We start from the raw sequence: 67,431 nt of genomic DNA on the forward strand, positions 1-67,431 counted from the left end.
GACTTCAGCTCCCATAAGCCCCTGGCAGCAGGGCCAATGGTCAGAAATGCTGGGAGTTGAAAGCCAGACCTTTGGGGCTTCTAGCCCTGCTAACTTAGAGATTTAATCTGCATGTCACAATGAAGTAGAAGAATGGTGAGACGTTACATCATCCATACTGCTGCAGACTATAGTGGGAAATAACTTTCTGAATGCTTCCCCAGGTAAAATTCCCACCAAATAATAAACCATTTAGACCCTTTAGAAAGGTGTTCACCCAGGCTTTGGCCTGGGATGCTGCTGCTTCCTCAGCCCTCACTGCAGTCTGAAGTGAGGGGGCCATGTGATCCCCGTCACAAACTCCCACCTCATTACATCTGCTGTACATGGAGGTCCGGTTCCATCTTACCCAAGGTCTGGGGTATTTCTAGGTGAGCAGGTTGGCTTTCCTGCCTGCATTCGGAAGTGCACGTGTGTGTTAAGTGCAGCTGATGCTGATCTTTGCTTGCTCGTTCTTCCTCTTCCAGCGGCCAGTGACCTTTGAGGATGTGGCTGTGTATTTCACAAAGGAGCAGTGGGATCTGCTGGGTCCAGAGCAGAAGACCTTGTATAAGATGGTCATGAAGGAGAATTATGAGAGTGTGGCTTCCTTGGGTAAAGAACGCTTTCCCGGATCATAGCAAATGGGAATATCAGAGGCTTTGTTAGCCTTTGGGCAACTTCCTTTCTTTTTCTCTTGTAGTGCCAGATGTCTCTTTCTGCTCATTAGGTATTTTGCACAGGTGCTATATAGTTCCTTTAGAGAACTTTTCTATCTTATGGCCTGCTCAGATAGATGGATCTATCTGAAAAACCATCAAATAATTGACAGTTTTGGGGAAAGGGGTAAAAAGGCGTCATGTTAGGGAATGTTGGGCTAAACCAGGGATGGACCAAGATGCAGCACACACAGTCCCCCAGTACACCCCCCCCCAAGTATTCAGGGGATCCCCTCAAAAATGTAAAATATTTCTGGTAACCAAAATAGCATCTGTACCAGCTCTTCTCTGTTTTCACCACCTGTGGTTCGGTGCAGGCTGCAGGGGTCAAAAACAGGCCCTTGGACCATCCTTAGGTTAGAATGCTGCAGCCTAAATTGCACAAATGTTTATTTCCTTCTCTTCCCAAGCTTTTCAGAGAACTGAAGTATGAATACAATCCCAGACATTGCCCATTTCCTTCTGACCCCTTTTCTGTTCTGCATCCTCTGAAAGCAGGTTCTTCAGCCACCAAACCAGCATTGATCTTCTGGCTTGAGCAAGGAGCAGAGCCTTGGGTTCAAGATCTAGCAGAAAAAACTATCAAAGGTGAGGGATTGGGGACATTACCTTGGAAGGAAACTTTCCCTGAGAATCCTGAACAACTGCCCAAAATTAGACCAAGAGAATTCCACATTTACAGTCACCCAGGCATCAGAACTTTGATCCACACAAGAAATGCACTTTTCACTCCCTGAAGCTGAAGCTCAGTTTTCTCTTTCAAGTCTGTGCTTTAGTCCTTGCCTCTCATTGGAACTGTGCAGAGATGTTTAAGCTTCACTGGATTCATGGAGCTCATGAATGCACCCTCAGCTTGCTTGTTCCAGTTCAGCATCCCTTGGGCCATGTAGCATTGTGAGCCTGTTTGTTTGATGCCTAACTTTTCTGCCCCCAGAACTGCTGCACCAGGGCTGCAGAACCTCCGAATCTGGTCCTCCTGGGGGCTTAGCTGAGCTCTTTGTGCTTCCACAGATATCTCCTCCCCCTTTCCTCTTTCCTGTGACCCCCAACCACTCGGTAGTTCCTTGCTTGTGTGCAGTTTTCTCCCTTCTAAGAGGTTGAAATACCTTCCCTAAGCCTTAAGTCATTGACAGGAAGAGTTTTAAGCTAAAATATGCTGGGGTTTTAGCTGCTTTTACCAGTTTGCTGCCGCTTATGCCACTGGCTGCCAAGAGCTTTTCTGAAATGGGATCTGTGCCTTGAGGTGAAAGAGGTTCATCGTCACATCTCCATGTTAATGTCTGCACACACTGAGGCTGGGAGAAGCTCTCTGTGTTGCCTGTTTCCTCCCTCCTCTTCACTCCCACCAGTGCACAAAGAATGTCATATCTGGCCTGGGGCTTCCTGCATCCATTTGAAAGCAAGGGATGCCCCGAGGCAGCAAGATCAGATTTGCTAAGAGTCTGGCAGGAGGCCTAGCAGTGTGGCCACTCTCAGCAGAGTGGCCTCAGCAGAGCCTCTCAAACTGTGGTCTGTAGACCACGGATGGTCTGTGAGCTCCATGAGAAGCTTGCAGCATGGGGGAGAAGATCCCTACTTGGCCCCGTGTCCGAGTTATTTTTTGTCTGACAATGGAGCTCAAGGCCTGAGACTAAAGCAGGCATTTGGCATCTCAATTCCCATCAGCCCCACCCCAGAAGTGCAATGGTCAGGAATGCTGGGGGTTGTCATCCAGAACATCACAAGCTGATCAGGTTAGGGAAAGCTGCTGAACAGACTAAACACTCGCCTGCTGTACTGCGCAAGGGTGGGAGCACTCATCTGCCTTCCAGCCCGCCTTTTTGTTTATATATAAAAATAACGATTATAAGGAGGACGATTTCCTTTCCCTCCAGTGACACTCTGTCTCCGTTGCCTGTGTATCTGTGTTTGTGTGAAGGCGTGTGCACTTGGGGGAGTGTGGTGGCACAGTGGGTTAGTAATTTGAGAGCCGTGCGCTCCTGGGCTCCCCTGTATGCAGACGTAGGTCAGCCCTTCTGAAGGATTCTGCCCATAGTACAGGGACAGAGCACTTAAGCAAAGCGCTTTTTCTCTCTGAATGCCTGAAATGCTACTGCGGTGAAGAGAGAGCAAAGGCTGGCCTGTTGGATCGCTCTGGCATCTCTCTTGCCTCAGAGCCCAATGGGATGCTGCCATTTGGAGCACACAGACAGTGAGGGCCAGATCAGCATTTCAGTCTGCGCTGGGTATATTAGACCTCCTGGGTTACCTCTTTTGTTGCTGTTGTTTCCTTCTGCCCAGCAGGTGACAGGAAGACCATGAAGAAAAAGGCCAGTTGCCTCTTGTGTGACAAAACTGTCTCTTCCAAATATGCTCTTATGGGACACATGAGGGCCCACACCGGGGAGGAACCGTATGAGTGCTTGGAGTGCAGGCGGAGGTTTGCGCTGAGGAAGAATCTTGCCCTGCACCAGAAAACCCACCTGAGTAAGCCTGCAGGAGAGCTGGGGTGGTGCAGCGTGTGATTAGGACCCAGGCGATCGGGGTTCTAGTCCCTGCCCAGCTGCAGATCTTCCTGGGTGACTCTGGGCCTGTCGCAGGCGATCAGCCCAACCTACTTCACAGGGCTGTTGTTGTGGGATAAGATGGTGAGGAGGAGAATATGTACGTTCCTTGGAAGGAAAAAAGGCACAATATCAGTATGACAAACAAACAAACAAATAAATAGAGCTGTGACTTGCAAAAAAAGAGTTGTCAGGGAGATGGAATGTGGGCCTGGATGCCATGTGTGGATTACCTCGTTGCAGTCCTTACAAGAACCGTGAAAAATCAACATTCCTGCCCCCATGTATTTCAGGTGGGGAGGGGACTGAGGCTGGGAGGGGGCGGTTTTCCTAAAGCCCCAGTGAGTTCATGGCAGGGGCTGACATTTGAACTGGGGAGCTCCCAACTGGGAGCTCAGCCTCTGAGCTGCCACGCTGCCCCAGCTCGCTCTTCTACAGGGAGGGACTGTGATGGCACACCAGCACACACGATAGGGATTTCTGTGGGGCTTTCAGTTTATTTCATTTTGATACCCCACTTTTCCATGGAAGCCAAACTCAATGCGCCTTACAGGAAGACCGCAGATATCAATTGCGTGCCTCTTATTATCGGAACGTTGCCTTCTTACTCCTCCTTTTCTCCTCTTGTGAGAAAGCCAGGGCAGCTTACGCAACCTTTCTATCGTTTTATGCCTAATATGGCAACAGCGAGGCCGCCAGGATCACCCGGGAGGTGACATCACCTGTGGTCATTCTAAACAGGTCTATGCTGCTTTGTTGCAGAGCACCTTGTGCCAAGCTGCCAATTAGCCCAAGAGCCTGTTTCCTGCAGAGAAGTGGCATTCGATCAGGACTGGCCGGGAGAGCAGGAGCCCCCAGGTAGGTGCTTCTGTGCCCTGTGACGGTCGTGCTTCTGCAGCTGCAGTGGGCGCCTTGCAGGGCAAGCTGCTGTCCTAGCATGGAGGGACTTTTTATTCCAATGAAAAGCTATTTACCCCCGAGAAAAGTCAATAATGGGGTAGAGATACTTCGCCAATGGCTGACAGAGTCCACAAGCTTGCTAGGCCTCTTTGTGTCATCTCACTTGGTGCCTCATCCTGCCCCATCGCTCTGTTGGCTCAGCTTTAGCCAGGTTTTCTCGGTTTTCCTCCTCCCCTGCTTTCTCCTTGTCCTCCTGTCTCCCTTGCACTCTGCGTCTTGCTGCAGGGCGTCCCCCTTTGGGATACCCCTGCTGGGATCACCATGCAGCTGCTCTCTCTGTCTCTGTCTCATGTGCACGCAGAGCGGAAGAGGGAGCCATTCCCAGATGGGAGGCCCAGAGAGCAAAAGGAGGTTTGCAGCACCTGGACAGGGGAGAACTCTGCCCAGGGGGCTCACCTGGCATCTCTGTCGTGATATAACTTCAGTGCCAAAGGCTTTTTAAAAATCACAAGGGCTTTTAAGTATTGCCTCTGGATATTGCTTTCACGCTGCTTGGTGTTCATTTATAATTCTGGTGACTTGAAGTCAGGGAAGTGTGAGATAGTTCCCTGGAAAGCCCTGGAAGGCTCAGCCGGGGCCCAAAGCAGGCAGAGGTTCATCACCTGTGCTTTAAAAGCATGCCTGGATCTATAAATCCCCATGGTCCCTTCCCCTTAGTTTTTTGTTTGTTTGTTTGTTTTAATGCACAGTTTCTTTGCTGTCAGAAGCCAGAACAGCATTAAAAGGCCTGGCAATGCAGGATTTACTGTCTGGCTAAAACTAAGTAGAGATGGACTGATCTGACCTCCCTCGGGAACAAATTCCGTCACTGGAGGGCTAGTGCAGATAAGTCTTTCTTCCAAATCCCCACACCTACCCTCTCCTGGAATTTGTTATGCTTTGCAACACATTTTGAACTTGCCTTTTGTTAAGTTGAGGTTTGTTGGGAGCTGCCTCGGGCACAGTACGCTGTGAACAAGCGGCATTTAAGTAAGCTCCACACATCTCCACAAGGATAATCAAGGTTGAAATGGTGGAAAACCCAGAGGGACCCGATCTGGTGGATGATTATGCTCTTCTGCTGCATCCCTCAGCAGACGCATGGCCTCCAAATCTATACCAAGATGGCTGTGGAAGAGAACTGGGGGCAGCCGGCACTGTAAAAAGGGCTTTGGGCCCCCGAGCCATCCAGAAGTCGTGGTTTTCTCAATTTCCATGGCTGGAGGCTGACAAAGGGCAAACCACTCTGTCCTGCATCATCTGCAGGGAGAAGTCCCCCGCTCACGGTCCAGTGTCCAAGCTCGTGACGGGATACACCGGGCCGTTCAAAGTGGAGACGCTCAAGTACCATGACAAGAGCAATGCCCACAACCTTTGCGTCCGTGCATTGACTGTTAAGGAGGACCCTGGCAGCACCCCTGTGGCTGAGCACATGATGAGGATCTCCAGCTGCGTGCTGAAACACATGGAGCACCTCTTCAGTGCAGCGTATGACATTGCCTACCATTTCAAACTGCTGAACAATTACGAGAAAGCACTGGACCTCTTGCAGGTCATGGGAGCCCCCATCATCCCCAGGTACAGGAACAGAGTGGCTTGCACCCTTTTCATCAAGTGCATTGCGGACACGTTGAGGAAGGAGATCATCCGCGACATTTGCCGGTCGCCCTGCATTAGCCTTCTGCTTGACGGCTTCACCGATTCCTCGGATCAGCCGTGCGTCACAATTTACATCAGGTATATAAAAGCGTCAGAGGTCAAGGAATCCTACATCTGCCTGGCATCGTTGTCCCGCAAAATGGCTGACGCGTGTTTCGCCACGACTGTTTCACCTTGGAGGAGCTGCAGATCCCGCTTCGAAAGCCAGGGTGGGAGGTGGGCCTGGGGACTGATGGTGCGGCCAGCATAATGGGATGCAAACGTGGGCTAGCGGCAAAGTTCCAGGAGACGATCCCGCAGCTGTCGCTGGCACACTGCATCACCCACAAGTTGCAGTATGCCGTCATCGATGCCTGCTGCCGGGAGGTTGATTTCGTGAAGCACTGCGACAAGCACCTATGGGCAGTGTTCAAATTTTACCAGTCCTCTCCTGAAAGATTGAGAGAGCTGCAGACAGTGGCTTGTGATCTGGGCCAGAAGGTGGTTCAGCTGATGGAATCGAAGAGCGTGAGATGGGTTGTGAGCAAGAGACAGACTCTGAGTGCCCTTCTTGAAAACTTGCCTGCAGTTGTTCACCTTCTTGAGAGCCTGGCAAAATCCAGTGGCCACGAGGGGCAGAAAGCCAAAGGGATATTGATCTTCGTGAGGAGTTTCCACTTTGTAAAATTCTCCCACTTCTTGATCGATTTCCTTCATATTTATAAGCCCCTTTCAGAAATGTTTCAGAAGGAAAATGTTTTGCTTGGGCAGGTGAATGCCTCTCTAGAAAGCATGTACTTTGGGTTGCAAAACCTCCTTCAACAGCCAGGACCAAAGGAAGAAGAGTTTGATGTAAATTTAAAGGATGGATGTTTCCGTAGCATCTCCTCGGATGTTACAGAGTTGGGAGAGTTCCGATTCCAAGTTGACAGAGCAAAAATTATTCTGACAGGAGCAGAATACTTGCATCAAAGATTTGATACAGAGAAATCCCCATTGTTAATAAAAAGCATGGAAGTGTTTGATACCTTATCTTGGCCCTCTGGTAGGCTTGATGCCAGCTTTGGAAATGCAGAGATCCTTTCTTTGGCAAAACATTTTGAAGGTGCCCTCCCATCAAGCTACCATGAGGAAAGTCTGCTGGATGAATGGCTGGAACTTAAAAATGTCACCAAGAACCTCTCATTTCCAGCCTTCTGCAAGAAGGCTATTGCCGAGGGCCAGAAGTTTCCCCTATTAAGTAAACTTGCCTCTATCTCCGCATGTGTGCACATTTCCACAACAAGTTGTAAGCGAGGGTTTGTCGTAATGAATCTGATCAGAACGTACGAGAGGTTGAAACTTTCCAATGAAGTGGCAAACTCTCTTGTGATGGTGGCAGTTAATGGTGTGGCAGTACCAGAGTTTGACCCATTGCCTGCAATTGAGCACTGGTATTTAACATCTTCAGGTTGTCGCTGTTGACCTTTGGGCTTCTCTGTTCTGTGCATCATTAAGCAGGGGCAGGGGACTGCTTTGATACAAAACAAGCTGTTTTGGTATCTTCAGTATCTAAACAGCTATGTGTTGGATAGAAGTGATGCATGCACTTCTTGGTGGACACACCAAGGACTCCTATGCCTGGGAACACGAGTGTGCCCTGTGACACTTTTTTGGATGCTGCAAAAGTGCCATACCCTTCCCACCCACGCCCATTAGAAGAAAATGCTGGTTGCTGAGATGGCTTCAAAGTGAAGGCGTCCAGCTGCTGCCTTAGTCATGTTCTCACTGATGCCTCTGGGCCACAGGCCTGGCTCAAGGACATTCTTTGAGGAAAATGGGGGAGGCTGCAGGTGGACAATCTTCCCTGCAGCACTGCGAGGCACCAAGAACAAAGGACTTGCATCCCCTCTGTTGAGCAGCTGGAGGCAGGGAGAGCCAGAGGGCAGCCGTCTGCTGGCTGATTCGTCAGGAGTGTGGGGGCTTGGAGGGCTGTGTACTCACATGCTCTGAATGGGCAGAGGCTCCAAGTGGGAGAGAAAGGGAGGAGAGAAAGCCTATGTGGGGTTTGCTAAGGGAACCTGAGGAAGAGCGTGGCTTTCATAGGTTCACAAGGGAGGCAGAGGAGAGCAGACTGTATGTGTGTAGGCACGTATGATGGATGCACAGGAGGTGTGCGGGAGAGGGCGTGTGTACAGACTGTGATAAGATGTGGTTTCTGCCCAGTGCTCTGAATGATTAAATTCACTGAAGCACAGGTTAGTGGTGGGGGTCACTATGACTCTCTTTAAGGTAGCCAAATGCCTTGTCATCTAATTAGTAACACCCATGAATGGATGAATGAGATTCCTACCTACTATCTAGTGAAACCACAGCCAAGGGAAAGGGCTTGGCAGCATCAGCGGGATATTTTTTTCTTGGGCATGGAATAGGCCTCCATGGGAGGTGGATGAAGCTCCATTGGTGAGGGTGTTTAAGGACAGGCTGGGCATGACATAAGGTTAGGCATGTCATGAGTGGAGCCAGCTGGAGCCAGGGGTCAGACTAGATGGCCTGGGAGACCCCTTCTGACTCGTGCTGTTTCTATGTTTCTAAGCTGGTAGGAAAAAGTGACAGTGGAGAAACAGTTGGCTGTTGGTGAAATTGGCAGAGAAGAGCCAGAGGAGTTCTGTATTGCGGTCCGGTGCCAATCTCTGTTTTGTATCCAGTCTTTTGGGCAGATGGCTTTTGTTGTGACTAGCCACACTTCCCCTGGCAGCAATTTTGCAGCATTGAGTTTCTCCCATTGCCAAATGCACTGGGAGCCCCGACATGTTGCTCACTCCTGCTGTGCGTCCTTACTGAAAAGAGAGTCTTGCTTATTTCAGCGGGCCTGAGCAGGGCAATGAAGGAGAGGACACTGGGAGTGCACTGATTCAGAGATTACTTGATGGCACGTAACAGCATGTACACAGGGAAACATGAACCTGGTTGTAGCCTAAGGCAGCAAATCTGGATTAAAAATGCTGAGTGGCAAATACGAATTACAGATCTAATACTCTGAGGAGCTGGGTCACAGGGAAAATTCCTGTCTCCTGGATGTTTTTCCTTTTCCTTTGGACTTCTTTCCCATTTGCCTTCCCTGTCGACCAGTTCAACTAGTTCTGCAATGTTTTGACTCTTCATTCAATTAGCAGGTCTAAGAATGTTTACTCAGCTAAGGGTGCGATCCTATATAAGCTTAGAAAGGACGAAGGCCTAGGAATCATAGGCCTTTGTTCAATGTATACCTGTGTAGGATTGAGAAAGGCACAACTGGTGAATTGGGCAGCAGCCCTGTCGAAAAGGGTTCCTCCGTTAGGTGACTGATGGGTCATTTGGCTCAGAGGTTGGTAATCTTTGCTGTTGGGGCTGGATCTCCTCCATCAAGGGGGACGATGCTGGGAACTCATGCAAGCACTGAGTGGAGCTTGTATTCCTTCCTAGCAGGCTGCCGGGGACAGTTCTCTCCAGGCAAGGGCCTTTTCACAGTAGGGCATGGACCATAGCTTGCCATTTCTGGATTTAATCCAGCACAGTCTTCCCTGCCTAGCAGGGTCTCCCCAGCCATGCTGCCGGTGATTGTTGAACAGGAAATGCCATAGGCTGAGCTGTAGGTGGAAGACACGTCTTAAGACACAATCCCATGCAGATTTAGACAGAAGGAAGAGCACCCACTCCCAGTAGGCAGGGCTTTTTGTCTGTCTGAACTTGGAGGCGGTGCCTGCTGTGATTGGCAGGTGGATCATCTGGAAGGATGGGAGATGTGTGTGCTTCCCCAGCCCTGCTCAGAAGTATTGTTTCATTCACATGTAAATGAGACATAGATTTAATTGCTTTAATACATTGATCAATGGATTAATTAAAACCGGTATCATTGTTTAACTGCGAGTCCTTTTGATGATGTGACAGCTCCAGTTTTAATTTGTTGGAAGTGAGTGGCGTGCAGCAGTGGAGAGTGGAAAACTCTTGAACATGTATCTTGTGTGTCTTGAGCATGCTCTCCTCAGTCTCCTGGGCACACGTTGCTTTTTGCTTCTTTTGAAAGAGGGTTAAAGGGTAACTGCAGAAAGGCCTGTGGTTGCTTTGGTCCAAGAGATGAGCAGTCAGTACTGGCCTAACCAGCGCCTGGGGGAAGATCAGGGTTCAAGCAGAAGCCTGAAGCACAAGGCACGAGTTGCCTGGCAATGGTCGCCTAGCAGTGCCATCGCCCAGCCAGGGAAAAGCTGGAGCAGTTTCAAATCTGAGGATTTCAGGGGAGCGGGAAGAATGGGGACCACTCTGCTGTGGGTGGGTGGTGTGCATCTCTCTGAAGTGATGAAAGTTGAGCATGGATTTCCCTGGTCACAGAGAGGGGGGGGGAATGTAAATAGAACTGGCGTAAGGCAGCTTTCCAGCCTGCGGATTTCACAAAGGTGGGCGATACTCTGAGCCACTTCAGACTCATCTCTTTCCTTGCTCAGCAGGGCTGCTGAAATGCGGATTTGGGGCATCCAGCTGAGTGTGGCAGGAGCACAGAGGCCGAAATTGCCTCTGTACTTTTTTCCTCTTGCAAAAGGCCTAGATGGCTGATTTCTGACTTCCGCTCACAAGGAAGAGTGACTGAGCCACAGCCAGGATTCCTCATATCCCAGCAGAGCCTCACTCCCCTCACCATCTGCAGAATGTCCCCGGGGGCTGGCGGTCAAGCTGCATCCTAGGGGCTGCAGCCAGTGTGGAGGGAGGGATCAGATCCCAGAGCGCGTTTCCAAGGCCAGAGTTGGGACTCCGGCCTGTCCCATGGCTGTCTAGCACTCCCAGAATCACATCCGAACCCTCTGGATAATTCATATCTATACATATTAGATTAAAAAAGTGCATAGTTATAAGCTCTACACCACTGAGAAGAAACACGTGGCTATGCAAATGCTGTACTCCAGCTCCCATCAGCCCCTATAGTCATAATGGGTAATTGTGCCACTGTATGCAGTAGGGTAGGAAAGTCCAGCTGTTGTTGGGTCATAGCTCCCATTACCTGGAGCCACTTGGGTATGTTGTTTGGGGTTTATGGGAGATGGAGCAGCACAGCTGGAAAGCTGAAGCTTCTCCCTCCAGGGAAAAGGAGTCAGGTGTCCATGCTGCCTCCTGGAGTTTAGTCCTTGCTGCTTGTACGCAATCCCATTTTGTCCTGTTAAAAATGCACTGGTGTGATGGGATTGGCTGTCCATTTTTATTGGCTGTTAATCATGCCCTTCTTTCAAGGTGCAACACATGCCAAACCCCGTGTGTGTGTGTGTGTGTGTGTGTGTGTGTGTGTGAGAGAGAGAGAGAGAGAGAGAGAGAGAGAGAGAGAGAGAGAGAGAGAGTAGCTGGTCACTAGTGAGCTTCAAAGTGAGTGGAGAGTTGACTGTAGGTTTTCCTGGAGCCAGTCTGACAGTGTAGCCCAGGCTTCCCCTACTTAGGGCTCCCCAGATGGGTTGAACTGCAACTCCTATCACCCTGGCACAGCCAAGACCCACATTGGTCTTCTAGACACATGCAGAAATGCACTGCCTTACAAATCGCAGCCTTCATTTTGCCTGAAAGCAAACCCACTGCTGCCGCCCTCCCTAAATACCCAGAGCCACAGAGGGGTTGAGCAGGAATGCAGGTGTGTGAAGCAGGCAGGAGAGCTCCCTCAGCCATTCTCCAAGCCAGACTCCAAGGGGGCTGGCACGGCTGGTTGCTGAAGCTTCTACACATGGCCAGGACTGGAACTCGACTTGTCTCCTAGATTGGTGGGGGATCAGTGCTGCAGACTAGGATTGCTTAACAAAAGTGGCCAAGAGAGAGGGAGGTTTGCACCCAGGAGACCTGCAGACAGTTCCTCCGTCATCAAGGGTAATCCGGCAACCACCGCCATCATTAATCCAGATATTGTGGGTGCTCCTGTGGGCCACTCGGAAGGTGATGGTCTGAAACCAACTTGCCTGACTCCGTTACTCATTCCATGTGGTTCTGGGTGGAGCCCCCGCTGAGCGGCCTCATTTGGGCAAGCTTCTCCCAGGAGCAACCTCCTCACTCTCAAAGGGGCCAAGGCCGATGTCGCTTGCCAAGTGAGTTAGTCCTTTGATGCTCAACTGGGTTTCCTCTGAGGGCGAATGTGTTCCCAGGCACAAAGCACTGATAGGTTTCTTGCTGGCAGGGAACTCAGTGGCATTTTGCAAGTCTGGATTTCTCAGAAAAGGTTTCCCACACTCCAGACTCTGTCTGGACTCTCCAGTGAATCACAAGCTGTGATGTCTTAATGAAGTCTTTGCTGGAGTCGGGGCCCAGCTGGTTTTTCTGCAGGCAGGCGTTACTTCTAGAGTTGGAAGTATGGGGGGCGGAGAAAGAAGAAAACCCAAGTGCAGAGAGAGAAAGGAGCATCCTACATTGATGAGTTTTGGTTGCAGAGAAAGACATTTCTCTTTGCCCAAACATGTGGTGGCACTTAGAGTCACATATGTGGAAGGTTACGTCAAAGGTCACCAAGTCCAGGAAATCTGCTGCTTTATCATCACCGATAGACAGCTGATTAAAAACCAGTAACAAAAAATTCCACTGACTTAAGAGGCAGCCTGCTCATCTCAGAACATTTTATGCCATCTAGATGGTCTACTCCAAGTCAAAATTCCTGTTCTTGCAACGTGAGCTGGCTTCATTACCTGTGTGGAGCCCTTTGTATATCTGAAGATGGCTTGAAGGTGAGACTGGTTATTTAGTCACACATCACAACAAACTCAGGGTTGTTGTTTATGACTGACAGCAAATGGGTGTACTGAGTCCTGGCAGCTTGATCAGTCCTGCTGAAAACTAAACAGCTCTGGGTTGTTTGACGTATCTGAACCAGAGTTCAGATAAGCCCCAGGTTTTAACTCTTGGTTTTCTTGATATGCAGCAATGACCTGCCTGTGAAATTGTCGTTGTGGTTGAGTGTAACTGCCTGGTTTTTATTTCTTGTTTTATTTTAACAGAGGCTGGGGGACTTGTGGGACTCCAGATTTATTTATTTAAAAATGAATATACTGCTCAACAAAATAAATTATACAAAATGCAATACAAAACATGACAGGGCACAATATACAAATAATGAAATGTCAGTTTTAAAATACAGATAACCAAAAGAGAAACCAGCATGATATTTGACCACCAAAAGTTAAGTTGGGAAAGTGTGGGTGAAAATAAATGTTTTTAGAATATGAGTGAACCCCATAATGGTTGGTGTCTGCCTTACTTTCAAAAGCAAAGTATTTCAGGGAATTACCCAAAGCACACTTTTTTTAATGGCTGCCAGATAATTCCGGAAAGCACGCAGAAATTCCTAAAGTATTCTGGCTGGGCTGATGGAGTCCCAACAACTCCTGGAAGGTCAAATATATAACAGATTTTGTTACTGAAGCTGCCTGGGAAGACTTGACTTGGTAGAAGGGGGGATTATTACTATTTCAAAATAAACTCATGAAACAAAAGTTCAGACTGAACTAGCCACTGTGTGTAGAGTCACCTCACATGCATCAGACACGTGTGCACCGACAGATCACGCTTCCGCATCAGTTTGCATAATGAACCACCTTTTCACATACACCGAAAAATGGAAGAGACAACCTTTTGCCAGTCTTTTACTGTCCCCTGCAGTTATAGTTGCTTGAAGAAGTTATAGAATAAAGTGGCCAATCTAAATTACTGGAGGGACCACATGGTAAACAGAAACAGAGCGAGTCAGAAGGGGTCTCCAGGGCCATCTAGTCTGACCCCCGGCTCCAGCCAGCTCTGCTCACGACATGCCCACCATGTGCATGTCCGGCCTATCCTTGAACACCCTCACCAATGGGGCCTCAACCACCTCCTGTGGAAGCTCATTCCATACCCTTGGGGTCTTGACAGTCAGAAACTACTTGCTGGCATCCAAATTGAACCTTGGCTCCGTTGGAGCACGTCCTGCCCTCCTCTGCAGGGGAGAACAGGTCTCTACCCACCTCCGTGTGACACCCCCTCACGTAAAGCACATGTTTTGCAAGGTTCACCTTTCAGTCTCCAGTTAAAAGGGTGTGGTATTAGTTAACAAGAGCAGAGATGCTGGAGAAATGCTGCCAGTCAGTGCTGACAATGCTGGGTGAAAGGAACCAATGATCTCTCCTAATATGAGGAAGCAGCCCTCCAGCTTCCTTAAATCCTTGTCCCTGGACAGCTGGTACATCCCAAGCTGTTTAGTCAAGGAAAATGATTCCAACCCGTGCCTGCTCAAAAGCACTTTGTAAGCTTTGCTGTGGATACAGCCAGACCACCACCTGCTCAGGCACAAAACATCGGCCACTGTCACTTAATTCTTTCCTTCAAAGAGAATCTTCGACACCGTACACAGCAGTCTCTTGCCAGGGTGGAATTTTTGATGGAAAATTAGATTCCTGTCTGCAAAGCTTGCCCTGCTACTTAAGGCTCTCCAGCGTGGACATTTTGATGTCACATGCATGAGGCTCAGTTTCCACATGTAAGGCACAGTGCCTTTTTCTCATGTTGCCATTTATGATGAGGACAACACAAAGGAATGAGTTGTTAAAAAGTTCTCTCACCTTGTGGTGAGATTTCCTAGTAAGTAGCGATGGCTTAAGGAGCACGTACACATTTCTTGCTTAGACGAATGCCATCTGTGGTAAGACTTGGTGGCCTCAAAGGTGGCCTGCAGTGATCTCTGTTCCCTGAGAGCCATTCCTTATATAGACTAGACAGTGTTAGTAATACTCTTTCCTTTTCCTGAAGAGAAAATGCACCAGGCAACAGAGAGTTCTTTTATTTTGAAACTTTATTGCAGTAAGTTTCCTTCCCCTTTCCAACTCTCAGAGCACATGTCCACCTCTCATATTTATGCCCTTTCCTAGCTCGCTTTTCCCTCCTCTCCCTCATTGGCTGAGATACCGTGTGGTTACAATCTTTCCATCCACCTATTCCGATACCTGTTCTTCCCTCCCACTTTGTCCCTCCCCTGTGCATTATAATGAGCTTATTTTCTATGCGAGGTGTGTTAGTTAATATTCATAAGGCCACTGAGCAAGCATCCTGCTATTTTGTCTACGTGACAATTCCCTCCTGCTGTCTGATCTCAGCCTCCTCCTCCTATGGCTAAGGAATTTTCTTTCTTACATTTTCACTCTTCCTTTTTCCTTGTTTCAAATCATCCTTTCATCCCTATCAGACAGCAATACCTGCAAACACGAATTTCCATTCCAGCCTCCTAGAAAGTACATCATAGTGAGGAAAGACTGGCACATTCATATATTACAAAGGACGGGATCTCTTCTTGATCACACCAGAGTGCAGAACATGAAATAACAGGCTCAAGTTCCAGGAAGCCAGATTCCCCCTAAGATACCAGGAAACATTTCTTGACTGTTCGAGCAGTATGACAATGGAACCAATAACCTGGGAGGTGTGGGCTCTCCCACACTTCAGGATGCAAGTGGACAGGCGAGGAGGGATGGCTTCAGCTAGAGTCCTGCACTAAGCAGGGGGTTGGGCCTAGTGGCATTCTTGGCCCCTTCCAGCTCTACTATTCTATGATCCCAATACCTGGGCCAGATAAGAAACAGCTGCAGGGAACCTATTTCACCTTTCCCCACCAAAATGAACAGCTGTAAGAACTCTGAAACTAAGAGGTGATGTCTTAATTTGGCTTTTTGCCTTTTCATGTTGCATCTTTTAGACTCTAATCCCGACTATTTTGTAAGCCGCCCCGAGCCTTTTTGCAAATAGGGCAGCATAAAAATGTTCTAAATAAATAAATAATAAATAAACTGCAGAGATTGCTCCAGTATTTATCTTAGTAAGTCATTCTGGAAGCCTTTTTTCGCTGAAGGGTTGGGTAAATAAAATAGTATTTATTTAAAACATTTATATGACGTCCTTTATGACAATGTATTAGGAAGGCTTACAACATTAAAGGATGGAATTCAACCTTAATATAAAGTGCTCATGCCATTAATGTAAATCAACAAACCCCAAGGTTTGCAGAAGTATCAACAAACCTGCAGGAGCAGCCTGATGGGGACTGAGCAGGGTCAGCAGACATGGAATGCCGACTGTCTGGGGAAGCCAAACACTGGTTGGGACATGGAGGGAGGGAATGGAATTCCGAACAGCCCTTCATGCAGCAACATTTGGCTGCAGATCCCAGTGCTTATCCAGGTTTTCTTTGGTACTAGACCTCCAGCCACATTTAGGACACTCAGGGAGTTTTGCCTGCGTAAACTCTCCAAACCCTCATCAGGAGGGTTTTCATTGTAAAAGACTTCCTAGCTTCGGTGCACAAATGATTCTGTTTTGCATACATGCTAGGAGGAAGAGCAAGGACAGCCTTGAGAATGGCTCTCGAAAAGACAGAAACAAAAGATACGGCTTGTTTGTATGGCAAAACATCCAGAAATGAGAATGCTAGCTTAGATAGGGCACTGGCGCAGAAAATTATCACTGAGGGACAATTAGTATCCAGAGAATCCACACCATTCTTTTTGAAAAAAAGAAAAGCATGGATGTTTCTTGCTGCAATAGCTCTTGTATAACGTTAGCTATCATCAGCCCTAGCCACTGGTTCCCCATCCCATGGCTACAGTGTACTCTTTCACAGCTCATTCTTTGGGATTATACCCATGTGGAGGAAAATGCCTGAAAGGGGCTCAGTATGTCGGTCAGTCTAGATCAGCATCCTCCAACCTCCAGATGTCCTCAACTCCAGTGATCAGGAACCCTGAGAGGGAACCAGGGAGGGAACCAGGTTGGGGAAGGCTGCTCCCGATGGCCAGGAAGCAGATCAGGACTGATGGGAGTTGTAGTTCAGTGTCTCAAATAGGTCATGGGTGCTCCATCCCTTGGATATAGTATACTAGTTTGATGCTTCTCATTTAAATGGAGATGCTGACATTCAGGAATAGTTTCTCTCTGCTCAAGCTTCTTGTGAATTCAGGATATTCCTCGCTTTCCCTGCCGGCATGGAGGCTGATGTGTGCAACAAGGCATCAGCTGCCTGAGGCATCTACCCCAAGTATGGGAAGTTTCTTTTCTGCTCCCTTGGTGCTGACACCTTGTGACAGAGAGAGAAAACCAGAGCAAGAGGTGTTAAGAATTTCCTTTAAAATGCAAATGCATAGCCCTAGCCATGCTGTTTCCAACTGGTCTTCATGTCTTGTGCACAACAGCGTAAGACATGCCTTGTCACTGGAGAGCAAGCAGAAAGACTCTTGATTTGGTGCCAGAGGCAGGGTGATACTTCCCTGGGCAGTAGCACAGCGAGACATCGTCATCACAGTGACAGAAAACCCGGGACCAAGTCACAGCCTTTCCTGAATAGAAACACTCCAGACTCTCCCATGTCAGAGCATCAGAATTCCCTGTTTTGATGCAGCGGCAAGCAGGGCTGAGCTAACCTTGCATCTGAGCAACATACTCCCCTGGACAGGCAGGCAGTTAAGTCCAGGGTGGGAACTGGAAATCTTCCTCAGGAACAGGAAATGGGGAAAATATAACCATTTGTGGCAAAGGCTGAAAGAGCAGTTGATCCTTTCATGGTGTTCCACAGGCCCAGCAACAATTTCCATGGGACCCACAGCCACAGAGCCTTGAAAGCAAGCTTGCAGAAATTAGTAGCGAATTTGCAGTAGCAATTTGCAAAATGCAGGCTACTAATGTGCCAAATGCAGAGGAGGAACAGAAAGGCAGGGCTGGCAGCCAGTCCTGGCATTCTTGAGCAGCTGATGCTTGCCCTGGCTCTCCCTTTATTTACTATTTACATATTTATTTACTGCATTTATATGCCACCCCATATCCAAAGGTTCTCTGGGTGGCTCACAGTGCATATAAAATATGAATAAAATGCAAGTAAAACTAAATAACAATAGTGAACTAAATAACAATAGTGAACCGAACACCACAAATAGGATTAAAATACAACACAAATACAACAAATATATAGAAGAGGAGAAAATGAACACAATAAACCAATAACAACAAGCAATAAAACAAGCCAGCAGCTAACCAAGTCCAATCTAAAAGCATATGCTAAATAAAAAAGTCCTGAGTTGGCACCAGTTGTGTTTTCTGGCATGCTTAGTTGCCATAGCCGGAAAAATTCCTGTCGCTGCTCCATCACAGAAGGAGAATGAAAGCCAACTCATACTATCATAGCCCAATTTGGTGCAGCAGGAGGAATTTGTCCGGTTACATGTCAATTCAGACAATCCATTATCCCCCTCTCCCCCGCCCCCACCAATTTGGACTGATCATCTCATTGTGCGCAATACACATACCACAGCCTGCTGGGACAAATTGGCTGCACCCTCCCTGTTTACACTCTATACTTCATGATCTTGCCAGACTAGGGAGTGGGGAGTCCCCTGCAGATGCAAATGCCACTCTGGTTATGCTCTGGGACTCTCCTGCTCTCTCTACTGAGTAGGGCCCTGGACTGCTGCCCCAAATTCCTGACCTAATGGTACCCTGTCTCCTCCACCTCAGGTACTTTTTGTAGGGCACTTGTAACTGTGCCATCCACTGTAAAAGTAACTTTTGGAAGTGGGAAAGACTTCAAGCAACAGACTTCAACTTAATGCAATAAAAAGGGGGAGGGTAACCAAAACACAATTACCTGCTGCTTGAAATTCGATGCATCTATTTTGTAGCAAGGGATTCATTCCAAAAGACATTTTTACAAAGTTGCTCCTCTAAGTCCTCAGATGACTGAATTCAGACACTTCCAAAATGCAGCTGACATTCAACCCACCCCACTCCCGATTAGAGCATTAATGCTGGATAACACTATAAGGAAAACTTGCAGGAAGGCTGCTGGGATCTGTAGTTCTTTCTGTTGTACAATGGCTCCACCTATAGACTAACTCTGAGGATTCAAGAGGGATCCTGGAAGTTAAAATTGCAAGTGACAAGAGTGAAAGATCCCCTCCAAAGAGAGTCCACTGGGGGTTACAATCAAAAGAACATTTACAGTTTATCCTGACACAGCGGAAATGCATGCAGTGTGTAGGCAGCCCTGAAAGGGACTACCAAGATGGGGTCTCTACAAGATGCTTTGATTACCTATCAGTTACATGCACAGTTTGGGGAAGAGACAGTTTGCTAAAGGCACATTAGGGTGAAACTACAGGGATTAAGACAACACAATACAAAGAGAAGAACCTTCAGGACAGGCAAACAATTAGCATATCCAAGGTGTACTGGGAAAACAAGACTTGAAGCATCAGAGCAGGAATCCCACCTGAAGTCTACAGCTCTTCTCACAGTGTCAGGCTTTTCAGCAGCCATTTTATGGCCAAGCTTTTGCTCCTTTTCTTCTGATGCAAACATCATGAGCCCCCATCCCCAAAGGAAGCCATGCCCAACATAAGAAAAATTCCAAAGCCCATGCAGCTGCCAAAGCTTTATTAGGCCTTAATTAGATCACCCTCCAAATTGTGCAAGTTTCCAAGATTGTTGTTATGGAGTTACTATACAAATACTGTGCTTGTACCGACCAATGGCAATATTGCATTGCTCTCATACTTCCTGTTCCTGTTCTCACCTTTGACCCGGATGTAACAACACAGTGCTTCATGACTCCTCGGACTAACACCTTGCAGTGTCATCCTTTCTGTAAATGAAACAATTATCAGATGTCTTCTTCAGGCAAGATGTTGTACAACACCCCCACCCTATCAACTTCCAGGGGTGTGGCATATAAGCCACCCTTATAAACTACCCCAAATAGATGCAGTGGGGTGTCCATGCTAACTTGCAACTTTCTATCCCATGGCTTTTAAAAACAGGACTTTGTTTAAAAGGTGTAGGGCATGAAAAATACCTTTTGCAGCAGAATCCACTAGGGGTGCACAGGTTGCCTGGAGCTCCTCCCACTTTTCCAAGTGTGGATAACATGCTTAGAAGGTATCCATTCCATTTCTCCTTTACCCCAAATAGATAGCACCTCTGGAAGGACCAAAACTTGAGGGCAACTCCAGTGCTTGATGGGGGTAGGGTTGAGGTTTCTGGGATTTCAAGGGACAAGTCTGCCTCCTCACACAGAGATTTCTCCCAGTTTCAACTTGGAAGAGACGTGGTACAGCAGGCCTCCCCCACAGAAACTGGGCAATCAGGCTTAAAGAGGAATCAGCCCCTTTCTGCCATGCATGTTCTCCCGGGTCTTTACACAGAGCTGGTCAGTCATTCTTTGATAGTTCAGTTCCGTGCAAAGGAGAGATGGAACTAGTTTTTTTTTTTTTTAAGAGTGGGTGCTTATGAGCAGTGCCCCCCAAGGTATTCCTGGGACATCCATGGGTGGGGGTTAATTCCTGGATGCCCCCAAACAGGATTAGGAGAACCACCTTGAACAGCAGCTCTCACAAATGTTTTAAAGCAATAGTCTCTCTTTAAAAAGTCAAGCCCTGGGCAACTCTAAATGGTTCACACAGTTCAGGGAACATCTTGGTGCTCCTGCTTTGTCCCCTGGGATGCCATATTTCTGCAGTATCCCAGTATCCCCTGGGATACTGCAGGAGGACCAAAGGCTGTGGGGAGGAAGTACATAATCTCTACCGTGTTACATTGCCTGTCAAGCATGGGGGAATTTTAACCACAGTATATGGTTAAAATTCCCAGTAGGTTAAGAGTGTAGACCAAACCCACCTGTGACTTCACCATCTAGTCCACCTCTCCCAATTCACCTGACCTAACAGCTTGATGGAAGAAGAGATCTGGGGACTGCAAAACCTTGCACAGCTTTTGGGGGTATGTGTGATTGATTGCCTTAATAAAAGTACTAGAGCAATATGGATTTGGAATGAGTAAATTCACACTTTCCCCAGCATACAATGAATAGTATGAGCAATCCATGGACCAGGAATGACAGCAAACAAGAAGCCCTAGGGGTTGGGAATAACATGTATGAAAAGAAGCAGGCCCCGTTACAATCTCACATGTGAAAGAAACTTCTGCACCTGCAGAGATCTATAGATCAGTCTCATTGTCTCTAGATTAATTGGTGATCAAAGTTCCCTCTCTGACTGGTTGCTAGGACTATACAGTTCCATCTGAGGTTACTTAGGGGAGTGGGGAAGAGAGAGGATTCTTCGTGGATTTTAAAAGGAAATATTCTTAGAGTTGCTCATCTGTGCAGATTAAAACAATGACAATGGAACCAGTGAGTTGGAAGGACTTTATTCAAGGGTGTGAAGTTCGGAGTTTGGTGGGGCTGTGTGACTGGTCTTGTTTAGATATGTTGCTATATCTGGCTTGCATGCATGTTGGTGGGCAAATTCACCTTCCCCAGCCTGGTGTCCTCCAGATATTTTGGACTGCGGCTCCCAGCATTGCTGACAAATGGCCATACTGTCCAAGATGGGTGGAAGGTGACCTCCAGGACAGGAAAGCTAATGTAAATGGTGCAGTCCCAAAATTGGACACTGCATGGACACTCCAGAAGTGGCTTGTGTTGCAACACTGCTCTCTTGTGTGGGGTATTTTTATGGAGACAGAGCAGATGGTGGCTTCCACTTGCTGTCCTCCACCCACCACTACTTCCATTTTTTCACCCTTTCATTCTTCTTTTTTTAGAAACTGGTTGCCCTTTTTAAGGTATACTCTGACCAATGCATCAAGATGAAAGGCCAGCCAACAGCAGATGCTCAGTGGTTTGTTCCCACAGGACTACAGGTGTTTTCAGAAACAGTGTTGGTGGAAGTAAAAGATGCCTGGCTAGACAACTCAATAAAGACATAAATAAATATATACATGTGCATACCTAGAGAGATTTTGGGTCTCCCTCACTAGAGGCATTCAAGATGCAGTGGGACAGCCATCTGAGAGGGATGCTTTCACTGGAATCCTGAACTGAGCAGGGGGCTGGACTTGATGGCCTTCTAGGCCCATTCCCATTGTACTATTCTATGAAATTCTACTCAAAAGAAAAATGTGAGTTTAAAGTATAAAACCACACACACTCAGAGTACTGGTTTTCAGTCAGGATTGACTGACAGTGAATTGGTTGGAGGTCTGGATTGTACCATACCCAGAATGTAGAAGTTGCTGGAAAGCTTGTGATGTATGGAGGGTATGGTTAGCTGCCTGAGGCATAGCTTGAGAATATACTGGGCCTTCTGAAGCCTGCCCATCTCCCATAAGACATTAAGCCTGGGGTCTGAAACTACCTCATAACTACTTCTGGAGTTCCAGCTTACTTTAGCAGAGGGAGAAATTCTGGGCATGAGTTTTATGGGCAGAGAATGGCCATTTATCTGCACAGAATATGTGTATGTGTTGGATGCCTTGATCCTCAACTGATTTGCCTCTTAAAACCTGTCAAAATTAAGTTTTTTATTTTATTTTAAAGTTATTTTAATTGTTAATTTATTGACTGTATTTATTGGGTTTTTATGTATGTGCCGAGATGCATCCAATTTTTTAAGTCTAATTGTTGTTGTTGTAAGCCGCCCCAAGGCTTTTTGCAAATGGGGCGGCATAGAAATGGTTTAAATAAATAAATAAATAAAATTAATGTTAAATTAAATGATCTCAGGGCAATCCTAAGACATCTTGCTGCCAGAGGTGGATGCTTGCTCACCGTCACCATTCAGGTCCAGCTATATTCAGTTGGTAAGGTAGCCCCCTTCCCCCCCCCCCCCAAAAAAATCTGTTCCTGCCAGTAAGAATGAAAATAGCAACTGAACAGTGGTATAGTGGAGCGGGGGCCAACAGGGACACAGAACCAGCACTTTTCAAATTGCAGGATTTATTTATTTATTTATTTATGCATGCAACTTATATGATGCCCCATCGCATGAGCCTCGGGGCGGCTTACAATCATACCATCCACCACCCACTTTCAGAATTCTCTGCTCCCTTTGAGCTTGGCTGCAGACCTCACAGCAGCTAGAATGATTTTTTTACCGGCTGTGACATATGGTCCCTTGTTTTGGTGCAAAATATTTTGGGGCCTCTGCATCTTGAATGTACAACTCTTTCATTGCACAAAAGACCTGCTTCTGGTGGAGAGGAAAATGCTAAAATGGATTTAAAATTGATCAGCACCTCTGCCTGCATTTTTGGACTCCTCTTAGGGGCTTGGCTGTGCAGGCTTTCATGAGGAGTGACTGCACTTCAAATTTACCGCTACTGCACTGTAACTGTTTGCTGCCCTTTCAGGATATCCCAGACTAATTGCCTGAGGTGGCCAGCTTGCTTTGCCCAGTGGTCAATACTGCCACTAGCTTCAGAACTAATCTGATTATTTCCTCCTACTACTAGAGCGGTGCACAACCTCTTTCAGCCCCAAAGCCCAAATTCTGTTTCACAGGAGCTCTTGGGGAGATACTTTACAGGGCTGACGGCAGAACAGGTGAGGCCAAAGTACCTTTCTATGTGAGCTTAGGATTCTTAATGTCAGTTAAGCCTTAGCAACATTTTTGGAATTGGAGGGGGAAGGTTGCAGAAGTCAGAATACCACTGAATGATTGGCAGATGGGAGAAAAGGGGCAGGATCAGAGGAAGAGGCTAGCTAGCTGGAGATCCCCTTGGTTCTGAGGCTGCTCTGGTAAAAGTGGCAGCATGCTAGGTATGGCCAGTGTGGTGTGGGTGGTATTGCAGGCCTGGGACCCGGGAGGTCTGGGTTCTAGTCCCCACTCAGCTATGGAGCTCACTGGGTGACTTTGGGCCAGGCACAGACTCTCGGCCCAGCCTACCCCCAAGGGTGGTTGTTGAGAGGATAAGATGAAGAGAATGATGTAAGCCACTTGAGTCATTTAAAAGAAAAGAGCGGGATATGAATCCATTAAATGATTCCTGGAAAGCAGCCCCTATTGAGTTTTGAACAAGCAAAAGTGGATCTGGGCAGCCGCTGAGCCCAAACAAAGGAGGTTGGGGTGAGGATAAGACTGAAAGGAGGAAGAGAATCCCACAAGCCGCCTTCAGTTCTTTCAAAGGAAAAAGGTGGGATATAAAATATACTGCCTGTTGTAGCAGAGAGCCAAATCTGCATTATTTCCTCATTTTGTGGAGCCCTCTTCAGATGCTTGTGTGGTTAGGACCAAGAATGCATAAAGGGGCAACCGGGCTGTGGACTGACAGAGGTTAGCAGAACCCTAATGGACCAAGGCTTGTTCTTCCTAGGTTTGCCATCAGCCTGGGCTGAGATGAGTTGAGTTTGCTCCTTCATTTCAATCCTCAATTTCAAGGGGAAGATGGAACCATTGTGTATAACTCCATGACATGTAGACAGTGGGATGAGGAGCTGCAAGACACCAGGTTCCCTTTCTGGCCAGAAGAAGAGACCAAGGTACATGTACCAAATAAATAAATACATGAATGACTGAATGTCCATGGTAGGAATAAGCCAGGCAAGAAGGGCTTGAGTTGCACTGATGAGACTGTGGGGCAAACACACTAAGTAGATCAATGAGGATGAGGAAATAGGCCCTGCTATGTATAAGAACCATCCGCTCCAGCTTTGCGAAATGCCCTTTCTAAGCAGTGCTCTGTCTCAAGTGTGGCCTGCCATATGCAACAGCTACACCTTCATAGAGGTGACTGTCTTGTGTATCTTTCGGTAGAGGAATACCTCCCCCAAATGCTGAAGTCTGTCTTCTGCCCACCACCACTCCCCTAGGACCCCAGGCCAACCACTTCATTTGGCATCTTATATTGCCAGTGATTTGTTATCCAGAAGCAATGATTTCCATAAGCATTGAGTTCCATAGGGAACCTTATTATGTAAGTGATGGTACATATGGTTGAAACAATCGGTTGCATTTGGACTACTTGGAGCACAGTCTTATGGCTGGCTGATCATTGTCTCACCAGAAAAGGGTAGACTCTCTTTCTAAGGCTGCATCAGGGCCTCTGTCTTCCACCCACCCTCCCAGGTGTTCTTTCCTGTGCCAGCTGAGCCCCAAAGGAGGAGAGGAATCTCTGGGAGAGGTACAGGGGGGAATTCTGAGGGCAAGGCACCACCAGTTTCTGATGCATCAGCTGGTGCCTCAGCCCCTTCACCTTATGAGAAGAGGGGACCATTTAGACATCTGAAATCATCCATCTGCATGTTTTGAGTGAAGGGCACAGAGGTAGTCCTCTTCTGGGCTCCTTTTGCACCTGATCTGAAGCCTGTAGCCTTCTGAGTGCAGAACATTAGAGCCAGTCACTTAGGGTTGGGTCCTTAGTCACCTTGTTATTTGAGCCCCGAAGCTTTCTTGGATCCCCCAAAAGCAACTGACCTCTGACTCCATCAATAAACTCCATATGTGCCTCTGAAATAGAAGTTGCTTCAGCTGTAGTCGTCTCCCAGTTGGTGTGGCATTCCAAAGGCATGGAACAATTTGTTCATGGACACCATCTTCTGCTTGGCTATTTGTCCTAGAAGATGTTTGCTATAGACAGGAGTTCTGGGAGTATAAAGTGAGCAAGAAAGCCTGAATTTTGACAGAAAATTAGTGTAAAGTCAAGGTTACTTTTCCAAAATAAGTTGCCAGGGTAAGCATGCCTGTTTGAAGACAACTCGAGGTGTTTCCCCCCTTCGTCAAGCCCCAAGTTCCCTCTTTCTGTCTGTGCTTGAACCACAGCAATGGACTCTGTTCAAACAAACCAAACTTCATGGTGAACCTCAGAATATGCACACCCCACTCCCTGTAACTTTTAATTTCCTTCTAGATACGTATCATCTTTGATGCCAAAGAAGTGACTGAGAGACTGCCTGAAGAGTACGAATTTCAGTTTCCAAATCGGCTGGGACTGGAAATTGCGGAGTACCTCTCCCTTAGTGGTGATTTTCATGTTAAAGCCATCAAGTTTGAGTAATGCTCTTTGTGCCTGTCTTTTGTCTTGACTGCTGACACAACTAAATAAAGGAGAACATTTTATTTTATTTATTTATTTGGAGAACTTATAAGCCGCCCCATTCGCATAAGCCTTGGGGTGGCTTCCAAACACAAATATAAATGATACAATTACATGAAATATTGGAGACATTCTGGTGAGAAATTATTAAAATCAATAAAGTTAACAATTAAAATAACGTTTAAATAAAAAGGTCTTGGCCTTGAACTTGATCTTTAATGGACTTGTTTCTTAGGAGATGTTGCTGTTGGTGGTACAAAATGTTCTAAATGTGGTAGGTTTATCTCCCTATTTGTGCACAGAGTTCAACTCTCCAGATATTACCCCCTCTGTGACTAATCCACAGTTCTGACAAGGGTGTATAGTAGGGGTAGACTATAGCTCCCATCAGCTCCAGCTAGCAGGGTCTATGGCCAGGGATGATGGGAGTTGTAGTCCAAATATATGGAGAGTGCTTAGGCCTCAGGTAATGTAGTGCAGAGGGCACAACCTAGACTTGGAAAGCTTGTTGATCAGTATTAGTGGTAGCATCATCAAGCTGGAAAAGTCATCGGGTCCAAAGCCTTGCTGGGGCAGCACTTTGCATCTAAAGCATCCCTAATACCCAGTGCTTTTGTAAAAAAAAAAAAAAAAAAAAAAGATGCAGGAACTCACCTCTTGGGGTCACACTTTGACACTAAAAAAGATTTGCAATTCACCAACTTTTTTTGAAATAAATAGGGGAAAGGGCAGGGACGAGGGAGGGGAAAGCCCGGTTGCAACACCGAGGAAATAGAGAGACCTTCAGCCTGACCCTCTAGAGAGGCGGCGAGGAAAAGCCAGCCCCGCAGCAGCCATGGCCCTGCTCCGAGGTAAGGCTCCGAGGCAGGTCTTCGTTTCAAAAGCCTCCTCCTACGCCGCGCTTGTTTTCATGCATTGGATCTTGCAAACGTGCCCTCCGCATCCTTCCTCCTCCGCAGTTGTGGGCGCAACGTGGAGAACTTCACAGGGGCCACGTTTGGGTTTGGTCCCAGCAGAGGCAGTAGAGCAACCAAATTCCCACGGCAGGGGGAAATGCTCCTTTCCAGGGCCCCGCCCCCTCCGGCACCTCTCGCGGCTCCCCGCCAGGCGCCCCTCGCCCGCCTCTGGGCGCCCCCGCTCGCACACGCTCGCCGTGCCCGGGCGCGGCCCGGACCCTCCAGCGCTCGCCTTCCGCCTTCCTCCCTATCGTCCTCTGCTTTCCGCGGAGCGCGCTTCCGAGGGCTGGAAGGCTGGCCCAGAAGGAGATGTGGGGGAAAAGCAGCGTCCCGAGCCGAGCAGCGCCCTCACAGGCAGCGCGGACACGCACGCAGCCCGCAGGCACTATTTTAATGCTTTTTGCTGCCGACCTGCTACGCCCGACAGGGCGATTCACAATCACATGGAAAAATCCGTCAAAAAAGGGTGCCGAACGCCGTTCCGGTGCGTTCTATGACAAAAAAGCCCTGCCTAATACTCAGTATTTCTGACCATTGACCTAGAAAGCCATGTGCCCTTTCCCAGCCACCAGTCCTTGTGTTGCTCTCCAGCTTTTGCTGGGTTTTTCTGTCCATGATAGAAAGCTGAAACACCTCTCTTGCAGCAGAAAGTGCTTAATATAATTTTTGCATTTTTTTCTGCCCTTCTTGCCCCGGGAATACAACAGCTCAGAGTATTTCTAAAATTGGATTTGGGTCTTGGGCTGAAAGATGCTTGAACCTCTGTCTTAACACTGAAACCAATGCATTGCTTATGTGTTCCTACTCAGCAAGCCCAGCTCCTTCAGCAATCTGGAGCTTTCCAAAATGGAAAATAAAATAAAATAGTCAGGAAGACAAGAAAAGAAGGAATGCCTTCAGGTTCTGCCCAAAATAGAGTAATAGTTTATTTATTAGATTTTTATCCCGCCTTTTTCTGTTTTAAAGAACTCAAAGCAGCTTACAGCATTCTCCTGCTGCTGCTCTCAGTCTTATCCCCACAACAACAGCCCTGTGAGGGACGTTGGCCTGAGAGTCTGTGACTGGCCCAGAGTCACCCAGATGGCTCCATGGATGAGACTTCCCATGTCCCAGTCCTGCGCTCTCGACCACTTCGCCACACTGGCTCTCACCACAAATGGCACCTCACCCCTTTAAGGTGCACTTTCCAAGGGTGGCCAAAGTGTTCAGGCACCAGAAGCAGAAGATCCGAAAGCACCTTTCCTTGAGAGTAAAAGTACAGCAATAAAAATGCACCAAGTAGTGACTGGCAGCCTTTTTAGGCCCCCTGGTCATCCCCACCTCCTGCTCAAAAGGAGACCTCTCTGATTTGTGCCCCTTGCCTTCCTCAACCTGAAGCCCTCCGGATGTTTTGGGCTTCTTCAGCTACCAGCCCTGGTCAGTCAGCGGACAGGAATGCTAGGACTTGTAGTCATCCCCACTTCTGCTGTAGCAGTCTCAGGGCAGCTGTGTGAAAGGGATCCTTCACTTGCACCTTCTACTGAAGACTTGTGTTCCTGTCATCTGTGAAACATGGATTGGGCCCTCCTGTTCCAGAGCTTTTGAGCAGGAGGCAGGGATTACCACCCTGTGCTTAGATCAGATGTAAGGCATGGCTTGGGCATTCCACCTCTTGCTCAAGAGGAGACCTCTCAGCACCTCTCCTCCAGTTTGCTCAAAAGGAGACCTCTCCTCTTGCCTGTCCTCTCATGAGCCAGGAATCTGACAGCTGCAGCACAGCTCCTCATCACAGCTGTCAAAGAGGGGAGCTGCGTTCCTCACCATGAATCCCCCAGGACACTGCCTGAAGCAAAGAGGGAGGGAGCAAAGAGCTTACAAGGAGCCTAAATATATGCATTGAGCCTCAACTCATCACAACCACAAGGGGTTGGCATTATGTCTAGATCCACCCAGTTAGAGGAAGCCTTCTTCTGCCTTCAACTTTCCCTGCCACTATTGTCTTCACCAGAGGTAGTTTGGTCAATTTGTGCAGAATAAGAGACAGGGTGGGTGGGTGGGTGGAGCTGCAGAAAGCAGAGCTGTATTAGTTTTTGAGAACATTATTAAGCATATCAGGTATTAAGTATCAACTTATTAAATGCAGGCTCTTTTAAATACCTGTGCTTTGGTCTGGATGGAACTGAAGCCTGGTAAATGTCACCCTCTCATGTGTTAAGTGCACACAAAGCCCTACAACTCTTTTGATGAATCAGGGACTGGTGGCAGCTGGTATCTTGAGGAAACCTGAGAAAAATCTGGACTCAGTGATCTCCAGGGACCAGAACCATATCAAGGATACCTAGATTATAATCTTAGGGCTCAGAGGGCAGAAATGTTGCTGAGAGACCTTGGGAGTAAGGTATCCTCAGGGATGGAATCGCGAGTCCAAAAGGGGGACGTGAGAAAGGAGATAGCAAGACCTTTTATAGAAACTGCTTCAGACAGGCTGCAAACCAGTGTTCACATCTCTGTCAATTCTGAGTAGAAACTTACCAGCTGTGACACCTTCAGAAAATCAGAAGAGAATCTGATAAAAAGATAAACCAAAAAGCTGAAAGAAAAATTAGCCATGAACTAAACTGTCTGTCCTTCCTTGGTGTCTCACTAGCTTTTTTAATTTATCAGTGGCATGGTGGCTCCTCCCCTTCTCACACAAGGGAAAAGAGCGTTCAGGAGAGTCCCAGAAGTGTTGCCTCTGACTGCATGCCTGGGACACCCTCCAGTAGCACAGCTAATGTTTGGATTTGAAGTAGTTCATGTGGAAGACCTCTTTCATTATGTTTGACCTGACCTAGTGTTGCCATTACTTGTAGAGACCAAGGGCTGAAGCCACCTGAGGCTGTCCATCTTGGTGGAGGACATGGGTCTTGAGGTGGAAGCAGAATGGTAGAGATGGAAGGGGCCAGAAGGCCATTGGGTCCAACCCCCTGTTAGTGCAGGCCACTAAGTGACACCATCCCATTCAGATGACTGTCCAGATGCTTTTTGAATGTCTCTAGTGTGGGAGAGCCCACCACCTCCCCAAATAATAAGTTCCATGGTCACACTGCTCTAACCATGAGGAAGTTTTTCCTGGAGTCTACTCTTTGTAAACCATCTTGAGATTTCATTGAAATATTAGATGGCATATAAATGCTTTAAATGAATAAATAAATAATGCACAGGTCCAATATGAAGGTTTGAATGGCAGGTTTCATTCTGGTTGAATGCGACTTCTACCTGGAACTTGCTATGCCATTCACCAGGCTTCCCGGGAAGCCTCCAGTTTGCTCCAGCACCCGCTCAGTCATCTGTGAACTTCTGACCAGTGGGCATTTTAAAACATTTAGTTATCAAATTGTGCCATTTTCAATCCTACCTTTCCATATAGCGAGAAACTGGTTTCATTTTCACTTACTGTGAAAGTAGGAAGTAGTGGCAATAGCAGCCAATTTGTCAGCACGTCGTATTTACACTGAAACTCACTTCAAACACAAATCAAATGCACACACTTTTCTTTCGCTATCGATCCCTTCGGAACTTCAGCGGTTGAAATGTTTACGTTTCAAAAGCTGAGCATCGCTGTGCAATGCTTGTCCTTAACTCCAATAGTGGTTTGCTTTTACTTCCCGTAACTTAAGCTGCTTCACAGTTTCAGTCTATATATAAATCTTTTAATATATAAAATGCATCCTTGCACTCAGTAAGCCCAATCTATTGCAATAGGCTGCAACTTTCCGAAAGGAAAGAGACCTCCGCTAGCTGGTTAGAAAAGGCAAGTTCCCAATGGACACAGGCCTTATCAAGCTCCGCCAATCAGCGGAGAGCTGGGAGCGCCTCAGTCCCTCAATAGTATTTTACGACGCGACTACAATTCCCAAGGGTCCATTCGGTATAGATGCGAGCGAGGGGCCGCGGACCGAGGGAACGGAGCTCTTCGGGAACTGTAGTTTCGTAGTCTTCCAAGGGCGGGGCCAGAGGGTGGGCTTTAATTCCCGAAAAGGCTCTAGGGTGGGGAGTAGAATTTGCGTGGGAAAAAGAGAGCATTTGATTTTATACTGGATATTTTCCATGCGCTACTGCGGGGGCCGAAGCTTGTGCTTTCCTGAACCGGGCAAATTCCTGTAAGTGGGTGTCCGGATGCAGCCGCTGAAAGCCACATTTCGAGCCGGGTGGAGCTTTTTTACGGCCCGAGTTTGTTAGGTAAGCCCGGCTGGGAGCGGTGCTTTGGGCTGAGAGCTGATGCGGCAAGTCACGTCCATCCCCTTGCTTTAGCTCAGCGCTTAGAGCAGGCTGCCTGGCACCTCCAGGTAGCAAGTAGCGGGCGGGGGCAGCTGTGCGCCTTTAAAGCTTCGACATAGCCGCCTTCTCGCCTACATCCCCCCCCCGCCCCTTTAGACATCGGTTTTTGTGACTCCATTTGTGACGCTCACAAATAATCTTGCTCTTCTTTTCAGCCCCACCTTATTTCATGGCGCTCCTATTATGGCTGTCTAATTAATTAATTAAATTTATTTATTCACTGTAAGGAACCCAAGTTGGCTCACAGGACCCTCCTCTTCCTCTCCCCTCCCTCCCTCCCCCCACTCCCCCGAAGTAGGTTATGCTGAGAGTCAGAGACTGGCCTAAAGTCACCCAGGGAACTCTGTGGCTTAATGGGGGCTAGAATGCCAATATCTTGAATTCCGGTCCAGCACGCTAACCACTATGACCTGCTGCCTTCCTACATTCCTAATAGTTACAGCAAAACAAACAAATCAATCCAGATAAAAGAAATTCTCCAAGCATGCACTGGACTCAAGTGATAGTGCCATCATGACTAAAGGGTGCAAATAGCTCTGCCAGGCTGGTGCTGGCCTAATAGTCTTTACTCTTTTATCTCCTTCCACGCTCTAGGTGGTCTTTTGGGGATTCCCAAGGCTATGGGGTGCTAAAGTGCTGAGGCCAGCTCTATATGTACAGCAGCTGGCAAAATCACCTTTTGAAAATGGGGGGCTGCTGGGCAAAGAGACCAAACTCTGAGGATGCCATCTGATGTGGCTGCCTGTGACCTTCAAAGCTGAGAAGAGTGTGGGTATCCATTTGAGGTGGGAAGTGTGTGGAGGCTAGAAATGCCTCTGTGCTGCTCTTGCCCTGTAAGCCACCTTGATGGCCAATTCTGCCTGGCTAAATGTTTTGCTGGTGCTTGTGAGAAGAGGCCGAGGTGCCATCTGGATTCTCCCGGGAACGGTGTTGCCTTGCGCCTCCCAACTGAGTGCTGTTGGTCTTCTGTCTTGGGAGCTGCAGCCAGTGCAGGGAGAATTGCATCAGAGGTGGGTTTGGAGGACCTCTGAAGTCTAGAACTCTGACTTTTCCTATGACCAACTAGGCAGTGTCTATTGACCATAGGACTTTACCCTTAATTTATAGAGACATAGAAACAGAGTGAGTCAGAAGGGGTCTCCTGGGCCATCTAGTCTGAGCCCCAACTCCAGCCTGCTCCGCCCACAACATGCCCACCATGTGCAGCTTGAATTCTGCACATAAAGCAGCTTGAATTCTGATGAGCATAAGCCTAATTAATTTTCTATGATCTTCCTGCTCTTCCAATATGTTACTAGATTGGGATCTACTGGTAGGTCTCTGATAGGTTTGCAGTAGATCAGTAATGGGGTGTGATTCTCCACTGTCTAACAGTAACAACATCTAAAAGTGCAATCCTATGCATGTTTACACAAGAAGCTCCTACAACTCAGCATGGTGGGAATTGTAGGGCTTTAAAAAATTCAAAATATGCATAAGATTGTGCTGTTTGAATTTCTTCTAAACTAGGTTGCTGATAATGGGGTGGGCACAAAACACAACAGTGGGAGGGGAATCCTATAGGGAAAACCAGGTGTGGACTTTCTGTGCAAAAGATCTTGTGGGCTTGGTTCTGGCACTAACAGTGGTATGGTGTCAAAAGTTGACGTGTGGATGCTCATCATGTTTTTATAGCCATGCTTCCAAGGAGAATCCAGCAATGCAGGTTTATGTGTTAATCCATATCAACAAACTGTTTCTATCAGTTTTATCTCTGTCAGGAAGACCCATTAGCTTTTGTAAAGTTAATAGGTCTTAATTTTCTTTTCAAGACCAGGTTACTGTACATTAATTTGCATTGCTAGAGAGAGAGAGCTCACAGCAAATACTGTTCCGGGGAAGATTTTCCTATAAAGCATCTACCTGGGGTAATGCAATTAGTCTCAGGGGAAACAGAAGTCTGAGGGGTAATGGCAGGTGATGTTATTGCCCTGCTATTCAAAAATAGCTTTGATGCCATGAGCCCTGGCTCCACTATTTCTTTATAGTCTTCCTTAATTGTTCCTGGATGATCAGTTGCTTGAGCCACTATTTTGCACGTGACTCTGGTTGGTGGATTTCAGGCTTCTCATAAAAACAAAATGAAAACTCAGAGTAGATCTTGTAAGTGTAAAGCTTGCCTGCCACTAGGTTGTGATATAAAAACATAAGAAATGCTCTGCTGGATCAGACCAAAGGTTCACCTTGTCCAGCACTCTCTGCACATGGTGGCAAACCCATTTCTCACAGGATCCGTTAAGCAGGAGGAGTGCAAGGCCCAAGCTCCTCAGCAGCTGGTGCATCTCTGGTGAAGGAGGCAGCACATGGCCAGCAAGGCTAGTAGCCACTGATAGTCCCTCCCTCATGAATCTCTCCAGTCCCCTTTTAAAGCCATCCAAAGCACCAGTTCCCATGGCAGCAGATTCCGTAGTTCAAGCCACCTTTGGTTCCTTGCTGAAGGCTGGCTTGTCTCATCTCTTCACTCCCTCAGATCTCCATTTTGCACTCTCCTGCAGAATGTGATTGAGACATCAAACCTTTCTGGAGGGTGGGAGATGGTAATCCCACCCCTCTTTCCTCAGCAGAATCACACCAGTTCGAGAGCCAGGAACCACCAGTTGAGGCCTTTTGCCACTCGGGTGGAGTGGCTGAAGTGAGCGCATCCTTTCTGCCCTCGTGGCCATGGCTGCTATGGACATCATGAGGAAGCTCCAGGCAGAACTGACTTGCTCCATTTGTCTAGCGGACTTCTTAGACCCGGCCACCCTCGACTGTGGGCACAATTTCTGCCATGGCTGCCTGGTGGGTTACTGGGGGGACATCACCTCTGAGCTCACCTGCCCTCAGTGCAAGGAGGTGCTTCCACGGCTGGTCTTCACACCAAACAGGCAGCTGGCCAATATCGTGATGCTCAGCAGAGAGCTGGGCAATGAGGCCGTGCAAGGGCACCGTGGAGGTCAATTCTGTGAACAGCATCCACCGGCGGTGGCAGCCTTCTGTGTGGACGATCTGACGCCCTTCTGCTCAGCATGTGACGGCTTCCTCCAGGAGCACAGTGCTCACAACGTCATCTCTGTGGCCGAGGCTGCCCAAAAGCTGAAGGTGAGAACTTTCATTTCATACATTTGGGCAGAAGTGCTTTGCTGCCCCTTTCCCAGTCACATAAAACCAGAGATTATGGGGTAAAGCAGGGGTTAGGGACTGCAGGTGGCACAGTGGCTTAAACCGCTGTGCTGTTGGGCTGGTTGATTGAAAGGTCACCAGTTCGAATCTGCACAACGGGGTGAGTTCCCGTTGCTCCGTTGCAGCTCCTGCCAACCTTGCAGTTCGAAAGCATGCAAATACAGGTAGATAAAAAGGTGCCACTTCGGTGGGCAGGTAACAGCGTTCCATGCACCTCGGTGTTTAGTCATGCCGGCCACATGACCACAGAGACTGTCTGGTCATGTGGCCGGCATGCCCAGACAGCTGAGGGAAACGCTGGCTCCCTCAGCTAGGAAACGGAGATGAGCACCGCCCCCTAGAGTCAGGCATGACTGGACTTAACGTCAAGGGGAAACCTTTGCCTTTTAGGGGTTAGGGGATTGCTGGTTTGAGAGAGGAAAAGCAGTAAAGTAGTTTTAGGCCAGAGGTGTGGAACCTGTGGCCTTCCACATCTTGCTGCACACAGCTCTCATTAGTCCCTTCCAACACAGCCAAAAGGTGGGGATGATGGGATCTGTAGTGCAACAACATTGGAATGCCTGTGGCATTAGAACTCCCAGCTGTTTTGATGGTTGGCCATGCTGGCCAGGGCGAATTGGAGTCGTAGTCCAAAACATCTGGAGGGCACCAGTTTGGGAAAAGCTGGGGTAAGGAGAGCGGCAACAGGGATGCAGACTCTGTCCCAGCTGGTAGAAACACTTATTCCCACCTTGCTATTGAGGCGCAACTAATGCGAATGAAGCTCTTAAAAAGTGGGCAGGAAGGTGCAGTCACAGGGTGAAGACTTGGAGGGATTTGCAGGGAGCACACGCAAGCAGTACAGTGAAAGGAGAGGACAAATTCAGCTTGTCCAGCATTCCCTGTGACCATTTTTGTTGACTTCTGGGAGCAAAGTCTGACACCCATTAGCTAAGATGATGCAATGGTAAGGAATATTTGTTGAAAATTTCATCCATTTTGGGCAATAAAGCTGTTGCAATGTTCACAGTCTTTCTGTGAGAGAAGAGGAAGCCGTTGAGTCAGCTGGAATAAGTTATAGAGGAGGAAGAGAAAAGGGACCTAGAAGTAACACGGCTGAAGGAAGGTGCAATATGACAGTGGACCGAGCAATGGGAACTGGCAGGGAGGAAGGGAAGGAGGAAGACTGAGGGAAAGGGATGGAAGAGAACTTGAGGCAATTGTGTATATGGGCAAAAATTGAGCAGTCGGTTCTGTTGCTGCAGACTTGAAGTGTTTATGAATGGGCTCAAATCATTTTTTTCAGGATCATCTTTTAAGCTCCATTGATAAAATAAATAAGGAGAAAGAAAATATGCTCAGGAAGAAGATTTGGGAAGAAGAACACTGTAGAAGCCTGCTTGTAGGTTTTACAACATGAAAAATTGTGTGTGTGTGTATCTTTCTAAAGCTTAATTAAAACTAAAGACATTTGTCCTTCAGTCTGCCTACTGTGGATGGTTCAAGCTTCCCCACAGTGTGATAAAGATAATTTCCAAGTCTCTTCAAATCCTTTTGATGCTGGATGCTAAATGTGGCCTGTGTGAAAAGTCACAGGTTAAACTGTAACAAGACCAATCTTCCCCATCTTGGTACCTTCCAGATTTTTGGAAGGTAAAGATCCAAACTCCCAAAACTAAAACTCTCAGAAGCCCTGACTGCAGGGCATGCTGGCTGAGGCTCATGGGAGTTGAAGTCCAAACTGTCTGGAGAGTCAGGGGAAGACTGAGTTAGACAAAGCCAACTCTTTCCACCTGAGCTATCAGCTCTCCAGACTATTTTTAGGTGCCATTTTAGGTGACTTGAAGGGGGGGGGGTGGTCATGTCAAATAAGCCTTTCATTGACCCATTTGTGATGGGATAAAATGAATGAAACATGAGGGAGAGGCCATTTGCACAGTGCTGCAGAAGACTTGATTTCTTCAACCTTACCCCAGTGCACTGAGGTACATGTTTGCTCAAGTACTTTCTAGAATTGGCTTACCTTACCGCACTGTTGCAAAAAGCACAAGGAAGAATGTCCACAAAGCAGTTTGTAAGCTCCAAAGCTCTGTGTGCATGTGAAATTATTAGTATTATTAATATTAGCATTTCTATACTGCCTGTAGCCAAAGCTCTCTGGGTGGTTTACAGCAATAATCATAGAATCATACACCCAAGTCACCCATCCAGATTTTAACCGAGCCTGACCTTGCTTACCTTCCAAGATTAGGCAAAATCAAGCCCTTCAGGCTATACAAAATGCCTGTTTCACACTATACTTACTGATGCTGTGATGTCTGGCTCTATTCCTCAAATTAATCTTATTTCTCACCCCACCCCCTCCTTTGTTTTCCCTCTATGGATTGCAGAAACGAACAGGAGAAGCAAAGGAAGTCATGGTGAGCAAGTTCATGGAATTATGTCATTTTCTGACTAAGCAGAAGGACATGCTTCTGCTTGAGGTGGTGGGAAGGCTGGAGAAGGAAATGACTTGGAAGCAGGCCCAATACACAGCCATAATCCACCGGAAAGCCTCTGACCTGGATGCCATCATCCAGGATTTGAAGGAGAAGTATCATCAACCAACACCGGTACTCCTGCAGGTAAGAGGACTCTGGTAGGCCCATCTATGACTTTTATCTGTGGAAAATCTAATGGAGCTTTAACCGGAAGACCAAATAAAAGATGGATTGACTCCATCGAGGAAACCACAGCCTTGAATTAGGAACAGCTAAGCAGGGCTGTTGTGGATGGCTGTTGGAGGACTTCCATTCATAGGGTGCCTTAAATCAGAGACAACTTGATGGCCCATCATAACAACAACCAGCATGCTGTACCTCTGTCTTTGTATGGTCGTACAGGCCACAAGATGCCCTTTATCTTGATTCTTCCAAGTAGGCCAGCATTTCCACTTCCCACCTTTTTAACAACATACGGAAAGTATGTTGGTAAGGCTGTTGGGCATTATATATAAAGATGAATAGACTCCTTTTCCAGAGCTTCCTTCAAACTCTTCAGAACCAAGCTATGTTTGCCAGGCAACACAGTAAGTCCAACCTTCAGGCTGGGCAAAAAATGAAATTTGTTTCATTTGTCAGCTGCCTGTCATTTCAAGAACTAGGCAAAAATAAATTCTGAACTGGGTGGTTGCTTTTCAAATAAATGAAACTTCAAGCAAGCTAACTAAAAATTAGCTGGATCTAAGAATAGTTTGCCTAGTAGCTGGATCCTAAGAATGGCTGCCTAGAATCCCAATTTCTGGGAACAAGCACAATATAAATAAAAATAATATTTCACTAATAAGGCAAGCAGCTTGGAGGGGGTAGGAATGGTGGGAATGTGACCCATCTGGGGCTCTGTAGCATGCTTAATTTATTTGGTTTGGTGGATCTTGGTCTAATATGTACAACCTATACAACACTTCTCCCCACCATCCTATGAAATACAATCACCTCTCAACCTCTTAGGTGGTGTTACAAGTAGACTGTGATGAGCCATCAGATAAGAATGCAGGATTCAGGGGTTATGATTAGAATGACCCTGTGGCAGGCACTGAATTCCTCCTTCATTCTTTCTTCTAGGATGTTGGAAGCACCTTGAAGAAGTAAGTGGAACACAAATTAAAAATGGAACCTTGAAGAGCAAATGTCAGCCCTTGTCCCATATCTAATGGGCCTGTTTGCACATCATGCTAGCCCACCAGGGGCAATGAACCCCACTCGGTTGGCTATTGGCGAGACAACCAGCCCAAAAGGTGGTCTGGCTTACAGGGGGTTGTTGGCTCCCTCCATCCCATGTCTTCCCCCTTTCTGGGGATACCTGCCGGAGAACCGAGTTGGCCTCCTTCCCTGTACACTGAGATTATGAGCCGTTCTGTACTTCCTGCAGCCCTTTCTACCCCAGATCACGACAGATGGCTTTTGTGATCCCCATTTTGACAGCCCCTTTAAAGTGCTTGAGCGGCACCACAAAAGGACTGTTCATGGTGGCCAGAAACTTTTATTTTAAAAAATGCAGAAAAAAGTTTTCAGTCTAAATCTTTAGGTGTAGTTTTGCAAAGAAATGAGTGTCTGCAGCATTGGCTTATAATTAGTTATTTATTAAATTTGTTTAAAGGCTGCGCATTAGCATCACACTCTCTGGGCACCATTACAATAAAATAACTCACAGGTAACATAAGACAATTAAAAATATACAAGCTGAAATAACATATAAATAATTAACAATGATAAAACGACAATAAAACTTAATAAAGTACAACTGGCACAATTGATGTAAAAATAATCTAAATGGTTCCATAACTGTGCTGGAAAAGAAAAGTCTTTGTCAGGTACCTAAAACTCAGCAAAGTAAGCACCTGACAAATCTCTGAAGTAAAACATTCCATACTTGAGGTGCCACCACAGAAAAGGCCCTCCTTCTCACACTATCCCCTTAACCTCCTTAGGGAGAGGAACTCCTAGAAAGACCTCCATTGACAACCTTAAATGATGGGTAGGAATGTATGGAGTAAGGTGCTCCCTAAGATATGAAATTCTAGTTATGAAAAAGAAATGTTATTTGCATCAAAAAATGGATTCATTTCCATATGGAAATTCTGTATTGGAAGGTCTTTGGTCTTCTGACCCAAACATACCTCCATCTCTTTCTGGTTTTCTGCTTTTGCTGGTGACTTGAGGCTCTTTGCTGGTTTTTCCCCTCATGGCAGCCAACCCAACCGAAAACTGGGGTATCCGACTTTGGGAGAAGCTAAATAGTCAATAGAGAAACTGTTGCTCCCTTGGGAAAATGGATTCAGGGGCTTGGAAGAAGCTACTCCCGTCTGTAATTTTTCTGGACTGTAGCTTCTTTTGTTATTCCTCTATTTTCATATATAACATGGGAAAGTTCACAAAGGGATGCATTTGTGAATCAAAACCACAAAATGCATTTCCTCCGTTACACACAACAGTATGACATAGGTAGGGAAGTACATTTTTTTATAAAAATCATTCCATCTATATTTTGCAAATTCTTAAGGGGCTTTCATTCCATCTTCAGGTCATTGGTGGAATCTTTTCCACATTCCTTGCAAAAGAATGGCAGATGATCGGCTGTAATTCATATAAACTTCACCAGCCTATAACATTTGGCATATTTTTCTTAGCTCAGCATACAGTAAGTGAATAGAGCCTACAATTACTGACAGTGGAGACTGAATATGTATAAAATATGTGTGTTTTAAATGGCAGATATATTAGTGTATTTTCTGTTAACTTTCATGGTTGACTTAATTTGCATATAGGTCTGGAATTTTTTTTTAATCTGCAAGCTGTATGACGCAGAAGTTGCTAGCCTGCTGTGGGATTCTTGTGTCAGAGCCACAGAAATCCAAGTGCATTTGAATGAATTTGGGATTTCTCTGACATCTGTAGTCATGGCTCAGGGACCTCAAAATGAATTTTTGTACATGGATTAAGTTTGGCTTACAAACTTAATCCATTTCAGGACTCTGGTTGTGATCCAAATTGGTCGTGAGCCAAGTCAAATTTACCCATGAGGTTCAATGAAAATACAGTTAATCCATTCTGCAACTACGCTTTTTTTAATCACAAAAATTTGAAGCAAAGTGACAACAACAAAGAACACGGTCATCTCCACCCCCTCCCCCCTGCCCCCGAGCATGAGCGTGGCCATCTCCCCTCACAGCATAACAGGCACGATCACAGGTGTGCTGTGGGGGGGTGGGGGAGACAGGCGTGATTGTGATCATCAACTGATGAGTTTGCTACCTGAAGCAAAAATTTTCAGAAATTTCTGTTCGCAACCCGATTTGGTCGTGAACTGAGGCATTTGTGAGCCAAGATACCACTGCATCTGGTTGTGACTAAAGTTGAAGTGGCTCGTGCTTCTGGGAGATTTTGAATTTATTATTTATGTATTCAACTTATATTCTGCTATACCATTCTGAAGACTTCAATTTCAAGGATGTAACTGTCTGCCTTCTCTCCAGGTGTAACAGGGAGATTGTTATGAATCCTGCAGCTTTCCCAAATGATATAAAAATACTTGCCTGGGATTTATTAGATTTTAATGCATTTCTGGAGAAGTGCTCGACACAGTTCAAAGGTAATGGATGTGCCACTGCAAAAAAACACATTTTACTGGCTGTTACTGCCAAAGTGGGTGTAGTGTAGGTTGTCATAATGCCAGGAGGGTCAGTGAATGGAGGAGTGACACTCGAGATGGCCATTTAGTCTCCTGGGTAAAATCACTCAACTCCTATGTCAGAGTTTTGCTTTCGGAGTTGTACAGTGGAAATCTCTTGTTTTTCCTCCTGTTATGGCAAATAGTTACAGAAGGAGGAAAGGCTGAGGCAAAGAGCAGGAGTGAATGCTTTACATGGGGAGAATCCCAAGTTTATCCCTGGAATCTCTAGGTAGGGCTGGGAAAGGATACCTGTCTGAAATCTTGCAGAGCTGTTGCTGGACAGTCTAGACCAGGGACGCTGCACCTTCATAGTCTGAGGGCCAAATTTTATTTTTGGAGAAGCTCTCCGGGGTGTTCCAATGTGTGAGGGGCCAAAGGCAAAGGGGGTGGGGTTGTCATACAAAAAATACCAGTGTATTGTAGCTTAAAGCTCTTACTGCCAGTGGCTAATCCTTAGGAGAGGCATTACAACCTTTCAGGATGTGGAAAAATTGGCAAAAACCAAGGAGCTACTGAAGGGCTGGTGGCTGGTGGACAGGAGGCAGAGGCAGGGCCATCTGCAAAACCAGGGGGCCACATTTGGCTCCTCAGCCTGAGGTTCTGTACCCCAGTGTAGACTATTACCAGGTAGAATGCCTGTGGTCTGATTCACTTTTGGGAAGCTTCGTGTGTTTCTATGAACCCCGTGAAGCTGCTGGGTATTTCCTGCCTGTTTAACAACTGTGCTAATCCACGAATGCTTGTCCTGGAATGAATGGAGCTGGTCTTATTGCAGGCCAAACTAGACATGGCATTCGTTGTGTGATTAGTGAGTCTTGTGTTGCAGGATGGGCTTGAATGGGACACTGGCAACCCTTGTGTGCTGCTTTCTCAGTGAAATCACTTCCTGGAACACCCCCCGCCCCACATCACTCACACACTTTTTGCCCTAGGAGGGAAGTTTCTGTTGACCATAATTTGCTAATTTGCTACTGCAAACTTCTTTTGAAGGAAATTACCACCTGGGAAGGAGTGCTTTTGGTAATACCACGAGTGTGTGTGGGGATTGGCCAGGAAGGGACTGAGTGTTGTGTTGGGATCCTGACCCCCTCTCCCCCCCTCACCCGCCATTTCACTTTGTTAGTCATATTTTACACACTCGTACCAACTGGAATCATGCAATTCATGTTTTGTCCAGTTAGGTCTGTGGAAAGCTGGTTTGTTTCTGAGGTGCATGGACAGAATTTCACATCTGCCTTCTACTGTTTAGAGTAGTCATTCCTGATCTGTCTGGTGTGAATGTTCAGACCTTAAAAAAGAACAATTGGGACAGTCTCCTGTGATCCCCAAGACCTGTCTTAAGGATCTGCCACATGGATGGGCATTACTGCATCACCTGAGGAAAGAGCCCACAGTGTCTGGGCAGGCTTTGCCTCAGCAGCTTTGCTGCTTCCCAACAATGGAGCGAAACCTGCTCCAGGACCAGAACTGTCAGACACACCTGCTGGCCCCAGTGGCCCCCTCTGCAGGGGGAGGGCCTGATCAGCCCCTTGTCCTCTTGCATAAGCCCCGTCTCTGCAGCAGAGACTGCGTGATGCATGCAGCAAGTGGAACGCTGCTCATGATCTCGGCCTGTGTTGCCTCCTTGGCTACTGCTTGGAGGTCTGAGGAGGAAGGAAGCGGTGGATAGTACAAGAGTTTCCCTGATGAGCCTGGCTGTCTTTCAGGCATATCCACAAGCTGTGCCCAGAGGAAACTGCCTGGTGTTGCTTGCCATGATGTTTGAATCTGCCTGTAGGATTTTCTGGAGACCCAGGTGCAAGGTCAGAACATTGCACTGACTTTATAGCCGGGGATCCGTACTTGGATCCTGCTCCTTCCTACACCTGGTGCAGATAGAACTGTGTCAGATCTTTCTCCAAGGTCACAAGCACAACCTTAGAGAAGCACTTTTGGGGTCATTCTGTGGGGAGAGGGAAGAAGGAGACCAATTTCCTTCTCTCCTACTCCACAGTGCTGCAGGAGGAGCATAGAGGAGGTGTGATTCTCCCACCCTATGTAAAATTCCTGTAATGCTCCAGATGCGGAGGGTTCTGGATAGTCCCTTAAGATTTCTGCTTTTAAATAGGCATTAGTTGCCTGGGGCATCCTGGCAGCAGGAAGAAGAGGGACATACACATTTTTAAGCAGCACTTTCACTCTCTAAAGCTTAAACATGGGTGGGGAACAGGGTTGTTTAAAAAAAAAATCTGAGAATGTCCGTAACTGGGGAATCTTGGAAACATTTTACAGCAGACCAAATGTAAGTAAGTAATCAAACTTGGAATGTGCTTGAGGATTTCCTCCCACTTCCATGCTTTTGAAATCCTGCTTTTCAAATAATGAAAATATGAAATATTGGAAATAGTCATGGAAGCACAATGCTGTGGTACTTTATCTGTGTTCTTTCCTTCTTCAGATACAATGATATCTGGATATCAAATGAAGAAAGGTAAACTTCTGGGACTGGTGGAGGACCAATTTTGCTTGTGGCATGGGGGCTTGTCCATCAGCTGTTTGTCTGTCCTTCATTGGGAGTCCAAGAATTCTGTGCTGGGTCTCTAGAACCATATAAGGATTGAACTCCTTTTTTTCTTAATAAGAGAAGAAAGTGAGTGGGTGAAAACTCCATGACTGCTTTGTGGCAGTGCCACATTCAGATCTAGGCTGCATGTTTCTGGCCACATTAAAAGGTATTCAAAATAGGAGGGGGTTAAATCAAGGGGTTTGACCATCCAAAACTGTAAAAAGCCTTGGGCCCAAATGTCACATCAATGGTGAAAAGGAGGCTATTGCCAAAAGCAACATTCCTTTGAGTGTGACAAATACAACAGCCTGTATAGACAGAATGCTCAGCTACGGTTTAGCATGTGCTTCCCCAGCCTGGGTCTTGTCAAGTGTTGTCGCTTACAACTCCCTTCATCCCTGACTTAAGCAGGATGCTGGATCAGACCAAGGGTCAACTGAGCCAGCACTCTGTTCAAAAATGGCCACTCGACTGCCGATTGGATCTCTCAAGCAGGGCAGGAGGGCAGCGATCCCATCAGCCATGTAGGCTGCTGGCGTTGAGAGCCATGGTGTGGCTATCAGGGCATGGCCTGGGGTGGTGAGTGCAGTGGTGAGTAAAACAAACCCAGTCCCCCTCCTTCCCAGGTGTTCTTGCTTCCTTGGGAATTACTAGCTGAGGGTCCCACTGGAGTGTCTTGCACTGGCCTTCTCTGTTGCTCCCTTGTGCCCTCAGAGGAGCACAGCTAGGTTCAGGCTTGGCACAGCAGGTTGCCTGCGACCCGCTTGTTGAAACAGTGCTAGCATGACAACAATGTGCTGTGGTCCTTTGTGAGCCTTCCCACATTTTACTCCCAAAACACACAGCCTGGGTTTTTGGGAAAACAGGGTAGAAGATTTATTAGGGGTTCAGGACAAAGCAGAGAATGGAAAAAGGTGGTCAAATTCTGCTTGCACAGTAATAAACAGACAAAGTGGCAAAAGGGAGGGGGGAGGGATCAACGGAGCAAAGCTCAGGGAGCCAAGGTTTCGTTTGGATGCCAGGAAGGACTTCCTGACAGTCAGGACCCCTAGGGTGTGGAATGGGCTTTCACGAGAGGTCGTTGAGGCCCCATCGGTGCGGGTGTTCAAGGACCGGCTGGATGTCCACATGGTGGACGTGTTGTGAGCGGAGCCGGCTGGTGCCAGAGGTCAGACTAGATGGCCCGGGAGACCCCTTCTGACTCCCTCTGTTTTCTATGTTTCTAGCTATTGTAGTCCCATGCAAACTGCTTATCTGCTTCCTTGAAAACCCACAATGTTCATGGAAAAGTTCTCCTTGTGGCTGTGTCAGGTCTTCCCCACTTCTTCCCTATACCTGTACCAAAGAAAAACTAAGGTGCACCATCTCTTACTCCCTGGGAGGGTTCTTGTGATGAAAAGAAAAAACCTCCAACTCCCCTTTTCAGTGCAGAATGTCTTCTCCGGATGGAGCTTCCAGAAGAATCTCTGGCTTTCGTCTGTTGCCTGTCCAGTGATGACTCAACCCAACTCTGAGTTGAATGCTAGGCACCTGAACCAATTAAGTTGGTTAAATGGCAGTGTTTGACTTACACTAAGGACACCTGCTTTACAAAGCCAGTATCCAGATGGCCTGTCAGAGGTCTGCAACAGATTGCAGGAGAGGTTTCCATGCCTTAGACCTGGGAGTCAGTGTGGTTTAGTAGCGTGAGCCACTCCAGGATTTCCATAATAAATGGATAAAGACATCTGGGTTGGGGAAGCCTTGTTACTCAGTATGTCTGAATCCTAACAAACTGTGTTTAGCTTCAACTATGATTTACATAAACCAACTTCAAACTCTGGTTTACCCATTTAGTCCCATTTTTTAAACCAAACTTCCCTCATTCAGGTGCTTCTAAATGAAGACAATGGGGAGGGGGGTTAGTTCAACACATCTGGTGGGTACCAGATTGGGAAAGACAGGCTTATTTTAATGAAAATAATAATTCATTATTATTAGCCTATAATCCAGGCTTCCCCAGCCTGTTTGCCTTCAAAAAACAGAAATGGCCAATTCCCATATGGAGGGCATCTGTTTTTGGAAGGCTGGTTTGTAGCATTCAAAGAAGTTTGCTTTCATTTTTCTTCTCTAAGAAAAGAGTTTTCTTTCCTAATGATAAGATGATGGTGATGGTGCTGATTTTCTCCTGTTTATTTAGACTTGCATTGACCTGCTTTTCCCCCACCTCTCATGTTTACCATAATCTTTGTCCTCTTGTTTTTGGACAGCAAATGTGACTTTCGATCCAGACACGGCTCACCCCAGACTCATTCTGTCTGAGGATCGTAAAAGCTTGAGACTGGGGAGCCAATACCAAGCAGTGCCTGAGAAGGAGGAGAGATTTGACAAGATAACGTGTGTGCTGGGATGTGAGGCATTCCTAGAAGGCAGACACTACTGGGACATTCTTCTGGGCCCAAAGGGCTGTTGGGGAGTTGGAGTTGCTAGGAACTCTGTGAAGAGAAAGGGACTTATTCCCATCAGTGCACTAGAAGGGATCTGGGCTATAGCAAAATGCGCAGATCGGTGGGTGTTTCTTGATCCCCCTAACTATTTTTATATCCCCGTTGGCTGGGAGGTCAAGAAGATCCGCGTGTCTGTCAACTATATTGGGCAACGGGTGACCTTTTGTGACTCTGACCGGGGGATCCTGATTCACACATACCCAAGAGCTTCATTCTCCAGCGAGCCGCTCCGTCCCATCTTTTGGCTTCAACGGAAAGGCCAGCTCTCCATTGTGCCCTGAATGGGCCCAGCTCCCCAGCCATTATTTTCAAAGCAGATCCTGGTGTGGGATAGATGCTGAATCTGGCCAATCTGGGGCATCATATTCCAAGGAGAGGGACACTCTTATTAATCACACTAACATGATTTGTACTTGCATGTTCACTTTTGAATAGCATCACTCTATTTTGTCACACATATGAATGACTTTAGTGCATTTACTATATTTATTGAAGGTTACTTTTTCCATGGTTTTGTGTTGCTCTTTTGGTTCAAATAAATACTGCCCATTTTAAATCTCTCTCTCCTGCCTTTTAAAAAATGCTTTATCCAGCTGCTCCTCTACCAAATTTCAGGACATTGATGGGCACACTCTCTTGATTTGCCCTCACAGCTGTTATATGGGGCAGCCTAAACTGATGTATGGAAATCTATGACTGGCTACAACACTTCCCCAGATCAAGGGTGGGCAACTTGTAGGCCAAAACATTTAGCTAGCACAGCCAAAAACAAAGTTTGATGGGAGTTGTATACCTGTGACTAATATTTGCACTAGAAATGTTTGTACTGAGCAAGATTGCTGGATAAGCCTGCACAATATTTGTTCAAAAGAGAGTAACTAGCCTTTCACATTTTCTTCACCAACGTAAGCCATGAATTTCACAAAGAAACAAGTGGAATATATACATGTGCATATTAAGTTTGAATCAGTCTGATTCTAACAAAGGCATTCATGTAGATGTGACTGACTTTCAACCACCTTAGCAGTGTGCTTTGAGAAGAGCAAGCTAACTCTGGAAAAAAAGTTTCCCATCTAAAAATTACCCCCCCCCCAAAGTTAAAAGTGGGGGAAAGTAAAGTTGTTTACTGTTATTCACATGTCCTGTTTGTTATTGGAAATGACATGAAATACTGTGAAAAGCAATTGGAATCAAGCATTCCAGCTCAGATTAAAATAGTCAAAAACAGTAAACCAGTGGAGGACATGCAGATACTCACCTGTTTTGAAGACAAATGTGTCTCAGTAGAACTGACGAAAGATGAAGTCAATTATGAATCTTCAAATCATAGTTGGGAATTTAGAACATTCAGAAAAGTTAAAGCTATTTGGAGAAGTATCATATGACACTTAAAGAAGCAATGACATGTCCCTAAACTTTAAAATGTTTTTAAAAGTTGTTTTGTTGGCAACATGTGCATTTTTGTTTGTGTCCCATGCTTTTATACCAGATGTGAATCATGTAGAGATGGTTCAAAATTTTACAAACAAGGAGTCCTACCTATTCTGAGAGTCCTCTATCTAAAAACTTAATGCTAGTAATTTTGTAAACCCTATAGTTTCCTTGGTTACATTTTGGTCTTGGAATATGGCATGGGCCGTGGCACCTGCTGAACCATCAGCAAGCTGAATGCAGAAATCCTGTAACATAATAACCCCAGGCAAGGATAAATCTTCCACAGGCCAAAATATTTGGAGGGCTTCAGGAGAGAGAGAAAGAAAGAAATCAGTCGTGTTCTCTGGAACTACAGCTATATAATATTCAGGTTTCAGCCAGGGGTGCTTTATTTAAGGGGAAAACCATTGAAACATTTTTCATTGTGCAGTCACAGACACAACAATATTTTATTTTACTTACTGTATTTGTATGCTTCCCCAGAATCTGGGGGTGCTCTGGGCAGCTCACAAAAACAAAACAAAAACCATTCCCTCTCCAAAAAAACAACCCAGAAACAATGTAACATAACTGTTATAAAACAATGTCTAAAACAGCATAAAATCAAGTAATAAAGAGTCTGAAACAGGAGCATAATATGAACAACAATAAAGACCATAGTTCTAAAAATAGCTACTAAATTTAAAAAGTCTTTACTTGGTGGCAAAAACAGCACAACAAGGGTGCCAGTCACTGGAGCAGGGCTTTTAGGCTGCAAATCTTTTACAAGTTTCCCTGAATTTCAGAGAGCTTTGGCTACAGGGTGGTATAGACATGTAGTATAATAATATCTGTGAAACCAATGAGACTATTATTGAGTAGAGGCACTACGTGTAAGCAGCTGGTTCAAATATCACTCCCGTACTTCCTTCCTTCCACCTCCAGAGATAAACAGGTCTGGCCAGAGTCAGTCAGATTTCAGGCTTGTGATATCTGCTCTGGGTTTGTTTCTTCCCAGAAGCCCAAGATTCACCAGCTGGATTTGCAAAAGACAAGCACGTAGAGATTTGTGTCTGTCCAGAATTTTCTTTTGGAGACCAGTAATGGATGCAGTACACATTCCTTATACATGGAAGTCCACTTGTGGTTGTCCAGGTATTTTTCATTTTAGTTGTGCAAATAGGATGCAGCTGATCTAATGCTGTTACTGTTTTAACAACAGTAAAACTGTTGCTGATCTGCTGCAAATCACGTAGAACTTACCAGGAGATCCAATTCTTCCTACTGCCAAGCCTTTGCCAACCAGCTGCCTGCCCGATGCGTTGTACTACGACTCTTACCTCCACCCACCCCGCGCGCCAACTGGAGGGCACCAGGTTGCAAAGGCAGCCTCTATCTTATGCACACTCAGCAAGAACCGCGTTCCTTTGAACTGTTGATTTTCATGCTGAGCAGAGACTTACTTTTAATAGATTTTTTTAAAAAATCTAGCTTTTCAGCAGCTAACAAGGATCACCCAAGAACTCCTCAAAGAAAGTGATACCTTTGGATTGATTTTAGATATACAGTTTATTTTTGTGTCAGCTCCACGAGGAGGTGCCGTCTTCTTATATGCAGTCAACCATGTCCTACTTAAATGGTCTTTCTCAGTGTTTGTGAGCTTGGTCGGAAGACGTTCACTGCACTTTCCCTACGATCATGCGCACACCGCTATAGCATCACCAGCCATTGCGTCGCCTGCAGTTTTCTGCGATGCCTTCAGCCGCCCTGAGGAAGCCCCACCAAGGCTGCAGCTTTCCAAATCGAAAGAGAAGCGGAGAAAAAGGAAAGATTCCATTGGACCCAGGTGTTACCCATCCCTACCAATCAGAATGGCCGGATCAACTTTAAGACAATGGGCCCGCGATGGAAGGCGGAGTCCTGTTCCACATTGGAGCGCGTTTGCCTAAAGAAAACTACAATTCCCAGAAGACTGTTGGACAAGGATGAGGAAGAAAGGAGCGATAACGGAGCGAGGTGGCTTTTCGGGAATTGTAGTTCAGTGGGATTGGACGGGTGTGGCCAAAAGGCTTTCCCACCCATAAAAGGGAGGCTTGTTGCACGTAGGTTTTGCGGGGTTTTCGATATTCCTTGGTTTACTTTTTGGTCTGCTCATTGTGGGTACGTAACAGCTCTTCGTGTTTCCATACTGGTAATAGCTCTTCTAGACTCCCAGTTTATATTTGTCAACAATGGCCTTTTCTGTTTAGATCTTGTTTCGGGGATGCTGCTGCTACTTTTGGGGATGCTATCTGCTGATACAAAAGCATGCACTTTTTGAAATATTACAACCCGATCTTGACTCTTTCTCTCTTGCAAGCAACCTATAGTGGTGTACATACAATTCTGTTTTTCCATTTATCTTAACAACAACCCCATGAGAGAGATTAGGCTGAGAGGCAGTGACTGGCTAAAGGCTCCTCTATAAGCTTCATGGCAGACTAGAACCTGGATTTCCTGTGTCCCAGTCCAATATTCTAGCCCCCATTCTGCACTGGTTTTCAAATTTTTGTGTTTATACAAGCTGCCTCTTTTCCCCACTAGTGCAAGCTGTTGAACAAACCAGTGTCTTCTAAATTGAACTTGTTTATTCCTCTTACAGGATTCATGAACCAAGAACAAACCTCAGTTTACAATTCTGACTTTTAAAAAAACTAAGAAGCTAGGATTCCAAGTTTGGAAAGCATGCTTAACCAGTTTCCCTCAGCCTAAATACTCTGCAGGGATTTTGAAGTACTACTCTGATCAGTCACAGCCCTGATAGCCAATAGATAAAGCTGATGTGAGCCTGTTTATCCTCATAACAACTCAGTGAAGTGGGCTAAGGTGAGAGCCAGTGACTGGGCCAAAGCCATCCAGCACACTTCATAGCTAAGTGGGGGCTGGAAACCGGATCTCCTGAATCCCAGCTCAGAACTTAAGTCACTGTACCTCACTGGTTCTTATACATCCTGTCAGCTTAAATCTGCTTGGTCACTATTTTTCCCGTTTTTCCCTGTCTCCACTTGGTTTATGCTTAACTATATTTACAGCAACAACCAGGAGAGAGCCCCTGACCTCACCTTGCCTTTCAGAGCTGTGTCTGAAATTGAGAACAGGTAATATTTAGTGTGCATAGCTCCCTGTTTCCAAATTTCAAGTAGTAGACCTAAAAGGGGTGTGCTAGGGACTCTCTCCTGCAGTTTGCTGTGAATATAGAGTCATGTATGACTTCTAGTGGTGATGGGCAATACTGGAGAACATGCAGTGGCAAGATGGTGTAAGCCATTTTGGAGGCTGAGAATGGAAGATGGCAACCCACAGGACTGTTCTTTCTGCCGTTTCTCACTTGTGGGCTTCCTTCCTTTGCAGTAGTTCCAGAGACAGATCAAATTGTTGTGATTTTCTCTAGGTGAACCACCTGGGAAAGGAACGTGAAATTCACCACTTCTGATTCTGGTGCCTGAGCCATGGCTGCCAGGAGCATTGGAAAGAAACTTCAGCTGGAAGTCACTTGCTTCATTTGCATGGAATATTTCATAGATCCTGTAACTCTGGACTGTGGGCATAATTTCTGCCATGCCTGCATTGTGAATCACTGGGAACAGTTCTCTTTAAAGCCCATTTGCCCTCGGTGCAAACAGGTAGTCCCTTGGCTGAACTTGAAGCCAAATGGGCAACTGGCCAACATTTCTAGCTTAGTCAAACAACTGAGTGAGCAGACAAATATACCTGAAAGGGTGCAGGTCTGTAAGGTGTGCCACAAAGTACAGCAATCTTTCTGCAAGGATGATCTAACCCTGTTTTGCCTGGAATGTGATTTATCTATGAAACACAAAGCTCACAATGTTGTGCCTGTGGCAGAAGCTGCTGAAGAATTCAAGGTGAGAAGTCCCAGTTCTGGGGACTGGGGTGGGGGGAATACTTTGTTTCCGTGACAGATGGAAGCCTGTACCTCAAACAATGCAATGATGGACAGGTTGGAAGATGCCTATTGTCTGTTTAGGGGTGGTTATTGTCATCATCGATGGGATTGATAACTCCTAGCCTGGACACGTGGCAATTCAGGACATATGTCTTATATCTCTTCAAAGGATGAATAGAGAAGATGTATCTATTTTATTAGGGTTGTGGATACTGTAAAATATGCAATATTCACACACAGTACATTCTGGATAAGAAGGATACTTTACACATTCCTTTAATTTACTTAAAACCAGGTTAACATGGATGCCAAGAAGTCCAGAAGGTAAGTGAGAACAGTTTTAGGCTAGGTGAAAGAACAATAGTTAACTTCACTTTTCGAATGAGTATATTTGTTCAAGAACCAGGCAGAAAGAAGTTTGGAAATCATTGGTTATTTCTCCAATTAAGGGTCCAGTGCTAGGCATATTTAATTTTTATTATTTTTATTAAAAAGTAGAATGTAGAAAAGCGGATTCCAAGGGATCTTGCACAAATGTTACATATTATATCAAATTTAAAAAATTCCACAAAAAATCAATAATTGTTATCTCTTCTACACTTAGTTAAATTAATACTTCATTGAAACTCATAGAGCAATTATTCCAATTTGTAATTCTTAATATTTTCCTTATTTTCCATTCCTTTTAATTTTAAAAACACCAAAACCTTTGTGTTAACATTATTTCTCACTAATGATATTTTACAAACTGTTTTTGTTATTAAGTAAATTGTAAATAATCAGCTTTCCTTTTATCATTACATTCTTTAGCCAATTTTCTATTTATGTAGTTAGTTTTGCCATTACTGCATATTCAGCATATTATTTTTCAGTCTTCTCTAGCTGCTTAGGGGAGATGCCTACCCAGTCCTAGACAAATTTAGAAAGGAAAAAAAATGTCCCACTCCAGTGCAGTGTTCCTCAGCCAGATGTGCTAACTGGGAATTGTAAGACTAATTTCCTGTTAAAACAGATCTAGACAAATTATTATCTGTAAATCACGCTATGAGAAAGAGGCGTATTTTTTCAGTCCTGCTACACTGCAGTGTAATGGAACCTGCCAAAAGGGAGAAGGGGGAAAAAACCCTGGAAAAAACACAGAGGTAAAGGGGCCGGTCTTCATCCCACAGAGTATCCAGAAACAGAAGCCTTCATACATGGGTGGATTAAACGCCTCACATCGAGAAGTCCTAGGTCTGCACAGCACAGCAGTGTCCAGCTTTGCCTCTTTGCCAGCTGCTCAAAGTCAAAGGAAACTTGCAGGGAGGTATTTGTGGAGGGCGTGGGAGCACAGCCTGACCAGGGTGCAGCTTGAGAAGGTGATGGCCGCAAGTATCTCTTGAAAATTAGACCGGATCCTGATGGGAGAGCAGCCATGCTATAGCTGCTGCATCATGCAAATATTGGGTAGGCATGCCTCTTATTCAGAGAGAGCTTCTAGCAGGCGTGGACAGGAAGGCTGCTTTTGTCATGCACCTGCCTCACCTCTCCAGGACATAAATGCTTTGCAGCTGCAATATCTATTTCTTTTTGCTTTAACTCAAACTGAGCCTTGTGGGGCTCTAGCTGGATTAGGTGCATGGGGAAGGGAAAGGTAACCCTCCCTTCCCACATTGAAGTCTGGAAAATAAATGGGGCCCTGCATCATAAATAGGATTTTTTTTTTAAAAAAAAATGTACTGGTGTTAAATGGGAACTTTTGTCCTATTTTTTTTTTTTTTTTTTGGCTGTGCAGGAAGATTTTTTAAAGTTTTTATATGCCATCCCGATACTAAAAGTCTCTGGACGGCTTACAAAAAAACAAAAAGCAACCATAACAATAACAACACACTGCATCTGATAAATGATAATTTTTTTCAGGACTGTGGTGGAGTAGGGAAGGGTCAAAGGTCCCCACTGCATATGTTGCAGTCCCAATCCATGGAGGAGGCCCTACACTTGCTTTTAACTAAGACAAGCACTGACATACCTACATGTCCTGGGTTTACCTTTATGTGTAGTTTAAGCCCTGGGTATTCCCCAGGTACAGCTTTTGTTGTTAGTTGGGAAGTCATGTCCAACCCATCGCAATCCCATGGACAACATTCCTCCAGGCGCTCCTGTTCTCCACCATCCCCTCCCCCCAAGTCTACCCAAGCTCACACCAACTGCTTCAGGGACTCCATCCAGCCACCTCATTCTCTGCCATCCCTGTCTTCTTTTGCCATCTCTTGTTCCCAGCATTAGGCTCTTAATATGGCTAGAAACTGGTCAGGAAGGTGGGTGATTCTCAGTTTTCCTGACTCTTCATCTCTTTCCCCTCCCTGTTCACCTCATAGCAACATTCACAGGATGAAGATTTGGGGGGATTTTTATATGTATGGACACACAAATGCAACAAGAGGAAGGAATCTGATCATTCATTTTTTCACCTCCCCCAGTGATTATCTGTGTTGTATTGTGCTTGTGGTGAAGTCTCTGTCAATGACTCACCTGTTTGGTTTGATGGTATGGAATGCTCAGACTTCTTGTTAAAAAGAGTTTTCTTCCTTGTTTCTCATTTCAGGGTCTTTTTTTAAGTTGCATTGAGGGTTTAAGGAAGGAGAAACAACAGGTTCTGATCTATCAATCGGATATGGAAAAACAATGTCAAGAGCTTCTTGTAAGTGTTGCCATTGCTGGGAAGTAAACAATTATACTCCAATGTTATATGTGATTTTGTGTTTGTACTTAAGCTGTTGTTATAGAGCAAACATTTAATTATTTTCAGATCTTTGAAAATGTTAACACTCTGCAAATTGGGAATAAAAGGTACTGCAAGTAAAATGTTGCAGCATGGGGTATAGCTATTCAGTATTCCAGCTGAATTGAAAATGCCGTCTTTCACAATACTCCATTTTCACCTCCAACCAATGATGTTGGGTGGAAAATTTTCCAAAATATTTTTTCCAGGCATGATTTTTTGTCAAGGAAAAGCTTTGATTTTATAAATTCGTTAGTGAAAAAGGATGCATGCCAATGGAAAATTCAGTGTTTTGCTGGCCTGGCAGTTTCAGCGTTGAGACGTTTTCAGGCAACTGTCCCTAGCATACACGTGTTATTGAAATATATATCTCAGACTGAAATGGAAGCAGTGACAGTGGAACTGAATGTGTCCAAACAACCCCATCTGTGGAAGAGAATGGAACTTTGTTGCAAATAAAGGGACACCAGTAAACTTTGCATAGTTCTCTGACTTGATTAAAATTAATTACCACGTCAAAAGTTTTTAGTACCTTGGAATTTTTCGTTAAATTTAAACAGCTTAAAAATTCCATGTTATCTATAATTTTTAAATCAGTATTCAAAAATCACACCTCATTAAGAGTGTTTTATTTTTCCCCCCCTTGGATATTTCAGGTCTGTTCTTGAGGTGTAGTGGAACCAAAATAAAGGGGAGAGGATACTTTTTAAAGCTAAAACAATGGTGCTGAATTGGGTTTTGCGGGCATTAGAACATTTTCCTGTTCAAACCGAAAGCTTTCTTGTCCAAAGGAACTCAATTTCTGCTGGAAAATTCTGTAGTTCAAATTCTGGGAATGTTGCATCCTTATCTCCAACTTGGTTTTCTGCTCTTCCTCCTTAGCCTCCACTTCCCACTGAGCACACTTCATTCACACTGATTTATTTTGGAGTCCTCCCCACCCTCGTACCCCCTTGGTTTCTGCTACCTCCTCCCTCCTACATCTGGATGGTGCAATTTTTTTCTTCTCCTCCTCCCATCTGCTTACTGCAGGTACAGATACAAGCGGAGAAGGCCCAAATGATGACTCATTTCCAAGAAATGCATGAGCTTTTGAGAGAACAAAACAGCTTCCACCTTGATAGGTTAGAAAAGGTGGTGGACAAGATCATGGCAAAGAAGAATGATCACATGGCTGGAGTGACCCAGGAACTCTCTGCTATTGAGGATATCACACGGAAGCTGGAAGAGAAATGTCAACAGCCAGAGCTTGCATTCCTGCAGGTCAGAAGCCTGGGGCAGAAGTGGTCAGTGGTTCTTCTCCGGGGCAGGGGCCTGGGATGGGGAAAGCCAGCTACCAAGCTTCCCTGTGCTCAGGGAAAAGGATGCATTGTAAATGCCTCTGCTGCTGTGCCCCAAAGGGAAGCAGTCAGCATATCAGCCTGCACCCCCTCACCCCAATTGTGCATCAAGCAAGCCCCTGTGGTATAGTGGTGAAGCGCACAGACCTGGGCCTGGTGATCTGAGTTCTAGTCCCCACTCAGCCCTGGAGATCCCGGGGGGACTTGGGGCTGGTCACAGACTCAGCCTGACCTACCTCAGAATTATGTAAGCCACCTTGATTTCCTTGCTAAATAGGAAGCACCATGCAAAAGGCAGTGTTACAACCCTAAATTCCTACACCTGGGAGAAGCGCCTTTGTAGGACTGGCGACAGGTGTCCGAGAGCCTGGGCAAGTCCTCTTTGGTGGGCTTCCTCACTCCATCGGCCTGCCCTTCTTCTGGCTGTTACCACCAGCTGCTACAGCTCTTCCTCACTACTGCTTCATGCTTGCCTGCTTGACAGGTTGTGGGCCAGGGAGCAGGTTGGTTGCAGTATCTACTGCCCTTGCTTTTCACCGGCACTGCTGTCGTGACCCAAGAGAGAGGCAAGTGAACAAGCCTGAAGAGTAGCAGCAGCTTGGGGTGCTTTTGTCAGAGGAGAGGGTATAGACCAGTAATGGTGAACCTTTTAGAGACCGAGTGCCCAAACTGCAACCCAAAACCCCCTTACTTATCGCAAAGTGCTAATTCTGCAATAAAACCTGAATACTGAGGTTTTAGTTAAGAAAAACAACTCATACATTAACATCTTTTGTCTTAAAAGGAAAACAGAATAACAGAGCTTTCAATGAGACAAATAGCTTTTTATTGAATGGTAAAAGTTTGCGTTTGGTGTGCTTTTGCACAATTAATGTAATCTTTGCTGTTGTATGCATGCTGATAATTTGTCACACCTTGGCTCAAATATGCCGGGGGTGCAGCACATCATTAAAAGAATCTCAGTCTCTTAATTAGAACATCTCTTTGCTAAATCTTAGATATTAAATTTCAATTTTTCATAAGAAAACTCAAAGCTAAAATCTTGTGTAAATAAAAATAAATGTATTAAAACTCACAGCCAGTCCCTTCACAGCTCACTGACAGGCCATGCGAAAGCTCGGACGAGTCGCAGTTAATGAGTCGCGGCTCGTGATGTCGTTGCCTGGCTGTTATCCAATGCTTGGCTGCCAGGGTGATGCTGGGGTGACTTGGCTCGCATGTGAGCAGAGAAGGTTCTGCCTGCCTGCTGCGACATGCGTGCCATAGGTTCGTCACCACTGGTATAGGCCCTTGGCAAGTGCTGGCCATAACTACCTGTTCCTGCTGGGGCTATGCCTTTCTGTCTCCGTAAGTGTCAAGGGGACAAGTTAGGAATGACCGTCAAGCTTCAGATTTAGAAATCAGTTGAGTTTTCAATGCACATGTAATAACGAACTCATTATTTGCTGCTGTTTGCTTGTCCTTGGTGGGTTCCCCCCACCCCATTCTCATCCCCCATCCATCAGTGGCTGAATCAGCTTTACTGCATTCAGATATTAGTGAAGCACCAGGGAGGAGCTGGATGGGACAGCTGCCTGTTTGCCCCATGAAGCCCCTGTCAAAATGACACGAAAGTTCCTGGTCACTGCTCTTGTATGCTTTGCACTGAGGCTTACCCTGCAAGTTAAGTGGGTGGCATGCCATGGCTGAGTGGTGGGGCAGATGTTCAGTGTGGAGAAAAACCAGAGTGGGCATAGCTAGAAGAATGTTTTATGCTACAATCACCAGCCATGTAGAAATACAGGTGAAATACAAGTCTTGCATTATTCCATGCAAGCGGAATCCGACCACAGGGACTGGGTGGAGACCTCTGCTTGGCTGAGTCACTCCTTGGCGGGCTTTGCATGATTGCAGATGGCCCACTGTCAGCTGAACCTGCTTCTGGGTGATTGTGAAGCTGTTGCATGAAAACCCACTTTCGGGGTACATGTGCTCTGGGAAGGATTCAGTTTAAAAGGCTAGAGGAGGGGGGTTGTAGCCACAGCTTTGTTCAAAATGTCCCATTCATAAATAATCCCCTTGACTACATGTTTCGGTGACATTTTCTCCCAGTCTGTAGTTTGATGAGGGGGAGTCAAAAATTATCCACACTCCAATTATATTAAAACTTCTGTTGGCTGCACTGTCTTATCAGCACTTTCCATTCAAGGCTACTGTCTCCCCAGTCACTGCTGTGCAGGTATGAAAGTGTTACATCAGTTTGTTTGTAACTGTATTGTGAGCAAAAAGGGATGCCCCACTTGTGATTTGCACAAAAGAAGAACAGTGTGTGGTGATTAGTTTTTTGTGGTCTTGGGGTGTACCTGGTGCCGTTATGTATCAAAGACTTTATGTGCAGTATGGAGAAAGTGTTTTGTCCTGAAGAAGTGTGTATGAATGGATAGCGAAGTTCAAGGAAGGTCACACAAGTGTTAGCCATCAAGAAGGAAATGGACACCTGTTCATGGCTGATGACAACTTTGAGCATACACATCAATGATTCTGTCGGATGGATGAGTAACGGTGGATTATGTGGCCACCCCTTTGCAAATCAGCCTTGGCTCTGCCTATGAAATAATCCATGACAGACTTTCACCTGTTTGGTCCCTTGAAAGCAGCCCTATGAGGACAAAGATTCACTTCTGAAGAAGTGAAGACAGTGGTGCATTCGTGGCTCACAGCTCAGTCTAAAACATTTTTAAGGAGGGAATATGAAAGCTTATTAACAGATGAACAAAGTGTATTGAAAAGCAAGGAGATTACGTCAAAAATGATGTACTTGTCTTTTCTGATAAATTAATTAAAATAAATTCTACAGCCAGAGTGTGGATAATTTTTGACTCAGGCTAGACCCCCAAGAGGGGATCATCATGTCCTCCCCTTGAGGACTTGGGGATGCCTTTAGCATGGCCTCTGGCAGGCACTGAGTTCCTCCTCCTTTCTTTTTTCTAGGATGCTGGAAGCACCTTGGAAAGGTAAGTGGACCACAGGTCAAAATTGGAACCTGGGAGAACCAAGATTGGTCCTTGTCTGAGGACCAATGTGCAAAAGGAATCTGAAGAATCTCTTTACGGTGACAAATATGATGTGCAATTATGACCCGGACATGTGTTGGAAGATGCAAAGGGAATTTCATGGTGTTTATAGCTTGGAGGGCAGATTTATTATTTCATTACTGTATGAATGAAATTCATAAAGTATGAATTAGAATTTGGTTGAAAATTCAGTGCAGATTCTCTTAGGGAATATTAAATATCCCATTAAATCTTAGTTGATCATGAACTAGTTGATCCTAAACTAGTTCATTCCTTGTTAATAGCAAAAAGGATAACACATTTCTCTGGAGAAAAAGCATCTTCCAGCGTCTAATATTGTTTCCTTGTATGCGCTTGTCAAGAGAAAGCACCACTTCTGGCAATTTACAATTAAGAGTAAATCCGAGTTGACTTTATATTCTTCAGGAATATTATTTAAATTGCATTTTGGCACTGTGCTTCTGTTATCTTTTTCTGCTTTACTCTGATTTTTTTTTAAATTAATAGTGTATGCTTACTTCCACAATTTGCTCTTGATCTTGTTCTGGCAGTGTGAATACAGCTTTTCCATCTCTTACTTTCAATTATGTAATAATCAATCACATTGACTTCTAGATTATTGACCATCTATTGATGTCCATGTGTACAGTTGGGTGATCTGATGTCTTCCAAGTATGTATTTGTAATTAAAATGTGGTTGGTTTCACATAATTCTGTGAGTCATTCTCCTGACTTGTTTCTGACTCATAAACCAAATTCTCCTACAAATTTGGGCTCTTCTTTGTTTCCTACATCTGTTTTCCAGTCACTTAGGATTATCTGCATCTCTTGAGTTGGAGTATTATCAAATTCCTCCTGAATACCTGCATAAAAGTTTTCAATTTCTTCTTTAGCATCTTGTGTTGGAGCATAGAATTGAATGATGGTTATGTTGTTGGGTTTCCTAAGGATCCTGATTGATATGATTTAGTCAGATTTTGCATGATATCCCCTTTACTCCCTGTGCTGCATCTTGCCTCAATATCAGAGCCACTCCATTTTGCCATTTCCAGAGTAAAGCACTTAACGTTTGTCTGACAGAGAATGTCCCATTCCACTCTGCCCTACTTTGCTCCCACCAAATACTGGAATGCTTCACTACTCCATTTCTTGGTTTTTGGTTTCCACCTTACCTTGCTTGGTTCTTCTCACATTTTATGTATGTGTGGTGCAGGATCAGACTTTCCTTTCACTCTGGTTCTGCCAGTCAGTGAGCATTTGGAGACACATTTCAACCTTTCAGAATGTGGAGGAAAGTGTAAACTGGGAAATGACCAAAGGAATAGTCGTTGCAGGAATGGGGCAGAGTCAAATCCAAAGCACTAGTTTTGGCCCTCTGAAGTGAAGTTCTGGCCACCAGGCATGAAACCATCTATGGGTCAGAGGTATGAAAATGATATTTAATCCTGCTTGCTGTCTAGGCTAAATTGTATGCGTTCCTCACTGCTTTTGTTGGATTTTTTTATTACAAGGATGGCTGATAAATGTCCTTTTCTGTGTAGGTGTAGGAAGAAGAAGAAATTTCTGAACCCAGTGGTTTTTCCACCAGCGATAAAAGGGGAAATCTGGGGATTGCGTGATTTTAATACCTTTCTGCAGAATGCCATGGAAGAATTTGAAGGTACTGGAAGGACTGTTGTTAGATCCTTATTGCTGCCTTTTATGGTGCTCTGAAATCAGGAGCAGCAGCGGCTTGGTTTCAAAATGCCTGCAGGGCTAAGTTAATTGGGAAGCTCTGAGTTTCGCTTGAAAGGCTGCTCTGGTTCACTGTGGCAAGTGTTCCACTTTGGTCAAAACCAAGTGCTTATTCAGTATCCCTCCTTCAGTGCCATTCTGAGAACTGGCTGGTGACATTGTGATAGACTGGATTGTTTAATAGAGGAGTAGAGGACCTCCAGCTGCTGGATTGAACACAGACCTCCAGGCCTTGGATCTGGACCTCTGTGTTCTCCCCAAGCCATGCCCCTGACTGGCCGCCTCTGAGTTTCTGGCATGATTTATGCCATTCCCTCAACTCCAAGGTGCGCACAAGCTGGGAAAAGAGAACAGTTGGATGCAAATGTGATTTAAAATTTAAAACATTTGGCTGTGGCCCTTCCCACTCCCCTGTGATCCCCAGTAAGGATTTGACTGGGGTAATGAGGGCTTTGCTAGGAAAAAGGCTCCTGTCGCTGCTTTAATATGAAGAGGTAGGTTGGAAAACTGTCTGGGATCATGAGAGAGGGCAAGTGTGCCCTTCAGAGCACCCTTTTCTGGGCAAAGTTGGTGAGGAAGCCGGCCCACTGGTCTGAACCACTCTGGACTGCTGGTGGAGGTTCATAAGTCTCAACACTCCTCCAAAAATACCCCCGGCTCTTTGCACAGAAAACATGCATGTTGAGGAGGTGGATTCTAGTGTGGCTTTTTTGCCTGAGCTTTCTGTGTGTAGCTATTTTTGTGTTCCAACACAGCACATTGTTGACCCCTCTAATGCAGCAGTCCGAAGGGACAGAGCCTAGAAACAGGTTGACCTGCTTTGCTTGGGAAGGACCTGGCCCACCTTTCCCCTTTGTAAGGTTTGCAGCACTTATCCTGGGTGGGTCTGTGCTTTTTAATGTCAGAAATGAGGAAACACAGAGTTGTGAGAGGTTGTTCTCGCAGAAGGGGGACTAGAAGGTGGAATTGGTGTCATGTAGACAGGATGACACAGTCTTCTGTTGACATATTTCTCCACTCTTTCTGTGACTGGCGAGTTGTCGTCTTTCCTTTGCCCAAAAAGCCCTTTCTGCTGATCTAGAGTATATAAGCTTTGGAAATGGGGAAAAGATCCAGCTGGATTTCAGGAGAACTCTTGAGGTATCCCTTTAACAATGATTTGTCTTTCTAAAGGGCACTTGGTGCTAAGTGGAGCCCTGGTCTGCTCAAAAGTCCAGGTAACAAATAGGATTCCATGGCCTGAAACAAAGGACTTTTGGAAACAACCCTATGTTTGGTCCACTGTATCTTAGGGGCCTTGCGGAGGGAAAGACTTGCTCTTTTTTTTTTTCCGAGTTATATCCTGCCTTTTTCCTACAAAGGGCTCAAGGCAGCTTACATCATTCTCCTTCTCCATCTTATCCCCACAACAACCCTGTGAGGTAGGTTGGGCTGAGAGTCTGTGACTGGCCCAAAGTCACCTAGTGGGCTCCATGGCCAAGCGGGGACTAGAACCCAGATTGCCTGAGTCCCAGTCCCATGCTCTTAACCACTACACCACACTGGCTCTTGTACTGCTCTTAGCTATTTAAACATTTCTTTCCTTGTTTTCACTTTGATTTCTCATAGAATTTTTCTCTTTTACTCCAATTTTATTAGGTACTTAAATATTTTTGTCCCACTCTTCAGGCAAAATAGCTCCTATAGTAGTGAGACATTTCTGTCTTCAGAGGTGGGTACAACTAAGGAGCAGTTTCTGTGTTGCTTTCAGCACTGTTATGATGACTCCCTAAAATATTTCAGGGAGGAGAGGAGCAGAATATATGGAAGAATTCCTATTTGGCATAGGAGCAGCTGGCCTCTTCCCTTGTGTGATTGGAATGTAGGATTGCTTTGCAGGAGTGTTTCCTTTTAAATGGTAGTATCTCAAAATGGTGATGCTTGTCTTGATACCATGATGAGGATGTGGCTTATCAAATTATATCTATCTTTAATATTGAGTTAGCCAGAATTTGTTGTTTAAATCCAAGTGACTGTTTGATAACTGAGGTTTGCAGAAGGAATGAGTGTATCCATTCTGAGTCTGAGAATTCTTCCATGTATATCTTCTCAGCGTCTGCTTATTCTGTCACTTCAAGGTGTTTTCAAGGTGTTTTTTTTAAACTAGTAAGTGTGATGGCTTTGGTACCTTAATTGTTTTCTTGATTCTTCCCCAGAAACCCTGTTAACTGGATTTCCGCTGAAGAAAGGTAATTATGGGGGCAGAGGCTGATCATATTTACAGGAGGGTAGGAGCATGCTATGGACAGTGAAGGAGAAAGTTTTGAAGTGCAGGCACTTGGCAGAACCCCGAATGAGAGTCTAAAAATCCAGGCAGGTGTGTCGATCCATATCAGATAATTGTGCACTTAACAGCACCACAAGCAGGTCTGTTGTAAATGTATTGGGTGTCAGATCTTCATTCAGAACCAAGCCGCCTAAAATGCTTGGTGTTACAAAACGGGCGATAAATCGTTGCCAGGAAAACTCACTCCTCCCCACAGTGAAGGTCTCAAGGAAGCTCAAAGAGGACAGATGGCACTCTATAGCCCTGCTAATAAAAGCTGGGTTACCACTGTGTCTCTGTGAGCCTGCATTCCATTATAGTGTAGTCTGTATAAATGTTTATAGCCTGTATAAATGTTTTTGATTAAAAGCCTGAAAGATGCCCTCTAGTGTTACATTAGGAGAGAACATGTCTTGGACTAATGATGTCCAGCAGGGTTCCACATGGGAGGAGGGAAAAGGGGATGAGGGAGACATTTGACGTCTGCTCACACTTGCATTCTGAGTTTAAAGATGGCCCCCCAAAGGAGGGTAGGCCACCTGATACCCTCCAGGTGTTTTGGACTCCAACTCACATCATCCCCAGTCACCATGGCTAACGGGTTGTGGAAGTTGTGGTCCCAAAGCACCTGGAGAACATTGGTAGCCTGCTTTTGCTCTAAAATAATCCCACACCTGTTTCCACTGCTGCACACTGCCAAACCTGGAAGTGCCCGTCCAGTTCTGAGGAAGAAAGTGCTGACTTCAGGCACTCTCCGTCGGGAAGTACAGAGTTCTGGTTGGGAAGAGGGCCACTTCCAGAAGCAATATATGCCCCTCCTCATCCCTGCATATAGTACCTTGGAGTGTTCCTCCTGCCACCTCTTTTCCATGCTTTGACCACTCTTGCTTTCTGTCTCTTTAAAATGATTGCTTTTGCTGCTAGTTTCTTTAAGATTTCTTTAACATGCTTTGTCATGGGCTGCATTTCCATTTGTTTTTATTATGTTTTGAGAACATTGGCTATAAAGTGACTTAAGAAGGGAATGAATCATATATTATTGCTTAGTATTTTTACGTGACTGGACTCATGATGTCGGTTGTGAGCCTAGACTGTTGTTTTAAAGTTAAGTGTTCGCATATGATGAAGGGTGCGGTCAGATGGGGATGCTCACAACCTTGTGAACTTGGAGGAGTGTGGGAATATTGTGCAAAGCAGTGGGACACTCTGCCCCCACCCCTTGCCCTGTAATATATCTGTACAGCCTCTTTCAGCTCTCTAACTATGGTGTTTGGTTGAAGAGGGAAGGATGCACTGGCAGGATAGAGCTTCCCTTGATGGGGCCAGCCCCTGCCCAGAGTGCCCACTAAACCCAGAAGCAGCCAGTGAGGCTCTTTCTGCACCAGCTGCCAAGGGGGTGGGGGAGATCCAATTGCACATCTCCAGCTCTAAGGTTTTGTAGGCATTTTCCAATATCAGAGCTGCCAATGTCTAAGGGCCGTAGCATAGCATTGCTCTGTGACTGTAACGGGAAATCTGTACAAGGAACTTGTAAGATCATTTATTTTGAAAAATGGCATATTGATTTGCACATAAATTTAATTATTATCCCAGCTGAAGTGCTTACTGCTCTTTCTTCTCTCTCTTCTCTGCTATAGAAAGCAGTACTTCGGATCCAAACACAGCTTATCCCAAACGTTTGAGACTAGCAGATGTGCCTGAAGACCTGGAAGAGAGTTGACCAATTTTCTTCTTGTGAATTTCTCCCATCCCATCCGAGTGGACAAAATTAGGAGATGAGGATGGCTGGTCTGTGGGGCTGGACAAAAAAATGAGAAGGATAATGGCCAGTGGGACCTGGACTCAGGGAAGTGGAAAGGTTGGTGCAGTTTGCAACCTCTCCCTAAATTTAACCCTATATTAAACTCAAGAAAACCCTATTCTTTTCAGATCTTGTGGTTAGGGATGGGAGACGGACATCATGGACTGAATCCCTATATTCACAGTGCCCCTTGGCTGTTACTTTCCAGAGACCTTCACCAAATAAGAGATCTCCAATCAGAGAAGCAGATCTTGATACTGTTCCAATGGACACTGCCAATCTTAACAGGATTCCTAATTAGACATGAGGCAGATCTGAGTTCATTTTTAAGGAGTACTTTGTTCACTGTTTTGTGCAAAGTTTTTGAAATGGCTTTTAATGCATTTATTAAAGAATTATTTTTACTCTTGCTTTTCATATTTCTCTGTGCTAAAGTACATATTAGTTATGTATAATCATGGAATTGTCTTTCTGTGCCCCATTTCCTATATTTTATATCAAGGAATACTAAGCGGCAAGAAAGGCTGTATTCCAACTTACAAAGAGCAGCAAAGGAGATTTTAAATAAGCTGTAAAACCAAAATAGCACAAAGCAACTACACAAATATTTGTAGTTCTTACCACATTTCAAGCTTGATGGACATTTTTAATTTCATCCAATGCTTCCAAATGATGTTTAGAACTTCCTGATTTTGGCTCACTCATAGAAGAACTCAATATCACATATGTAAATGTTGGATGAAACCAAGAACTGTCCTTGGTAAAGAAATCATCTTGAAATGCACTGGAAACTACAAATGTTGTGCATCTTACCCTCAAATGACCCTGTGAGGTAGGCTTGCACTGGAGAGAAAAGCCACCTAGTGAACTTCGGTGTTGGGTGAAAATTTGAATTGCTCCTCTCTCACCTCCCTGCCCTTCTCCAGGTCAGCTACACCACTATTTATTCATTTTATATGTTTTGCACTCTCCCTTTCTACCAGGACAAATGGGACTCACTGTACCTTAGAATCATAAATCTTGATTGGAACAGTAATAAAACCAATGCGTTAAAATCCAACTAAATATAAGAATAACAAAAATAGCATCCATCCAAGGAAGCCCATGAATGTGTCAAGGTGGAACACAAATATGGAGGATGGAATCACAGAAGAATGCATATATAATGAGCCATATTTGGAGAGGGTGTGCTGGGGAGGAAGGGAGCCATGAGAATCATAGAATATTTGAGTTGGAAGGGGCCAAGAAGGTCATCAGGTCCAACCCCTGCTGTTGCAGGACACCAAGTTACTCCATCCCACTCAGACGGCTGTCCAGTTTCATCTTGAATGTCTCTAGTGTGAAAGAAGATGCAATGCAGAATATTATGTGACTAGGAATAGGGAAGGAACATAGAAGGAGATAGCTGGGATGAATGGGTATAAGGGGCTTAGCTGGGGAGAACTTTGGGCAGAGCGGCTTTCTGTGGCATCAACATTTTACAGGAACATAGTTTTCCCAGAACCCTTCAAGGCATCCCGAGCTGCTTTGGGTTCCTTGCAAGAGGAAGAGAGGTGGGGAATAATGTCATGAGACCAAACGGCAGAGTCTAACCTAGAGCAACTTTTACCAAACCTTTGGTACCCTCTGGAAGTGCTGGATTAAACCCACAGCACAGCACAGCCCTTTGTTTAGAATATTAATAATCGCAACAATTAAAAATGAGATGCACACATACCTATAAATGAGTGTTTGACCTATGTAGAGTAGACCCATTGAAATAAATGGGCTTTAAGCCACCCCCCCATTCATTTNAATGGGTCTAGAATGTAAGTCCAACTAACATTGCATAGAATCCTATGTTCGCCGTGCTTGTAGGATCTGCAACTGGATCACACTCCGGATATCACTTCTGGACTCCTTTCCTAACCCTGCACAGTAATCCTGTTTATTCCAATAGGCTGGAATAAATATCCTTCCATTTATTTATTTATTCAGCTGGAAGCTGTGGCTCAGCACAGTATTGTGTCTCCCTTGGTATTTTATATGTAGCAATCTATTGGTAAATGGGATGATGCAGAAACATCAACAAAGACTCCTCAATAAATAGACTCATTTGGAAACTGGACTGGACTGTATTTGAGATTTCAGGATTATTTATTCATGCCTGGATGTGTGAAAGAGCAAAACCTGAGGTGACGCAGTCCTTTGAATTCTTTCTCTAAGTTGTTCTGCCTTGATTCCATAACAGCTTTTATTTTGTATATTTGTGTGTTTTCCCAAAGACACATCAGTTGCATGCATCTTTGACCTGTATGCACTCTTCTCCCACTGATTAAACCATATTGCTGTGTATTTCTCAAAACACACTTTTAATGCTCAAAATGGCTTGCACTAGATGCCCTCTCTGTAGCACTGCTGCAATTGTTTTGATGGCCTGGCTCTGCCAGTCTAGACCTTCCAAGTGGGCCATCAGGATGCTCCCATGCATGGTGTCTGGGGTGTCCATGGCTTGCCTGATGATCGCTCCAGGCACATGTGCTGTCAGGGGTGTTGTTACTTACCCAGACTGCAGCTGCAACCAGGGTGCAAGAGGCCCTCCTTTGCTTTCCCTGTTCACAGGTTGGAACAGTCCACAGCTCTATGTTCCAGTCAGTTCCATGGTGGTAAGACTCTAAGCCCCCTGCACTCTGCTTTGTGTTGCACTCATGCTCAGCACTCTGAGCATTTCTGAGCAGAGTCTCATCTGGGTGTGTGTGTGTGTGTGTGTTCTACTAACCTAGCTTCTTCTGGCCACCCTGCCTGGGGGTATATCTCTTCCACTTTCAGCTGTGCACCCCCTGTCCAATAGCCTTTCCCCAACTCATGGCCTGCTGAGCTGCTTTCCCCTTCTGGGAAGATACCAAAGGGAGGCTAGTCCTGCCCAACAAGTATCTCCTGTATGTCCAGTCTTAGTATTGGTGGGGTGCCCCCACTGCCAGGAGGGGAGAAATGTGGGATGAGGGCAGGTTTGAGCTCATGATTCATGTCCTCACCTGTTGGTAAGACTGCAGATCACCATCTTGTCAGGTGTGCTGTGCCCACAGCTGCTGCTTTCCTGGAGGCAGAGCTGCCTGGGTGGCTGAGGAGGGGCATGGGTGGAAGTTGAGATGTGCCCATGCCATCCTGCTCCAGTTCCAGGTGCAGAACAGAACATTTGATGCACAGTCTGAATACATATTTGGCATGGACACAATCCCCAGATCATGATGCAATGAGTGGGGAACTCTTTAAAGGAAAGGGGCCTCGGGTTGTTCCAGTTCCTTGGTTCATTCATCATGATTTAAACATGCTTTGTTTAGTTACACACATTGAAGAGAAGACAGATAATAGAGACTGGCATGTGAAAGCAATTCACTTCCAGGGACCACCTTTTGTTGTATTGTTCTTTATGTTTGAAAATCTATGTCCTGGGAATCAGATGCATTTTTAAGCTTCAGGGTTACATGCTCTTTTGTATTCAGGTGTGGCTTCAGTAGGATAACGTAGCATTTGGGAATGATGATGCAACCCATGAGGCCTGCACTGGAAGCCAAGATGGAGAAGATCTGCACGGCCACCATGTACCTCCCTTTGGTGCTCAGGTAGGCTGGCACAAAGGACAGCCACACACTGCAAAAGACTAGCATACTGAAGGTGATGAGTTTGGCCTCATTGAATGCCCCAGGCAGCTTCCTGG

General features: G+C 45.7%; 1 protein-coding gene across 1 annotated transcript; it reads left to right on the forward strand.

Moving 5' to 3' along the window:
- Positions 1–33,663: 33,663 nt before the first annotated feature.
- Positions 33,664–45,665, forward strand: LOC123027194 (zinc finger protein RFP-like). The gene is made up of 6 exons (XM_044437708.1): positions 33,664–34,083; positions 36,534–36,767; positions 37,746–37,768; positions 40,157–40,272; positions 42,791–42,823; positions 45,148–45,665. Exons 1-6 carry the CDS (start codon positions 33,664–33,666, stop codon positions 45,663–45,665), a joined length of 1,344 nt encoding a protein of 447 aa, XP_044293643.1.
- Positions 45,666–67,431: the final 21,766 nt, after the last annotated feature.

Source organism: Varanus komodoensis, unplaced genomic scaffold (genome assembly GCF_004798865.1).
Source record: "Varanus komodoensis strain SLA01 unplaced genomic scaffold, ASM479886v1 scaffold300, whole genome shotgun sequence".
Taxonomy (NCBI): domain Eukaryota; kingdom Metazoa; phylum Chordata; class Lepidosauria; order Squamata; family Varanidae; genus Varanus; species Varanus komodoensis.

What these genes read in the sequence shown, in the direction of transcription:
- LOC123027194 (XM_044437708.1), top strand. Translation starts at nt 33,664, where the DNA reads ATGGCTGCTATGGACATCATGAGGAAGCTCCAGGCAGAACTGACTTGC. An exon ending in GTTGGAAGCACCTTGAAGAA is followed by an intron (nt 37,769 to 40,156) that starts GTAAGTGGAACA and finishes CCTTCTCTCCAG; the next exon opens with GTGTAACAGGGAGATTGTTA. An exon ending in GTGCTCGACACAGTTCAAAG is followed by an intron (nt 40,273 to 42,790) that starts GTAATGGATGTG and finishes TTCCTTCTTCAG; the next exon opens with ATACAATGATATCTGGATAT.